The sequence below is a fragment of the Haliotis rubra genome, unplaced genomic scaffold (assembly GCF_003918875.1).
Source record: "Haliotis rubra isolate DU_JTF1 unplaced genomic scaffold, ASM391887v1 Scf920, whole genome shotgun sequence".
Taxonomy (NCBI): domain Eukaryota; kingdom Metazoa; phylum Mollusca; class Gastropoda; order Lepetellida; family Haliotidae; genus Haliotis; species Haliotis rubra.
The window spans coordinates 120,591-192,679 of NW_025767658.1; the positions used below are offsets into that span (position 1 = coordinate 120,591).

At 42.2% G+C, this 72,089-nt stretch overlaps 5 protein-coding genes across 5 annotated transcripts; 4 read left to right on the forward strand and 1 right to left on the reverse strand.

Annotated features, from left to right (window-relative positions):
• Nucleotides 1–8,657: 8,657 nt before the first annotated feature.
• Nucleotides 8,658–23,785, forward strand: LOC124264379 (atrial natriuretic peptide receptor 1-like). The gene is made up of 8 exons (XM_046699129.1): nucleotides 8,658–8,811; nucleotides 13,974–14,336; nucleotides 15,317–15,468; nucleotides 16,285–16,419; nucleotides 19,936–20,071; nucleotides 21,111–21,205; nucleotides 23,267–23,464; nucleotides 23,774–23,785. Exons 1-8 carry the CDS (start codon nucleotides 8,658–8,660, stop codon nucleotides 23,783–23,785), a joined length of 1,245 nt encoding a protein of 414 aa, XP_046555085.1.
• Nucleotides 23,786–23,961: 176 nt separating this feature from the next.
• Nucleotides 23,962–33,341, forward strand: LOC124264380 (receptor-type guanylate cyclase gcy-28-like). The gene is made up of 7 exons (XM_046699130.1): nucleotides 23,962–24,043; nucleotides 24,743–24,848; nucleotides 26,743–26,811; nucleotides 28,445–28,525; nucleotides 31,334–31,438; nucleotides 32,490–32,561; nucleotides 33,162–33,341. The coding sequence occupies exons 2-7, from the start codon at nucleotides 24,801–24,803 to the stop codon at nucleotides 33,339–33,341; spliced, it is 555 nt and encodes a 184-aa protein (XP_046555086.1). The 5' UTR covers nucleotides 23,962–24,043; nucleotides 24,743–24,800.
• On the forward strand, nucleotides 33,165–43,523 carry LOC124264390 (atrial natriuretic peptide receptor 1-like). The gene is made up of 10 exons (XM_046699137.1): nucleotides 33,165–33,324; nucleotides 34,447–34,597; nucleotides 35,144–35,312; nucleotides 37,826–37,978; nucleotides 38,497–38,620; nucleotides 39,381–39,449; nucleotides 40,547–40,721; nucleotides 41,264–41,362; nucleotides 42,001–42,092; nucleotides 42,948–43,523. Exons 2-10 carry the CDS (start codon nucleotides 34,513–34,515, stop codon nucleotides 42,993–42,995), a joined length of 1,014 nt encoding a protein of 337 aa, XP_046555093.1. The 5' UTR covers nucleotides 33,165–33,324; nucleotides 34,447–34,512; the 3' UTR covers nucleotides 42,996–43,523.
• Nucleotides 43,524–43,945: 422 nt separating this feature from the next.
• Nucleotides 43,946–50,215, reverse strand: LOC124264391 (nawaprin-like). The gene is made up of 5 exons (XM_046699138.1): nucleotides 50,127–50,215; nucleotides 47,863–47,898; nucleotides 46,749–46,829; nucleotides 45,648–45,707; nucleotides 43,946–44,009 (listed from the first exon to the last, which is right to left on the reverse strand). Exons 1-5 carry the CDS (start codon nucleotides 50,173–50,175, stop codon nucleotides 44,005–44,007), a joined length of 231 nt encoding a protein of 76 aa, XP_046555094.1. The 5' UTR covers nucleotides 50,176–50,215; the 3' UTR covers nucleotides 43,946–44,004.
• A 14,396-nt stretch (nucleotides 50,216–64,611) lies between these two features.
• LOC124264381 (galactoside 2-alpha-L-fucosyltransferase Sec1-like) lies at nucleotides 64,612–65,463 on the forward strand. Its single transcript, XM_046699131.1, has one exon. The coding sequence runs from the start codon at nucleotides 64,612–64,614 to the stop codon at nucleotides 65,461–65,463; it is 852 nt and encodes a 283-aa protein (XP_046555087.1).
• Nucleotides 65,464–72,089: the final 6,626 nt, after the last annotated feature.

Here is a 72,089-nt window from a genome sequence, read left to right on the forward strand (position 1 = left end):
CTCGGGCCATAAATCAATGCGTTTTGTTTATGGAATATAACCTGATAGGTGTTAAGTTCAAAGTGCATGTGGTCAGTGATTGAAGTTGTGTATTGAATATTGTCATTAGCAGACAGGCAGGCAGACACATAGGTGTCAATAAAACAGACACTGAGTTTTGTCTGTGACAACGACATATCTATATTCTGTCAACGTTAATGACATTGCTTTTAAGTATCGAACTGAAAAAGTGACTCGGTAAAAGAACGTAAATAGACAAATGAAATTTATAAACAGTTAAATCGGTAATCTACTGTCAAACAGATAAAGTGACGCCAGTGAAATATCAACAAAACATTAGAAAAAAAATAGCCCACACGTGCCTTTACCGAGTATAGACAAATGAAATTATATAAACGCAGTTAAAACCACTTTTCCCCAAGTAAATTAGTGAATGTTTGAACTCCGATTTCGCGCGTTTTTTCATCGCGTTTTCTGATGACATTTTAGTCCATACCGAAAGGTATCAGAATCTGCCAAGTTGTGCTTTACGTTGCATGTGACCTTTAGAGTGATGAGTCCGCCCTTTGGTTGTCCTTTGATGTTTGTGGTTTTATCTTTTCTGATGACATTTTAGTGTGGAAAATATATATACTGAGTCAAAAAAGAAACTTCACAAAATGTAATTTGAAAAATAATGAATAATTTTTCTCTGATGATACATCTATGTATCCGAAATGGGATCCCTATCTTTCGACTCTAGAAAAATGTTAGCAAAACCCACTCAAACCCATCCATTCGTCGTGCAAATGAAGTTAGTGCCAAATCAGGTTTTGCACGTGCAGTCGATCACGTGATCTTCGCATCGAAGTTTTCTTCATATGCGAGTGTTTGCATTGGCCTCAAGAATTGAAGAAACACTTTTAAACCACAGTTCTAACGGTACTTGAAATGCCACGATTGTCAAATGTGCAACGTGAACGTGCCGTTGGCATGTTGCAAGCGGGAAGATCAGTTATTGACGTCGCAAGAGCAATGGGATGCAGCCGTCGTACTGTTTATGACTTGCGAGGTCGTCTACAACAAACTGGCACCACTTCTGATCGCCCAAGGTCGGGTCGTCCACGTGTGACGTCACGAGCAGAAGACCGTCAAATCCTCCTACGTCACCTACGTGACAGATTTCTGCCGGCTACACGAACCAGGGCTGAGATGTTTAGAGGTCGACTGTCCTCACAGACCATTCGAAATCGGTTGCGGGCTGCCAATCTCCATTCTCGACGTCCATATCGTGGGCCAATAGTGACGCCGTCACAGCTGCTGCTTACCGCGACCAGGTGCTCACCCCTGAACACGTTCCTTTCATGGCGGCTCATGGCCCAGGTCTACAGTTCCAGCATGATAATGCTCGGCCGCATACCGCGATGTTGACACGAAATTTCCTTCAAAACGCTGGAATCAACGTCATGGACTGGCCATCGAGGTCCCCTGACCTTAATCCAATAGAGCACGTTTGGGATGCACTTGGGAGAAGGCTTCGTGGTCTTAGGAACCAACCTCAGAATTTGCAGGAACTTGGCGCTGCCTTGCAAGAGCAATGGCGCAGAATCCCCAACCACATGTTCACAAACATCAGGCAGTCGATGAGGAGACGGTGTTTGGCAGTGGTGAATGCACGGGGCGGCCATACACGATATTGAACTGAGAAATTTCGCATTTTTATTCTTGTGACTTGACATTCTGTATACCCATGTTTTGGAACGGCGGTGTAGCCTAATGGAACTGATTATGGCACTGTCAGTGTATCTAGTACATCACACAGATCTCAGCAATGAAATGATAACAATTTAACCATCTTACCATCTCTTGTTCTTTTATAGTGCCCTGAAGAAAGAATGTGAAGTTTCTTTTTTGAATCAGGATAGATTTTCTGGTTGATATTCTGGTTTCTTGTAGAAGAATAATATCAGGTGAAATTATGTTTTTATGTTAGCAGAGCTTTGAATTCGTTTTGACGGGCATTTAGCCCGTTGCTGTTCCTCTGTAATACAGTTACCAACATAATGTATAAATAAAAACATGAATGGAAACAAAAAATTAAAGTGATGATGTATATACCATATTAGCGTCTTCGGGGGTAATAGCCTTGTCTTTTAGCTCCTTGAAGGTAGGAGTGTGAGACAATCGTAGTTACTGCCTTCTTAAACTGTTTCAGTGTTTTGGTATATATTCTGATTTTTTTTATCTAGCCTGAAGATTGTAAGGATATTTCCTTCCAAGGTTTGTAGATATAGACGGGTGGTGGGGGGTGGGTTGTGGGGGTGTGGTGTGGATCTAAGTGCCACTTCCGTAATGAACTCAACCAAAGTATTGAAGTTGGGTTGATTGTAAGAGCTGTCATCTATTGTTTGGTACAGGTCACTTGACTGATTGTTGGTTTAATTTTAAGTAGTTTAGTCGTCTTGCAGCTTTAGATTTGTTTGTGTTTTCCACTTTTTTGTGGGTTTTATTTTGTTTTACTTTGTAAGTGCTGGAAGCTGAGGTTTGAAATGTAACTGGTTGAGTTTTGCCTTTATTTTGTGATTTCTCACGTTGTACCAGAAAGAAGTTTGATTTTTTGTTTATCCCTGGAATCATTTAGAGAAAGATCCATCTTGGGTAGTACCATGTTACTGTTTGGAGTTGACACAGGTGTCCATCCTATTTATCATGAGAATGTATCTCAGATCTCACAATGAAGTTACTTAATTGGGTATTGTTTTAAACAGCTGGTGCCTAACAACAGCAGTGTAGGTTAAATAAGACTACTCCTGGGAGACGCCATGCTTCAGTGGTTGCAATTCGTAGGTGATCTGCATGCACGGATAATTGGGCAGTATGAGTTTTTAGTATTATGAAAATTAGGCGGTATGGGTAGACTCCGCCAGGGCATAATAGGCTTATTGTAGTAGAATACATTTTCGAAGTAAGAAGGGGTAGGCGCTCACAATGGGCAGGTGCTCAGTGACATTGTGCTCAGACGCTCAGGAACGGTGTTATGCAATTGATGTATAATATAATGTATAATAGATAATTGGTCATGTTGTCCACATACGAGCGGATTGAGGCCAAACAATAAATGAATGAATTATTAACTAAATGATAACATAGCTAATTAATTTGGTCAAGTGACTGAATGTAAAATACATTATTCATTTTGGACACCTTCATTTTGGTTCATGTTAAATAATTTCTAGAGAAATCAGCGCACAAGCTCATATCACAGATGATTCCAGAGAGAAATGCATTTCAAAGATTCTACTTCATGAAAAGCATTAAATTCCTAAATAATCAAGCCAATCTTATCTCTAATCCCAGGAATTAGGACGACTTATGTCACAATAGTTGGAGAAGCATGTTCAAATCTGCAGTCGCCTGCTGTTTAATGCGATTCTTAAAAGGTTTGAAGCGAAGTCTGCACGTTCATCTTTTGATGTATTGATATAAAATATGTATCTGTCATTGTAGCGACACCCGTGACAAATAAACTGATACTTGTTTAGAAAATGTTAAAACTTGCATTGAGAAGGCAACGCCAAACGTAATCCACTGCTTGTTTGATCGGCATTCGGTTGATTCACATTACTTTTCATCTCACCATGCGCATGCACAGAGCGTGTACAAAATATCCACTGGCCTTGTTCCAGTTTGGGCATCTGCTGACCGATAGTGTGAATATACACTAAACGCCAAAAGAAACGTTACCCTGCTTCCTTAATGGCGGAGGTACCTATCTTCAGCTGGCGTTGTGATGTCCACTTCTTGGTCTATCTACGGTGACCCCAGTCTGTCTGAAGCCCTGATGAAGTCTGATAACTGTGATACGGTGGCATCCGAGGGCGTTGGCAACAACATTGTATGTGGACCCAATCTGCAACATCCCAATGGCTCTTTCTCTCTCTTCAACTGTTAATCGTGGCATATTTCTCGTACTTGCGCATCATATCATGTATTCTAGGCTCTCTTCATACCCTGTAGAATCAGTCTACATGTGAAATGGACGCAAATACTGCTTTAATATTGCTGCGTTTTGGCGATTGGTATTTCTATGTTTAAACAAAAAATGATACTGTGCATTTCACCTAAATATGAAAGCATTTTAGATTTTTCTTCGTGATTTACATAAAGCTGTGTTTTTCAGCTTTCTTGTAAACTAATACCTTCTAAGATATCTGTGATAGTTTTTAAGTAATTCATAAAGGTAGGAGGGTAACGTTTCTTTTGGCCTCTAGTGTACTCTAAATAAAAGCTGTTCAGAAAATTGTTTACGTTGTGACAACTGTTCATATCTCAGTACATACTTCCATTTGGCTATGCTTTCAATAATTGATGTCCTATTTTGGTTTGCAATTGCATCAGAGATGTGTTTTTTAAGTTGTGAGAAGGGGATGTGCTTGAAGGCCGGTGGTGGTGAGATGTGTTTATACAAGATATACATATACATATATAACATAACTTATAGTCTGCTTGCAATGAAAACGTACCGATGAATTTCACTTTAAACAAGAAAGTAAATCATAAAAATCATATTTTTACCTTGCAAACTGAACATATAAATATCAGAATTTTATTAAACTTAGGATAAAAGTTGTTTAACAAACGATCATAGATTCAAATCGCTATTATTGGTTTGTATTACAAGGGGGTAAGTGCAGTAGTTGGAACACTGAAACAAATGCACGTGTGGTACGTGATGAGCGTTAACTTAGACCAACCCTACTTGTTCTCGGTGTTACATTTAATGTGCACACACCCTTGTAATACATGTGTATTCTCACACGGGTATCAAGATAAAAGTTACTACAACCAGGTGCATAGAAGTATATATGCATAATGACAAGCAGAAGATTAACAACAACGTGTAATTTAATTAGCAAGTTGCGCACGGCTGGATGGGGCCAGCTGGAGAGTAAGATTACATATTGTAAAGAGGCTGATTGGATGCTGACTGAATAGCTGACTGACAGATTCTATCTGTTCATCAACTTGAATATGACAAAGTCGATATCCACTCCATCGTCCAAGTGATAGAATCAACCACCAATCAGCTTGTTTATCCTGAACGATGAACGTCGCTCTATGCAATAAACAGGGAGTTGTTATCACATAAGTGGTATGTTTCGTTATGTATCCCCACACTGTTTACTGCAGTATAAGTGAGATATGCTTCAGTTTGCGAATGACCAATCTTTTGAAGTTGAGTTAAGTTCTACTTTAATAAACGGCTATCTAACAAGTAGATATGAATCGAAGTGTTTGAAAAGAATTTTAAAGCGTTTGTTCCTGAAAGAAACAGAGCGCCTAAACCACCCTCGTCAGTTTGTCTACAGGGCTGGTCGAGGACGCTACCGTCACTTTATTAAACGTTAAACAATATTTATAAACATTTAGAACTTTCCTATTCCTATGTACGAATCCTGTTTGCTGACGTCAGCATTTAATACCATTCAGCCTCATATTTTAATGCAAAAGCTCTGTAATATGTCAGTCAACCCATGTGTTTTAAAATGGATAGAACCTTTCCTTGTAAACAGACCCCATTTTGCAACTGTTAATAACACCCAATCAGCAACAACATTCATATCCGCTGGTGCACCGCACGGTTGTGATATTTTCCCGGTTTTATTTACCCTATATACAAATGACTGTTTTTTATTCATTTTACATACACATGACTGTGTCAATAGGTTTTCACAAAGTTTACTTTTAAGTTTGCAGGTGACGCCGCACTTCCTGGATTTATAACTATCGCTCTGAAATAAGAAAAAAATGGGGTTGGTGTAAAATCAACTTCCTTAAATGGAAATGTTAAGAAAACAAAAGAGATGGTTGTTGATTTTCGGAAAAGTAAATGTGAGCTGTTGCCAATTGCCATTGATAACGAAACCATAGATGGAAGTAGAGGAATATATGTATCTTGGCACAGTGATAGATTCTCAGCTCATCTGCAACAGTAACACTGATTACATATACAAGAAAGGACTAAATTTAGATTTAATAAATACTTCTTTTAAAATAATATAAGTGCACATGCTATTCTTAGCGGCGATGAATCTTTGTCCCAGTATGAAAACGAACTGATAATAAAATTGGTTTATAATTTCTTAAATGACACCAACCGGTTTCCATAAAGTGTGGTACCATATGCTGTAATTTGTTTGAAATTATTGAAGTTTTTATTTCCACAAATAACTCTTTCTTTAAAAGATTATGTTTAGGAGAGACATTTCCATAGGCTGATGCAGCCTGTTTGCTGATCCTTTTTCAGTTTGTAATTTATTAATGTTTTATGTATGCATATTACATGTCTTTGGGGAAATAAAATACTGTTTAAATCAAAGGACTACAGCAGTTATACCTTTACGTCGTCTTCCCAAATGGGACTGATATGGACGTTATGATGAATACAAGCAGTGATGCAGATATAGCAAGGACCTGTGAGTACCTTGAGAATACTCACGCCGACATATTAACTCCATCAGTGGCTGCTTCGTCCGACGGCAATGTTCACCTCAGGCTAAATATCACCCTCAATATGCACTTCAAGTAAAAAAATATGAAAGATATCCGCCCGTAACCCCTGTATATGTTTTAATTATCCTGTGCCAAAGAATATTGGCTTATGTTGTTTTTTTTTACATGAATAGTCTATACCTTCGCCTAAACCTAAACCTAAAACGCTAAACCCTAACCCCTCGAAATAATCCTAATTAATAGAATACATTTCAAGCGGGGGTTACGGGCGGAACTCTTACCAAAAACGAAACCGACGAAAATGTAAATTATCCCGAATAAAAATTTACTACAATTTACTTCTCGTCTGTTTTTTTTAGTTTTAGACATTTTATTCCTGCACCCCTGTTACAAAACATTGACCTTCATGCCCGGGATATGAAGGTCATTGACATAGAGGAAATCTGTTGGCATAATATTTGATGTAATCAGTACTTTACAGTTTACTTTGATGGGATTTTAATATAAGTCTCTCTCACACACACACACACACACACACACACACACACACACACACACACACACACACACACACACACACACACACACACACACACACACACACACACACACACACACACACACACACACACACAACACCTCTTTATTATCTGAGGTAAACGTCAGATTAAATTTTTTGGTCTTAGGCATGAAAAATATACAAAAGAATAGGACACATTACTATTGCTGCTCTTCTGAAATATATAAAATATGATACAACATCCAAGACTGATGAAATTTATTGTAAGTAGTTCCGGTCCGGGATTTTGCTCATTTAGCTGTCAGTTAAACCCCGATCTGAAACGAAGGAGCCATGGTTTAAAGCCTGTTTATATATTGTATTGCCTACAGTTTTATATTTACATGCTCGTTTCATATCTGAATCTGTTATATTCGGGCTGTTTTTGCTTTCTTTTGTCATGTTATTTTGTATGTCATTTATATATCTCCAGCTTATGTCATGTTATTTTGTATGTCATTTATATATCTCCAGCTTATGTCATGAATGTATAACGTGTTTTAGTCAACTTTTAGCTGAAATACAGTCGATGCGACGCAACCATTTATGTCACTCACACTCGTTTAATACAATTGTGTGGCGTTGCGTGGTCCTGTGCGTAGAGCTCAGGTCACAATCAGTTGAAGTTAAGCAACGTTGGTCGCGGACAGTCCTCGGATGGGTGTTCGGTAGCTTCAGTTTCTAGGACTTGAGTCCTGCCCCACAACGAAGCACATGTGACGCATGTGGTCTCACCTTAGGCAAGTGAGTTTGTTCAAAATTACCTCTGTCCACCCAGCAGTAAAATTGGGTACCCGGTATGGTAGTCTGAATTTGAACCTTGAGCGCCTGACAGGCGACCGGTTGTATTCTCCACATGGAGTGTTCTGTACTCGTTGACCAGGGGTAATATGTCAGCGCTTTGAGCATGCTATTATTATTATAAACGCGCAATATAAATGGACTATTATTATTATTATTAACACATTTTTTTTGTCCTGACGAAACGCCTACTAGGCGACTAATCACGGGACTAGTACACTAATTCCGGGGTTAGATCGATGATCAGGATGTCACCTATAGCCAGCCCAGTGTGTACCACATTGCATTCACACCCGTCGTCAACAATTATTTTCACTGGAAATGAACATCTCCACCTTTTCCAGGATAATCAATTTTGCCGCGGAAGCTGCGCTATTATTAAATTCTCAGCTGAAGAGTTCTGGCAATCACTGTGCTGCTACATCAGCTGATGCTGTGTTGTCAATGAAGCTGCCAGAGCGGACGCGTCTACATGAATAGGGTGAGATGAAACGTGTGTCACATGTACAGTTATACTGAACATAATTTATCAAGAACTGCATGCGACGTTTTACAAATCAACTTCACTTTCGTGGAAGAAGGAAAGAGCTGGACAGCATATGAATGAGCAGAGCGAAGAAAATATGATATTTGTTATTAGGAAGGTGTGGAATTATACAACATGAGATTGTTCCTGTTTCTTTGGGGTTTTGCGTCAGTGTGTGCTGGAGTTCACTCTGCTGTGTTTCAAGCCAAAATTTGCTCCATCGTCGTGAACAACACTTTCCTGCCTTACGACATCAGACGGGCTGGCCCGGCTATAGATATGGCGCTGGAGCATGTGCGAGAAATCTACGACGGCGTCATCGACTTTTCATTCGTCTTCCGTGACGGCAGCAGCGTCTGTGGCCCTGCCGTCGTCGGCGTAGAGGCAGCTGACGTCTACCACAACGACGCGCCGACTGTGTTCATTGGCCCAGGTAGGTAGATTACGCAAAATTGTGTATTGTGTGATTGTTGTGTTGCGAAGAGATGAACAATAACTGATGCCGCAGTAAACAATTTTCACTCACTCACTCACCAGCTATTTAAGGACGTAATGTAAACAGTTGAAACCAGACAATTCAGTGATTAACATCTCGAGCCTTGTGTAGGTTGGTTGGTTGGTTGGTTGGTTGGCTGGCTGGTTGGATGGTTGGATGGTTGGTTGGTTGGTTGGTTGTTGGTTGGTTGGTTGGTTGGTTGGTTGGTTGGTTGGTTGGTTGGTTGGTTGGATGGATGGTTGGATGGTTGGATGGTTGGTTGGTTGGATGGTTGGTTGGCTGGTTGGTTGGTTGGTTGGTTGTCTAACGACGCACTCTGCAATATTCCAGCTGTACAGCGGCGGTCTGTAAATAATCGAGTTTGGACCAGACAATCCAGTGATCAACAGCATGAGCATAGGTTTTACACCTCTAATCAGAAGGCAGGAAACCTCACGCGGCCTGTCCTCTTCCACATTTATTTAAACGCGGTAGAATGTGGAGTTGCCTAGTGGTTAAAGCGTTCGCTGAAGACCCGGGTTCGATTCCCCACATGGGTACAATGTGTTAAGCCCATGACTGGTGTCCCCCACCGTGATATTGCTGGAATATTGCTAAAAGCGGCATAGAATTAAACTCACTCACTCACCAACTCATTCGTCACCATGTGTGTTTCTCCTTAATCAAAATCGAATTCGTCAGTCTTTACAGACTAAATACATCGAGGAGTGAGTGAGTTAAAATTTTACATCGCTTAGGCAGTATTACAGTCATGTAGCGATGACAACAAGCTAATAGTTTTAAAATATCTGTCGACCAACCTAATGAAAATCAAGACAGGAAGACGAGTTAATCGATTCATTCTTACCAATTTATACCCGGCTATAAACCTCTTACAAACAAAGTTTGACCAGCCCACTGGGGATCAAGGGGACTTACAGGGCTTCCTATATGATTTCCGGAAGGGATTACGTCATCCCTTGGCTAATAAGAAGCTGTATGTTATGCTAGCCAATATTTAAAAGACTTAAAATCTCAAACACTAGACAATAGTATATATACACAAAGAACTTAGTTAAGCACCCTCTTACATTCTCACGATTGAATGAGCCCCGGTCTTAACCCTTTGGAGCATATCTGTGACATGATTGGTCGTCGTGTGCAATAAAGGGATCCTCCTGTACAGAACCTGGCCCGATTGGAAGTTGCTCTACACGAGGAATGGCGTAGACTGCCCTTTCAGGGGACCAGCAGGCTGTGAAGGGGTACGAGGAGGAGGGTGCTGGCTGTCACACAGTCACACGAAGGTTGTTTACCTTGAATCGTGTAAGACAGCTTGTTCACGTTCCAATACATTCAGCGTTAAACATTCCACAGACATGATTTTGCATGAAAATCAGTGTTTTTTTATAAAATTAAAAATAGCAATTATCATCATAAAATGAACACGGATTCCAATCATTTTGTCTGTTTTTTATGAGTCAAAGGATAATACGGACCAGAAAAGCTCATGTTTATCCATCGTGGTCTTCTCAAGAAGTTTTATATACGTGTTGAAAACCTATTAGTGCAAAAATATAGGGTTGCTTAATTAAGTTCTTTGTGTATATTTTGATCACTGAAAGGACAATATTTTTATACTACTTGTAATTACCCATCGGGACTCAGTGTCATTCATTAGTATATAATACATCTTCACCCTCGTATCCTCTCGTTGTGTGGTGTATTGTTGCCTCTTTGTATCCGTGGATGATGAATCTAAGAAGGAGGAAGTCTTTTGTATTTGTTATACATAGAGTTGACATGTCTTAATCCATCCCAGTCCGTTAGGCGATTATAACTGTAACACAATACGCTGTTGACTCTGGGGTAATGATGTTACCTAGTTCAGTCGCAACAGCTCGTTGATGTAGAAAGTCAGTTTATCGAGATGGTTCAGTAACCTCTCGTGGTGTGATGGATGACTGGGGTTTAACGCAGATTTGGTTTTGTCTGAAATATCTCTATGTGTTAGCTTGTTACTGAGGAAAGACGAGTGTCATGCAGGTGAACACTGTTACTGATTAGAGAAATAGTTCGACTTAGCCCGGGTTCGATATATACAATTCCAATAATAACGTGGCACTTCTATCAATGTAATTGAAAACACAAACCATGCCTATCCCTTTGCAGCATTCAAATTAACAAAGACATCAAACAATTCAGTTTTTAATCAGCACTGAGAATACATGTTAACAATAACACAATACATCTTAACAATAACATAATACATGTTCGTGAGTGAGTTTAGTTTTACGCCGCTTTTAGCAAAATTCCAGGAATATCACACAAGAAATGGGCTTCACACATGTACCCTTGTGGGGATTCGAACCCGAGTCTTCGGCGTGATGAGCTAACGCTTTAACCACTAGGCTAAGCTAGAATATTGCTAAAGAGCGGCGTGAAACTAACCTCACAGCATGGGACGCTAGAAATGGACATTAAACACTGTAATGATGTAAAGAATCGAACCAAGGCCCGATTTAACCAGTTTGCTACCCCACAGCTCCTGTTCAAAGAAGTCTAAGGTATAGCCATTGATTAGAGATCAATCTATACGTCTAAAGGGCAGGGACCCTAACAAATGAAGATGTTCGTGAAGGAGATGTTTGTCTAGCTAGTCATAGATCCGAGAATTCTGTGGCCTTATTTTGATCTGGGGATTAAGCGACTATTGTTAATTAATAAGGTTGTGGATGGTATCGATGTTCAGTTTGATCGTGTTTGTGATGGTTCGACAAGGGCATGTATGGTGGTTGGTTTGGTGTTTTACGCCGCATTAATATTCCAGCTATATTGCGGTGGTCTGTAAATAATCAAGTCTTGAGCAGACAATCCGGTGATCAACATCATGAGCATCGATCTCGCAGGTTGGATACGATGACAATTGTCAACCAAGTCAGCGAGCCTGACCACCCGATCCCGTTAGTCGCCTCTTACGACAGGCATGGGTTACTGAAGACCAATTCTAACCCGGATGTTCACGGGTGACAAGGGGAGGGATCATATTTCAGTTATGGTTTGAGTTTGAGTGAGAGTGAGTGAGTGAGTGAATGAGTGTGTGAGTGAGTGAGTTTCAGTCATATTATGACTAAAACACGCTATACATCCTTGATACATAAAGCTAGATTATAAAAACCTGTCGACAATGACTGTAAAAACAACTAGAATATTATCGACATAGATGTAAAACTAAATTAATATTTCATTCAGTGTAATGTACAGAAGTCCGCAACTGATCTCTATACTAGGGACCATGGGGACTTCTGCCATTTGCATGGGCTGACTTACACCATCCCTTCAGCCGTTGACGAGTGTACTCAAATTACTCATCACTTAATATAACAAATCTGGTAGGTCTGAATTTAACTTTAATGTATTTGGACTTACGTAGCCTCTCAGGAGGACAACATTTTTACAATACTTTAACACACTTTCAGGATACGTCCATTAACAATAACTGCTAATTACCCGGGTTTGTATCTTTCATTGCTATAGGATAGAGTACCCTGTGATCGAAGTCATGATTCAGAACGCCACTGATGCATGTCAAAGTATGAACTGCTTAACCAATACAGGTCGATACTGACAAATTAAACTGTTCAGCATATGTACAAAAATAACAAACTTCTGATGTGGGTGTTTCGGACAAAATACAACCTGTTTGCTGTCCCACGAGACGTGATATATTCAATAAATACACAACGGCTTTTAGAAAGTTATAAAACGTGTGTAAATGTGTTATAAATGTAAGATATATTGTATCAATCAATGTTTTTGAAGGGATATTTGCTACATGTTCGGCAAACAAACAGGCTGTAAGTTGGGTTGATCGAAGGATATAGTGCCATCGGGTGTGTTTCAATTATATTTACCACAGGTTTTGGTCCTAGGGGTACCGCAATCCATATATGTTCAGTACAAATGTACGAATAAGCGTTAATCAAGCACCATCCACGTGCTATATATACTGGACAAAAATATGTAAATTTTGAAATTATGAATAATGATATATATATTTATTGACACACTGATAAACTATCAATCATAAAAATACCAATATCCCTAACTTGTTTTGTCCAGTATATGTATGGAGACACTAATTGTGAATGTGTTGTTTTTGAAAAACAAATTCCATCGGTTAAATGGTAACTGTAGCACATTTTGTACAATGCCCTTGGCAATGTACTTGCAATCTGTATGGAATACGGAAAAAAACGTGAACATCAACAATGTCGGAAGGGATGGTCAGTAGACTGACTAACTGAGTTTGGTTTTGAGCAATTTTTAGCAATATTCCAGCAACATCACGGCGGGGGACACCAGAAATGGGCTTCACACATTGTACCCATGTGGGGATTCGAACCCGGGTCTTCCGCGTGACGAGCCAACGCTTAACCACTAGGCTAACCCACCGGCCCTGGTCAGTAGGACTACGTCACGAATCTGACTGTCACACATTTCTGATATAAAGATTGTTGAATTGCATTGACTGAAGGAATCAACACCGGGCTCGTCACGTCGAAAACCCTGGTTCGATTCCCCACATGGGTACAATGTTTGAAGCCCATTTGTGGTGTCCCCCCGCCTTGATATTGCTGGAATATTGCTAAGGGGTCTTCCCATTGTTTCAATAGAAGGAGTCACTGGGGCGTGATAACCCCTTTAATCCCCAATTTTGTTCCCTGTGAAACATTATCCGTGACGAAATGTGATAATATATCAGCTATTTTTTAATCAATGTTTATCTTTATTTTTTACTTAGAATTAAAAGAACCGTTATGAGTTTGGTGTCGTTTTCTCAATGACGCTTTGATTAAAGAGGCCACCCACTCACTCACTCACTCACTCACTCACTCACTCCAGCGTGAGAAAAGAGCCGTTATGAAGCTGACGTCGTTTTCTCAATGGCGCTTTGATTAAAGAGGCCACTCACTCACTCACTCACTAATTACTCACTCACTCACTCACTCACTCACTCACTCACTCACTCACTCACTCACTCACTCACTCACTCACTCACTCACTCACTCACTCACTCACTCACTCACTCACTCACTCACTCACTCATTGTTTCACAGGATGCAGTCTGGCTGTGGAACCTCTGAGCTACATGGCAGCCAAGTGGAATATCCCCGTCATCACCCCCGCGGGCTCCGCAGGAATCCTGGCAGACAAAACCCTGTTCAAGACCCTCACCAGACTTTCATTCGGCATGCAGGAATACGCGGAGATGTACCTGTACGTGCTCAACATGTACGGCTGGAAGCACGTGGCTCTCGTCTACGACAAGGACGACGTCTTCTCCGGCATCATTGGCGCAACCTTCTACAACATCTTCAGATCGACTGACCTTGCGCTTGCTCATCATCCCGTTAGGTCAAGGTCGTTTGGTGATGAGGAGTATCGGGAAGTTTTACGGAAAGCGAACCAGGAAGCTAGAGGTATGTGTATATGTGGGTACGTCTCCCCCACAGTGAATTACAGGAAACTACGTTTGTAACGAACATGCATATGACGAACTTACGTGTATCACGAACCAGGAAGCTAGAGGTATGTATATGTGGGTACGTCTCCCCCACAGTGAATTAAAGGGAACTACGGTTGTAACGAACATGCATATGACGAACTCACGTGTATCACGAACCAGGAAGCTAGAGGTATGTGTATATGTGGGTACGTCTCCCCCACAGTGAATTAAAGGAAACTACGTTTGTAACGAACATGCATATGACGAACTGACGTGAATCACGAACCATTAAGGTAGAGGTATGTGTGTATGTGTACTTCTTGATAATGTTATTGCCTTTCTACAGCAAAGTCAGCACAGTTAAGCCAAATAGAATACAACCAATTATATGATAGATCAATGTGTCCGTATTTGTTTTTTGTTGTTGTTTTTCTTGTTTGGTTTTTGTATTTGCGCCCATTTGCAGGGACGAATAGAAACCCAGGGTCCCTGTCCACAAAACGTTCTTAACTTTACGACCTATCGTAACTCTATAGTGTACGAACGTAGCGCTACGAACGCTTTGCTGATCGGGACCTTGGTATCCGATTGGTGCATTATGAATCGAAAAAGGTCAGTTAAACTTTATTATACTGACTCACTAACGCAAATATTTTAGCCACACAACTTAGAAACACACGGGGATGTGGATACCACCATTTGAAATTGACAAATCTTTAAATAAGTCTGGATTAGTAAGCTTTTGCGCCGCTTTCAGCAAAATTCCAACAACATCACGGCGACACGAGAAATGAGATTCACATGTTGTTATCATGTTGTGAATCGAACTCAGGTCTTCGAGCTAGCGCTTTAACCAATGAGCTACCCCACGGCCCTGCAGGGTTAGTGTGGTCATCTAAATATCATCATTAGGTGTTTTGTACACGGCCCTCATTTGAACTTGCGTGTTTACAGTGTTCATAGTCTTGGCAGCCCCCGACACCACCCGGAAGCTGCTCCTTCACGCGCATGCGCTGGGATACACGACTGGACAGCATGTTTTCCTGTCAACTATTCCTGTCGACAAGAAGTTGGATATTTGGCAGAGGAATGATGAACACGATGAGGTATATTGACAAATATGCCAATGTCAGATAAGTATTTTATTACAGCGAGAGTCAGAAGATACTTACAGAAATTATTAATTGTTTTTTGAAAATAGCAATGCATACCGTCAGAGATACTTAATCAATACGAAATCGATTACCCACAATAACAAAGTATAGATGTTGTCACTGATAAATGAGTGCTCATGGTATTAGCCAGTAGATTTCTGTTACGAAACTGGAGTATTGTTGATCTTGTAAACGCTAATTTGCCCAGTATTAAAAACGGATCCGTGAAGATCCGGGTTTTCCGGGTTAGAACTGGTTAGAACCAATGCTTTTCGTAAGAGGCGACTAACGGAATCGGGTGGTCAGGCTCTCTGACTGACTGACTGAGTTTGGTTTTACGCCGCTTTTAGCAATATTCCAGCAACATCGCGGCGGGGGACACCAGAAATGGGCTTCACACGTTGTACCCATGTGGGGATTCGAACCCGGGTCTTCGGCGTGACGAGCCAACGCTTTAACCATTAGGCTACCCCACCGCCCCAGTCAGGCTCTCTGACCGTTTTGGCACTTGTCATGGTATAACTCGACAATTGCATGGTGTGGCGTAGCAACAACCAATCAACAGACATTACTCCGAATAACCCAACTCCGAGGCCCCTGAGGTTAACAGTCAAATGACCTATCCCACCGGGTACCCATTTTCTTCTGAATGAGCAGAGGCAAATTGGAATAAACGCGCTTGCCTAAGGCGAGACCACATGTGTTTTGATGAGATATTTAGGACAGCTTGAAAGCAATGTCTGGTATGTTCACATATGATGTCCACAGATCGTTAAAGGGGCTTGTCAATCCACTGTATTCATCGCCCTGAGTGAGAGCTTCGACCTGGACTACGTCACATTCAAGAGGAACATCGTGAACAGAGCTTTGAGAGACTACAACCTGGACTTCGGGAAAACCGAGGTGAGTACATCGAGTAAGAATGGATTTATGCCGACTTTAGCAGCTGATTCAATAACATTTTTTAGCTGATCAATATTTCTTCACCAAACTTGCCACGTAGATAGGTCTTGTGATGAACTGGTGCATTTTGGTAGTTTTGGATTTCTGAATCAAATATTTGTTTCCCCGTTTCCAACAAGCTTGACGTTTTGGTGCTCTTTTCCGGAGCAGAACTTTAAAAGCGTTCGATATTTCTTCGCCAAACTTGGCACATATCTAGTTCTCATGGATTTCTGAGTAAAATGTTTTTTGTCTTTCCAAGTTTTACTTTGTCTGAGATTTGTGGTAGTGCTTGTTTCCGGAGCAGAACGTTAACACTTTTCCCTGCTCTCTTTCCACTTTGTGGGATCCAAGAACCTGATGACATAAATCAACACTCTATCAACATTAGCAACATTACTGAGGTACAACAAACCGTACATTTGACAGTCATAACTAGTTGACATATTCATGAAAAGTATTTCCCCATCGCGGGGATATTGATGTCTTCCTGTTACTCCACACACACTACCCCGTCTAATACCCCACCACGTAGGTCTAGTGGACGGCAGAATAGACATACTGACAAAACTGTGACAAGAACTTCATACACACAGACAGCTTTATTGATCACGGGACAAATATTGGATTTTGCAGAAGTTTCTTGAACGAGCCATTAATGATCGTTAGCTCTAATGAGCTGACAGTACTTAATGTGTAGGCGGTAATCTAATGAATATTTCGCAGTAATCGAGTGAAGGAGTGAGTGAGTTAAAACTTAACGTCACAACGGCAATATTTCAGCCATATAGTGACGAGAAATGTTGTACGTACACTATACATACAAGTAGTTAAATAACCAGTCATCGACGGACTGTAAAATAATTAGAGTATCACAAAAAGAGTTAAATCTAGTTAGTATTATTTTTAAAAGTAGAAAACTATTTTGGACAATCCAATGTAAAAATGGGTTATTGATCGCCAACGACTGAAGGTAGATCACCATACTAGGGACCAAGGTGACTTACAATGCCTTTGCTACGTGCATGGATCCTAGCAGGATTTACACCATCCCTTCAGCTGCTGGCGATTGTAGGCAGATTTAGACACGATTAAAATGGCAATAATACTTCCATTAAAAAGGTGGAAGATTAAATTTTTCTTCGAATGTTTTGGGACTTAGGAAGGCGTTTCCTATTCTCGCGGTACTACCGGATATCGGCTGAAAAAATAACACAAACAATTCTTATCGTATTCATGCTTGTTGTTTTAAAATGAAGGGCCTTCTCCTCTAACATCTACATCTATCAGCTGCCAGATCCATCAGGTGAATTACCACTCGTGAGCCCGGTGATAAACAATGCCATCCGCCGTTGACGAAATGAGGCTTCTCCCATTCTCGCGGTATTACCAGGAATTAACGTTTTTTGAGTGTATGTAAGAGCAAACCTGCCGGAAAGGGTGGGAAAAAGTAATGATATGTCCAAGCTGGTATAAACTCCCCAATATTCGTGACACTGAGAGATTTTGATCACTCACAGATTTGGGCCACTTCCTAGTTACCAGTCGGTCATGTAAACAACCGCTAAGTGTCGCGCATCGGCGATTTCGGCAGAAAACGTGTTTACCGCGAGAATAGGGAAACCCGCGCGAATAGGAAACGGACCTATTCAGCAGTAATGGGACACGGAGTGACATCAGAATGTAGGACAAGTCAATGTGCTTTGTAACTGATATACCAAACAACCCTTAGATATGCAGTCAGATCACATCACATTTCATCCAGTATCGTCGCGCGGTTATTTTGTTTCTCCAAGCTCAAACAGTGACGGGAGACACCAGAAATGGGCTTCACACATTGTAACCATGTAGGAATCGAACCTGGGTCTTTGGAGTGACGAGCGGGCGCTTTAACCACTTGGCTACCCGACGACCCTAAACTGAAAAAGAACCTACATGCTACAGAGTTTTGACTATTTACTTTTTTGATTACTTTTTTGGCGGTTATATTATGTTTCTTGTCTCCAACCTCACACAGCGAGAGTGAGTGAGTTTAGTTTTGCGCCGCCTGGAGCAATATCTAGCAATATCACGGCGGGGACACCAGCCATTGGCTCCAGATAGTGTATCCATTTTTCACGAAACCTACCCATGCCTAAGACTGCGGGATTTTGTCCCACAACAAGCAGACCGCCGTGACATACACGGAACACTGGTCAAATCTGAGGTAAAGCTCACTCACTCACCCAACCATTCACTCACTACCTCTTGACTATCATACTATCCCAACGTCAGTCTGCTTCAACGTCAATCTGCTTCATTGTGTTTTGGGTTCGAAACCCACACAAAGTCTTTCTCCCGGTTCCCCGTTAATCCCAACCCACATGTTTCTAGGTTTATCTGCACCATATCTTTCAGGGTAGCTAGAGTTGGCTTCAAATAACGTGGTACAATTCTTCGGTATTTCCTGCCACAATACACTGACAAGCTGTGATATAACGTAAAACGACGTTAATCCCAACCCACACAATGTCTTTCCGTTCAATGTCTTTAATCATGCTTTCATGCTAGCGGTAGGGGTAGCCTAGAGGTTGATGTAACGTGCTATGCAGGAGGGTAGCCTAATATAACGTCGTTACCCAAACCCAATCCCAACCCACAATGTCTTTCATGCTATAGGGAAAGTAGCCTAGTCATGCTCGAGCGGGAGGGTAGCCTAGAGGTTGATATAACGTGGAAACGACGTTAATCCCAACCCACACACAAAGTCTTTCATGCTATGCGGGAGGGTAGCCTAGAGGTTGATATAACGTGTAAACGACGTTAAACGACGTTAATCCCAACCCACACAGTCTTTCATGCTATGCGGGAGGGTAGTCTAGAGGTTGATATAACGTGGAAACGACGTTAATCCCAACCCAACACAATGTCTTTGATATAACGTGGAAAGCCTACAGCGTGTAATGCTATGCCTATGCAGGAGGGTAGCCTAGAGGTTGATATAACGTGTATGCAAGAGGGTAGCCTAGAGGTTGAATAACGTGTGTAAACGACGTTAATCAGTTTCGATGTCCCACATAACGTGGAAAACGATTAATCGTTACAATGTGCTACACCTAGAGGTTGATATAACGTGGATTTCTGAGTCCCCCCACACAATGTCGTCGTGATGCGGGAGGGTAGCCTAGAGGTTGATATAACGTGGAAACGATTGCTAATAGGGTAGCCTTAGGCGTTAAAACTAAACTGATATAACAGCTTGCGGGAGGGTAGCCTAAGGTTGATATAACGTGGAAACGAATCTCACTCTTTCATGCGTGTAAACGACGTTAATCCCAGCCCACACAATGTCTTTCATGCACCTAGAGGTTGAAGACCCAGTTTCGATATCCCACATGGACAATGTCCATTTCTGGAGTCCCCGTCGTGATATTGCTGGAATATTGCTAATAGCGGCTTAAAAACTGTTCAATAATGCTATGTAATGATATGTTTCAGCCAACCATACTACTGACTGGATTCTATGACGCAATCGTGATATATGCTGACGTCATCAACGAGACCTTGGCCCAGGGAGGTGACCCCACTGACGGAATTGACGTCACGCGTCGAATGTGGAACAGAACCTTTAACGGTATGTCCTCTGAAAATGTCAGCTTTCTTTGCCGTGAGAAGTGATCAGTTCGCTGTCATTTTGACGGAGCAATCCCACACAAAACCACAGCGAAATTGTGAAGTAAAGGTATTTTCACAATATTCTTGTCCAATTCCTTAATCCGATTTGTCCCTTTGTTTCTTTAAGTTATTTCTGTTGATTGACTTGCCTTTGTATGTGTTTGGTACCAACCAACCTGAAACCAGTACATCCAGTGGGGCGCTGTCTCATACCAATTCAGGAACTGTTCAGAATACACTGATCTGAGTTTATCGCCGCTTTTTTAGCAATATTCCAAAGGCGGGGAACCATATTGTTTTCTTTGGCGTGACGAGCTAACGCTTTCAGCCCCTTTCTTGAATCATCTTCCGCAGTTCTTTTGTCTGATTGTACCTGTGAATTTAATTGCGAATTTATAATGCGCCTTTCCCATGCTCAAAGCGCTAACACACAACCTGTGAAGCGCTGGAAGGTTAATACATAGTAGTCACATGACTTATCCCACCGGGTACCCATTTTCTGCTGGGTGAACGGGGGCAAGTTTTGAACAACCTGACTGCCTAAGGGGAGACTACATGCATGCAATAAATTCCGATGTCAAACAACGACGTTGTTTAGGAGGGCAACGATCTGAACGTCCCTTTTCGTCCAATGCTCATACAAAGAAAATCGTTTACGTGGTTTCAATCTTGGCCAGGCAGTCCAGATACACAAATAACACAAAGACCTGGGCCTAGATTTTCGAAGCTCTCTTTAACGCTAAGATAGTCGTAAGTTAATGTTAATGTATGGCACTTACGCCTATCTTAGCGCTAAGAGAGCTTCGAAAATCTAGGACCTGCGTAATCACACAATGTATTTAAGATCAATAAAGGAAAGTAATTATCACGTCAAAATCTGGATGATGATCCACGAATAGGATGCTTATCATGTATCAACACTCGTATCGAATACACATTTAGCTCCTCAGTGAATGTTGATAATGAGTTTACACATCCTTTGTCCGTTTACATTCCAGGAATTGGCGGTCGGGTTTCCATCAACGACAACGGCGACAAATACACCGACTTCATCTTGTTCGATATGCAGGATACAGCTAATGGGATGTTTGAGGTGCGTTGATTACTGTTTTCATCAATGCGTTGTTTTCGACGTTGACGGTTTAATCACACGGACGTGTCTGTCGTGTGGATAGGTCAGATTACCTGCGGGCATGGAATTGATAATATATAACATCAGAATAATTTGTCTAGAATATCTGTCGACACAGATACCACGGGGCGATAAGTTCCAGCATTGTGATAAATTGCAGTCACCTTCTGGCAAACAAGGATGAGTTGAGCACCGAACTGACAATTGACCCGTATTAGCATGTATGAGTGTCGCCCACTGGCGCTTGCCATTGTTAGCGAAGGGCCCCAGGTTGTCCGCGATCAAGTGTAGTGCGACTTGCTACCCCGACGTGAGAGTCTTATGAGCAAGGCGCGTGCAGCTACCCGCGGAATCAATTTCATCGCCATGCAATGCACGTGCACTAGCCTACATCTGCTCTACCTTTTACGAACGAAATGGGTTTGCTCATTGCCGTGCACCGCCTTCTCGTAAACGCGTTATCCTTGTTTGCGGGCGGTGAGCTAGCCTAATGGTTAAAGCGTTGGCTCGTCACGCCGAAGACGGGTTCGAATCCCCACATTGGGCACATGTTTGTGAAGCCCATTTCTGGTGTCCCCGCCGTGATGTTGCTGAATATTGCGAAAAGCGGCGTAAAACCAAACTCAGTCAGTCGAACGAAATTATAGGACCACGAACTCATGTTCGTTATAGCCGTAGTTCGTTATAGACAGTTTGACAAAATATAAACATCAAGTAGCCGAACCAAACAAGACTGTTCGATATATCCACCAGTTCGTTGAACACACACTTTTGAGAAGTTGCATTGAACTACGGTTAAAACGAACTTAAAGGACCACGGTATCCTTTTCGATAGAGCCGTAGTTCGTTATACAGAATTTGGACAATAATATACAAGTTGCCGCTACGAAACAACTGTTATATCCGTCAGTCGTTATAAGTGAGTGAGTATGATCGATCATGGAACTCGTCTCTTCTTGTCATATGCTTGAGGAAGAAATGCACTGACAGTGATCCCTTTGTTATGGATGAGTGAGTGAGTGAGTGAGATTTAGTTTTACGCCGTTTGAGCAGTAGAACAACAATATCACGATCGAGTAAAACCACAAATTAATTCACACATTGACAGGGTATGAAACTACAAAAAAATTAGCTGGACCACAAGGGTGGTTAGACTGACTGAGTTTGGCTTTACGCCGCTTTTAGCAATATTCCAGCAACATCACGGCGGGGACTCCAGAAATGGGCTTCACACGTTGTACCCATGTCTTCGGCGTGACGAGCCAACGCTTTAACCACTAGACTACCCCACCGCCCAGGGGGTGGTTAGATGTAAAACTTGCCAGCCCTGACCAAAACTTGCCTGCCCACAAAATATCTTCACATACAACATGTCTAGATTTTAATCCGACCGTCGGGCAGGTGAATTTGAGAATCTGGCAGTCCGTGTTGAAAAAAATCCGTCCCGGGCGGTCGAATTTCGAACGCTGAATGACAATGTATCCACGAGGGGAATCGAACCCGGGCGTTTGGCGTGACGAGCGAACGCTTTAACCACTAAGCTACCTCACTCCTCCCGCCCTTTCCCTTTCCCGCCTTATAAGTTGAGGTGAAATGGGTTTTACGTCGTGCTTGAGAATATTTCGCTCATATGACGACATGTATGCGTGTGTATGTGTATGTGCGGCTGCTTGTACTACCCAGACTGAAGCTGGTTTTATAGTGCTAGCCCACTGAGATACCATGCCGCAGTGAAGCATGAATACCCCACTCAGACACATTATACTGACTCCGAGCCGACCAGTCCTTGTTGTACCCATTAATGCCGAGCGCCAGGCAGGGACCAACAAGTACCATATTTTAACGTCTTTTGGTATGACGCGGTCGGGGATCGAACCCGCGACCTTCCGCTCTCCGGGCGGACGCTCTAACCACTACACCACGGAGGCGGTCTCCCGCCTTATAAGTTGAGCATGATGCACACTATGTAGTATCACCCTGACCATGACATTCAGATGAACATATTTAAGTTGGTATGTCCAGGTTGTGGGCGAGTACGATGGCCGAACCAAGACGTTCAGCTTCAGACCTGGGATGTCGATCAAGTGGGTGGGCTCCGGTCCGCCACCGGATGTACCTGAATGTGGCTTCCGGGAAGATAGGTGCGCAGTAACAGGTCAGTATCGACATGAACGCGCAGGTCAACCAGCAGACGCCATTCTTCTTCCCATAAAAGTCGTGGTAAGAATCTTCAGTAACCCATGCATGTCGTAAGAGGCGACTAACGGGATCGGGTGGTCAGGCTCGCTGACTTGGTTGACACATGTCATCGGGTCGCCGTTGTGTAGATCGATGCTCATGATGTTGATCACTGGATTACAGACCGCCGCCATAAAGTGGAATATTGCAGAGTGCAGCGTTAAAAAACAAATAAACAAAACAAACAAAAGCAGTCGTAATAACATTTAATATCACCAGTAATTTTCACATGGTCTTTTTATGAATCCTCCAAGATGTTGGTGAGAAAACATCGTGTTGTGTTCATTTAAGCAAACACGTTAAAATGTTAATTTATTCTTATTAATTAACTTTGATATTGGTTGATGAAAGGCAAAACATCGAAATATGTGTTATTCATTTAACATCGGCACCAACACGTTACCAGGAACATTCATTGTTAATTTATTCATTATTCATTCATGTAATGTTGTAACTGTTCTGAACATTTTTTTAAAAACGCTTCACCCTGTCAGTGGGTCTGGGAGTAGGGTTCGCCTGCATCGCTGTTGTCGCTACCGGCATTCTCTTCCTTATATACAGGTACCGTGTTGGGAGTGAACTTTCATTGTTTGTTCGTTCGTTTGTTAGTCTGTTGTGCACTTGTTCGTTTGCCTCCACACTGAGCCACAACTAGGCTACATCACGGCTGTGTGTAAAGGCGCGAGTCTTTAGTAAGCAAACACGTGGTTGATATCACGAGCACGTCCAGATGACAGGATACGGTGACACACAATAAACTGAGTCGGATCGATTTAGTCGCCTTGTACTGCAAGTCTAGATGTCCTGGGATAAATATGTGAGGTGAGGTGGAAGGGGGTTTAACGTCGTACTTATGAATATTTGGCTCATATGACGACGTGCATGCGTGCGTGTGTATGTGTGGCTGCTTGTACTAGCCCAGACTTAAGCTGGTTTATAGTGCTAGCCCACTGAGATACCATGCCGCAGTTAAGCAAGAATACCCCACTCAGACACATTATACTGACTCCGAGCCAACCAGTCCTTGTTGTACCCAAAGGAAAAACAAGCACCGTATTTTAACGTTTTTTGGCGGACGCTCTATCCACTACACCATGGAGGCGGTCCCTGGATTAAATAACCCGGGTTTCCGGGTTGTATGAGAGAGGGGTTGAACTACCCTTATACTTCTGGAGTACTGACTAAATTGGAAATGAATCAGATAGAAATATTATCGTTATGAATTGTTTTGAATAATAACGAAAAATAATTGTGTTACAGGAAACTTCAGTCACAACACGACCTCTGGTGGTGGAAAATTGAATTGGATGAACTTCAAATGAATGACCGAAAACTTGGCAGCTCGATTTTCAGTTTCTTATCTCAGGTATTTGTGTGGCTTAAGCTTCTTTGAAAACATTATTCGTGTAAACTTGATTCGGAGTGAGTAAGTGAGTGAGTGAGTGGGAGGGTGAGTGAGTGAGTGAGTGAGTGGGAGGGTGAGTGAATGAGTGGGAGGGTGAGTAAGTGAGTGAGTGGGAGGGCGAGTGAGTGAGTGGGAGGGTGAGTGAGTGAGTGAATGAGTGGGAGGGTGATTGAGTGAGTGAGTGGGAGGGTGAGTGGGTAGAGGAGTGGGAGGGTGAGTGAGTGAATGAGTGAGTGGGAGGGTGAGTGAATGAGTGGGAGGGTGAGTATGTGAGTGAGTGGGAGGGTGAGTGAGTGAGTGGGAGGGTGAGTGAGTGAGTGAATGAGTGGGAGGGTGATTGAGTGAGTGAGTGGGAGGGTGGGAGTGAGTGAGTGAGTGAGTGGGAGGGTGAGTGTGAGTGAGTGAGTGAGTTAGTGAGTGGGAGGGTGAGTGAGTGAGTGAGTGAGTGAATGGGAGGGTGAGTTAGTGAGTGAGTGAGTCGGAGGGTGAGTGAGTGAGTGAATGAGTGGGAGGGTGATTGAGTGAGTGAGTGGGAGGTGAGTGAGAGAGTGGGAGGTGAGTGAGTGGGAGGGTGAGTGAGTGAGTGAGTGAGTGAGTGAGTGAGTGGGAGGGTGAGTGAGTGAGTGAGTGGGAGGGTGAGTGAGTGGGAGGGAGAGTAAGTGAGTGAGTGGAAGGGCGAGTGAGTGGGAGGTTGTGTGGGTGAGTGAGTGAGTGAGTGAGTGAGTGAGTGAGTGAGTGAGTGACTTGGCTTTAGTACCGCTCTTTACAGCATTCACTTACACCATGGCAGCACAGCTGAATGTGGGAGGGAAGCCCGCAGTTAGGCCTGTCTCTGACGTTTACCAGTTTGGTGAAACCCGTTTGGTGAAACCCGTTTGGTTAAACCCGTTTGGTGAAAACCTTGAAACATATCCAGAGCGATTTACATGTCAGGTTCCGTTAAAGCCAAATGAAGAGAAAATCGAGTGAGTGTGTGAGTAATTGAATGAGGTATACCCCGCTTTTAGCAACATTCCAGCAGTATGACGGCGAGGGACACCAGAGTGAGTGAGTGAGTTTAGTTTTACGCCGCAGTCAGCAATATTCCAGCTATATGGCGGCGGTCTGTAAATAATCGAGCCTGGACCAGACAATCTAGTGATCAACAACATGAGTATCGATCTGCGCAATTGGGAACCGATGACATGTGACAAGTCAGCGATCCTGATCACCCGATCCCGTTAGTCGCTTCTTACGCGTACGACAAGCATGGGTTACTGAAGATTAATATTCTAACCCAGATCTTCAAGGGTGAGGGACACCAGAAATGGGCTATACACATTGTACCCATGTGCGGAATTGAACCCGGGTTTTCAGCGTGACGAGCGGACGCCTTCACATCTGGCTACCCCATCCACTACCTGTGAAAGAAAACATTCTCCTTCTAAAAACAAATTTAAGATCACAACATAGTATTAAATGTTTGTCACGCTGGAGACCCAGGTTCGATTCTTAACATGCAATCAGTGATCCCGCACCGTGATATTGCCGGAATATCGCTAAACCTTACTCATCAAATGGTAGTCCCTGTTGTAGCGGTTGGGTAGCCTAGTGGTTAAAGCGTCCGACCTTCACGTGGGAGACCCGGGTTTGATTCCCAACATGGGTACAATGTGTGACGCCCATTTCTGGTGTCCCCCGCCATGATACTGCTGGAATTTTGCTAAAAGCTGCGTAAAATTAAACTCAGTCAGTCAGTTCCTGTTTTGGTGTTAAAGGTCGTAAGTGCATATTTTTTCAAAACACATGTCACTGTTTTCTGTACACTGGACAACAAAGTTGACAATATTTGTAATATTTCTTGATGTTTACGCAGATGAGCGTCAGGGAGAGAACAGACACGTCAACACATGACGAAATCAATAAGGACGTCGCTGTTTATAAGGTAATGTCGATATGTAAACACCAAGGTAACACACAACGTTGTGGGAAGGTTGTAGATTGGTAACGTCATGACACAACGTTGTGTCAAGGTTGTAGATTGGTAACGTCATGACACAACGTGGTGTCAAGGTTGTAGATATGTGACGTCATGACACAACGTTGTGGGAAGGTTGTATATTGGTAACGTCATGACACAACGTTGTGGGAAGGTTGTAGATTGGTAACGTCATGACACAAAGTTGTGGGAAGGTTGTAGATTGGTAAAGTCATGACACAACGTTGTTGGAAGGTTGTAGATTGGTGACGTCATGACACAACGTTGTGGGAAGGTTGTATATTGGTGACGTCATGACACAACGTTGTGGGAAGCTTGTAGATTGGTAACGTCATGACACAAAGTTGTGGGAAGGTTGTAGATTGGTAACGTCATGACACAACGTTGTGGGAATGTTGTATATTGGTTACGTCATGACACAAAGTTGTGGGAAGGTTGTATATTGGTAACGTCATGACACAACGTTGTGGGAAGGTTGTAGATGCTTAACGTCATGACACAAAGTTGTGGGAAGGTTTTAGATTGGTAACGTCATGACACAACGTTGTGGGAAGGTTGTAGATGCTTAACGTCATGCTAAAACGTTGTGGGAAGGTTGTAGATTGGTAACGCCATGACACAATGATGGGGGCAGGTTGTAGATTGGTAACCTCATGGCACAGGGTTATGAGAAGGTTTTAGATTGGTAACGTCATGGAACAAGGTTGTGGGAAGGTTGTAGATTGGTATCGGGAAGGTTGTAGGATTGTAGGTATCGTCATCAGACAACAACGTTGTGGTAAGGTTTTAACGATTGGTATCGTCATGGAACAAGGTTGTGGGAAGGTTGTAGATTGGTAACGTCATCAGACAACGTTGTGGGAAGGTTGTAGATTTGTAGCGTCATGACACAACGCTGTGAGAAGTTTGTAGATTGGTAACGTCATGATACAACGTTGTCACAACGTAAGTATCACGTCATTTTATAGCGTTACGTCACAACGCAATAACAAAGTTGCAAATGTACGTTGAGGAAGCGTTAAGCTTTGGGCTCCTCAGAACGCTATAACAACGTTTCTTATAATTGGTGTCCCGAGTTCTGCAAAACCTTTTACTCTTCAGGATTCTTTCTTCACTATTCAGCTACAGCTTCAGAGAACACACGACGGAAGCAACATGCAAATTGACAAATAAACATTGAAGTGAATGTCTGCTTTGTTTCTTACGTACTGTTCACTACTGGGAAAACTATTCAACTATTAACGTTAAACAGAACGTTAGACAACGAAAACGACGTTAGTATCTAATAACTTAGCCTTGTGGCGACGTACAAATGATGTATCGCAACGTCATGCCACAACGTTGTGACAACATAAATGGGAGTCCACAGAAGAAAGTTGTAACAACGAAAGCATAATGTTGTGACAACGTTGTGACAACGTGAAAGTGCTAGTTGGTCAGAACAAGGAACTTGAGAATATAGGAGCAACAACATTTCCACGAGAAGATGTCTCTGAGGCAGACATTTTAAGACCAGGATTGTATCTGCTCGGCTGTATAGTTTTCAACATTGATGCTACATCCATTAACTGATTTGCAGGGAATTCCCGTACGGCTGAAACGCCTACACATCAAAGACATCCTGCAGAATAACAAGGAACTGCTCCAAGAGTTCAAAATGGTAAGTGGAAGTTGTCACGTGACTTTATAAATAACACCGAAAAGGTCATACGCGCAATCCCTCGACATTGCAGCTAATTATAAGCATTGGGCGAAGCGTTCTTTGACAGTCGACTAGGGAGTTAGTGAGTGAGTGAGTTTAGTTTTACGCCGCACTCAGCAACATTCAAGCAATATGGCGTCGGTCTGTAAATAATCGAGTCTGGACCAGACAATCCAGTGATCAACAGCATGAGCATCGATCTTCGCAATTGAGAACCGATGACATGTGTCAACCAAATCGAGGAGGCTGGTGGGTGAGGGTGGAGGTTGATGGTGGAGTCTGATGGAGGTTGATTGTGAGAGGTGGGTGGTGGGTGAGGGTGGAGGTTGATGATGGAGCGTGATGGAGGTTGATTCTGAGAGGTGGGTGAGGGTTGGAGGTTGATGATGGAGTGTGATGGAGGTTGATTGTGAGAGGTGGGTGGTGGGTGAGGGTGGAGGTTGATGATGGAGCGTGATGGAGGTTGATTGTGAGAGGTGGTTGAGGGTGGAGCTTGATGATGGAGCGTGATGGAGGTTGATTGTGAGAGGTGGGTGAGGTTGGAGGTTGATGATGGAGTGTAATGGAGGTTGATTGTGAGAGGTGGGTGAGGTTGGAGGTTGATGGTGGAGCGTGATGGAGGTTGATTGTGTGAGCAGAGTGGTGGGTAAGGGTGGAGGTTGATGATGGAGAGTAATGGTGGTTGATTGTGAGAGGTGTGTGGTGGGTGAGGTTGGAGCTTGATGATAGAGCGTGATGGAGGTGATTGTGAGAGGTGGATGATGGGTGAAGTTGGAGGTTGATGATGGAGTGTGTTGGAGGTTGATTGTGAGAGGTGGGTGGTGGGTGAGGGGGGAGGTTGATGATGGAGAGTGATGGAGGTTGATTGTGAGAGGTGGGTGGTGGGTGAGGGTGGAGGTTGATGATGGAGTGTGATGGATGTTGATTGTGAGAGGTGGGTGGTGGGTGAGGGTGGAGGTTGATGATGGAGTGTGATGGAGGTTGATTGTGAGAGGTGGTGGTGTGGTGGGTGAGGGTGAGGTGATGGAGGTTGATTGTGAGATGGAGGTGATGGAGGTTGATTGGAGTGTGAGAGGTGGGTGAGAGGTGGGTGAGGTTGGAGGTTGATGATGGAGCGTGATGGAGGTTGATTGTGAGAGGTGGGTGAGGGTGGAGGTTGATGATGGAGCGTGATGGAGGCTGATTGTGTGAGGCAGAGTGTGGTGGGTGAGGGGTGGAGGCTGATGATGGAGAGTAATGGTGGCTGGTGATTGTGAGAGGTGTGTGGTGGGTGAGGTTGGAGCTTGATGATAGAGCGTGATAGAGGTTGATTGTGAGAGGTGGATGATGGGGTGAAGGTTGGAGGTTGATGATGGAGGTGTGTTGGAGGTTGATTGTGAGAGGTGGGTGGTGGGTGAGGGGGAGGAGGTTGATGATGGAGAGTGATGGAGGCTGGATTGTGAGGAGGTGGGTGGTGGGTGAGGGTGGAGGCTGATGATGGAGTGTGATGGATGTTGATTGTGAGAGGTGGGTGAGGTTGGTGGTTGATGATGAGGGATGGAGGTTGATGATGGAGGTGTGATGGAGGTTGATGATGTGAGAGGTGGGTGGTGGGTGGATGGGTGAGGGTGGAGGTTGATGATGGAGTGTGATGGAGGTTGATTGTGAGAGGTGGGTGGTGGGTGAGGTTGGAGGTTGATGATGGAGTGTGATGGAGGTTGATTGTGAGAGGTGGGTGAAGTTGGAGGTTGATGATGGACTGTGATGGAGGTTGATTGTGAGAGGTGGTGAGGGTGGAGGTTGATGGTATAGTGTGATGGAGGTTGATTGTGAGAGGTGGGTGGTGGGTGGTGGGTGAGGCTGGAGGTTGATGATGGAGTGTGATGGAGGTTGATTGTGAGAGGTGGGTGGTGGGTGAGGGTGGAGGTTGATGATGGAGTGTGATGGAGGTTGATTGTGAGAGGTGGGTGAGGGTGGAGCTTGATGATGGGGTGTGATGGAGGTTGATTGTGAGAGGTGGGTGGTGGGTGAGGGTGGATGTTGATGATGGAGTGTGATGGAGGTTGATTGTGAGAGGAGGGTGGTGGGTGAGGTTGGAGGTTGATGATGGAGTGTGATGGAGGTTGATTGTGAGAGGAGGTCTGGTGGGTGAGGGTGGCGGTTGATGATGGAGTGTGATGGAGGTTGATTGTGAGAGGAGGGTGGTGGGTGAGGTTGGAGGTTGATGGTTGATTGTGATGGATGTTGATTGTGAGAGGAGGGTGGTGGGTGAGGTTGGAGGTTGATGGTGGAATGTGATGGAGGTTGATTGTGAGAGGAGGGTGGTGGGTGAGGTTGGAGGTTGATGGTGGAGTGTGATGGAGGTTGATTGCGAAAAGGTGGGTGGGTGTGATGTGGGATGGAGGGAGGGTGGAGGTTGATGGTGGAGCGTGATGGAGGTTGATTGTGAGAGGTGGGTGGTGGGTGAGGTTGGAGGTTGATGATGGATTGTGATGGAGGTTGATTGTGAGAGGTGGGTGGTGGTTGAGGTTGGAGGTTGATGACGGAGTGTGATGGAGGTTGATTGTGAGAGGTGTGTGGTGGGTGAGGTTGGACGTTGATGATGGAGCGTAATTGAGGTTGATTGTGAGAGGTGTATGGTGGATGAGAGTGGAGGTTCTTGGTGGAGAATAAGGGAAATGTGACGGTGATCAACATCAATAATAGAACAACATAAAACATACACATAATAAAACAAAACAAAAGAATATTGCCCATCTATATATATGTTCTGCTTCATGTTGTCAGATTCGGGATATCAACCATGCCAACTTGGCCCGACTGTGTGGGGCGTGTTTGGATGCCCGCAGCAGGGTATTAGTAGGAGAGTACTGTCCGAAGGGAACGCTACAGGTCAGAACCTTTTAATCTATTGAACTGACCGTTATACCGAACTGACAGTTATAACGAACTGACGGTTATATCGAACTGACAGTTATAACGAACTGACGGATATAACGAACTGACAGATATAACGAACTGACGGTTATATCGAACTGACGGTTATATCGAACTGACAGTTATAACGAACTGACAGTTATAACGAACTGACGGTTATATCGAACCGACGGCTATATCGAACTTACAGTTATATCGAACTGACAGTTATAACGAACTGACAGTTATAACGAACTGACGGTTATATCGAACTGACGGTTATATCGAACTTACAGTTATAACGAATTGTCCTGACCACTGGATCTTTTAGTCAAATGTGTTTGACGACCTACAACGATCTAAGGTTAGTCGTCTCTGTGAGTCTAATCACTAGTTACTGTCTTATAATTGTTAGAACGTTTTGCTGATCAACGATAATGTTTTAGTACATTTTGTCAGCCCACTCCCTGTTCAGTGCCAGGAAAGTTATATGAACGAAACGTTGAAAAAGATAATCCCGCTTCTTGCTACAACTTAGGACCCGGGTGAGATTCAATGCTTGTCGAGTCTTTCAAGCACATTATTCTGAAACGTTTCAAGGCACACGTAGTAGGATCAGCCAATTGACCTGGTGCAGAATTTATTGACTATCTGCTGAAGGTCAAATCTATACATACTTCACCTGTGACGATGTGGGTTAGAATTAATCTTCTGTAACCCATTCTTGTCGTAAGAGGGTAGTCAGGCTCGCTGGTTTGGCCGACACATGTCGTATTCCAGCGGCTTCGATCGATGCTCATACTGTTGATCACTGGATTGTCTGGTTCAGACTCGATTATTTAGAAACGCAAAATAGCTGGGATATTGCTGAGTGTGGCGTTAATCAATCCATCGATCGATTAATCAATCAATCAATCAATCAATCAACCAATCGATCGATCTATCGATAAATCAATCTGTGAGTATGATTTTTTTAAACTAACATCTGCTCCCCCGAGACCGATCTCCCAACTTCATGTCTCCACAGGATCTGTTGGGCAACCCCCAGATTAAACTGGACGCGCAGTTTAAGTTTTCTCTTGCAATCGACATCGTGCAGGTGAGTGAACGACGAAATTAATTTTAGATATAAATCTGTTCACTGATTCTGTTTAGCTGAATTAAACTGATTGCCAGCTTTCTATTTCGTGTGTCTGTTGTTTGTTATTTTGTCTCAGTTTTTGTCCTGCCAGTGACATTTCCATACAGTTATTAGCTGTTCATATTAATCAGGTGTTGAGTCGCCTCCCCTAACCACACCAGGATCTGCTTATAGGATTTTTCGAGTAAACAATTCTTAAGCATAATGGATACATGTTATGATTATAACTAACTATTACTAGAAGTTTGTAAAATTATCAAAGTTTCTAAAAGTTATCGGGTCTCTGAAACAATATGTAATGACGTTTTGACATAAGTTGTAATTTTACGTCAGGTTTTAGGAAACGCACTTGGAATTGTCCGTAAGCCATTTAAACTTTGTCGAATTTTGGAGACTTTGCCATATAGCTGGGACAGTGGATAAGTTGGGAATTAACGAGGGCGAAAACCCTAAATATGACAAAAGGATTCGAACCCACGATTAGAGCATCTTGCAGAATTACAAGTGACTGCATTCCCCTTTGTACCCCATAATGTACACAGTTTTCGTGTTCTACAGGGGATGTGCTTCCTCCACGACAGCCATCTACGTCGTCACGGTCGTCTGAAGAGCAGCTGTTGTCTGATTGACAATCGTTTCACTGTCAAACTGGCTGACTTTGGGCTGCAGACGTTGTACAGCAACATCACCGTTGACAAATCATCCCAGGAATATCTTAACGGTGCGTCCAGTGAATGAGCGGACGTACACTTTTGTTCGAAAAAAGGTCTGATTTGTCGGGTCCAAATTAGAAAGGTAGCACGAAAGAACATGTCAACACTGAGAACTTGTTTGAGAACTAAAGTAACCCAAACCTGTACCGTGACATCTTCGTCGCTCCAGGGTCTATTGTTCACATGTAAATACTCTTCGTCCAGTTTCCGTTACCATGGAGGAAGGGACGTCACATTCACAATTTCTCCTACCGATACGTTGTACAATATTTCTCTGTGTGCTTATAACCGGTGTCTGTTTTGAAAATATACCGCAATCGAATATAAGGCAGCAAATAGTCAACTGCATCTTTCTTTGTGGAAGATATAAGAGTCTACTTGGGGGAGTAGTTGGGTTTGTGAGTGAGTGAGTGACTGGGTAACTTACTGACTGGCAGACGGACAATGGCATTTTTCTTTATGGAAGACAGGAGTGAGTGAGTGAGTGGGTGGGTGAGTGTGTGGGTGAGTGAGTGTTTGGATGGGTGAGTGAGCGAGTGAGTGTTTGGATGGGTGAGTGAGCGAGTGAGTGTTTGGATGGATGAGTGTGTGAGTGAGTGTTTGGATGGGTGAGTGAGCGAGTGTGTGTTTAGATGAGTGAGTGAATGTTTGGATGGGTGAGTGAGTGAGTGTTTGGATGGGAGGTTTAAGTCGGGTATGTGTGGGTGGGTGAGTGAGTGAGTGAGTGAATCACCGATTCAGGCAATGAAATATTCGGGCATGGAAATAATCTGGATTGCTCTAAAAATAACACAAATTGTTATTCAGTACTGCTGTATTTCACACTGGTATCACAGTCGATGTAAGATTCATCATATCAATGAATGTCTCACAAAGATAGGGATAGGTGCCTGACGTCTTATGGATGATTTATCGATTTCACAGACTAATGTACTGAGAAACATTACCTTCGTTTTCCTGCCATTTGCATTGCCTTCAAGAAATACACGAGAATGTTGTTTATACATAATGGAGGATTTCATACCACTGACAGTCATATGTTTCATGACTAATGTCGATTGTAATCAAGACAGGTTATGTATCTACGTTGAAGAAGTAATGGTTTAATGAGAGTTTCTTGTAATCAACAGAATGTTTATGGGCAGCACCGGAAGTACTACGGGGGTGACTTTGCTAAAGGAACCAAAGAAGCGGATATGTACAGTTTCGGCATCGTTCTGCAGGAGATAATCACGCGAGAATCTCCTTTCTATAACGAGATATTGGATGTAACTGTGTCAGGTTGTATATCAGTAATCACCTTAATTCATTGTGTACGATCAGTCTGTTGATGTGTGCATACGTACGTACGGCAAATTCTAATGATGTTTGCTTTTCTTTTTTCTTTTTATCCAGAAACAAACATGCCGCACCCACACAAACCCACGAACATGCACAGACACATACGCTCCAACGACCCCAATCAAATATCAATTGGATACAGAATCGACTCGTGACGATCCGGGTTAGAATTGGTCTTCAGTACCCCATGCTTGTTGTAGGAGGCGACTAACGGGATCAGGTGGTCAGGCTCGCTGACTTGGTTGACACATGTCATCGGTTCCCAATTGCGTAGATCGATGGTCATGCTTTTGATTACTGGATTGTCTGGTTCAGACTCGATTATTTACAGACCGCAGTTACATAGCTGAAATATTGTTGAGTGGGGCGTTAAATGACAAACAATCCAAGTAAAAGAAACAAACAAACGTAAACAAATCATCTAAAATTAATTTCTACTTGTCTCTATCCTAAGTCTAATTCCGCAGTGTCATTTCTTCATTCCAGATATACTTGCCAAGGTCATCAAGGGAGGTAACCCTCCTATGCGACCCAGCTGTGAAGTACCAAACAGCTTGACGGAGCTGCATGAGCTGATGCAGAGCTGCTGGGCAGAGGATCCAGAGGGCAGACCGAGCTTCCAATCCATACGAAAAGACCTCAAGAAAATACTCGCGTGAGTCAAACCCATTCCGTTATGAGATTCCTGTGTGATCATTATACCTCTGTCGTCGTTCTAACCCTGTTACTATGCTTCCAATGTAGACATGTTTGCCCTGTAAGTGGTGTACCCCAGTGACCATTCTTCCGTGGTGAACGTTCGTTCCCTGTGGCTTCCGCTGTGACCATTCTTCCCCAATGATTATTCTTCCCCAGTGACCATACTTCTGCTGTGACTGCTCTTCCCATGTGACAATTATTTCTTGGTGACCGCCCTACCAATGTAACCATTTTTCCCTTGTGAACTTTCTTCCCGTGATCGTTCTTCCCCCGTGACCATTCTTCCAATGTGACTGCTCTTCCCATGTGACAATTATTTCTTGGTGACCGCTCTACCAATGTGACCATTCTTCCCTTGTGAACTTTCTTCCCGTGATCGTTCTTCCCCCGTGACCATTCTTCCAATGTGACTGCTCTTCCAATGTGACAATTATTTCTTGGTGACCGCCCTACCAATGTGACCATTCTTCTAATGTGACTGCTCTTCCCATGTGACAATTATTCCTTGATGACCGCCCTACCAGTGTGACCATTCTTCCCTTGTGAACTTTCTTCCCGTGATCGTTCTTTCCCCGTGACCATTCTTCCAATGTGACTGCTCTTCCCATGTGACAATTATTCCTTGATGACCGCCCTACCAGTGACCATTTTTCCCTTGTGAACTTTCTTCCCGTGATCGTTCTTCCCCCGTGACCATTCTTCCAATGTGACTGCTCTTCCCATGTGACAATTATTTCTTGGTGACCGCCCTACCAGTGTGACCATTCTTGCAATGTGACTGCTCTTCCCATGTGACAATTATTCCTTGATGACCGCCCTACCAGTGTGACCATTTTTCCCTTGTGAACTTTCTTCCCGTGATCGTTCTTCCCCCGTGACCATTCTTCCAATGTGACTGCTCTTCCCATGTGACAATTATTTCTTGGTGACCGCCCTACCAGTGTGACCATTCTTCCAATGTGACTGCTCTTCCCATGTGACAATTATTTCTTGGTGACCGCCCTACCAATGTGACCATTCTTCCCTTGAAAACTTTCTTCCCCAATTGTCATGCTCCCCCAGTGACCATTCTTCCCTTGTGAATGTTCTTCCCGTGACCGTTCTTCCCCATGACCATATTTCACCTGTGACCATTCTTCCCCGGAGACCCTGAATCCCCTATGACCGTTCCTGCTCTACGGCTGTCGATACTGTGTAATACGACACATGAGAGTCGTTGAATTTGAGAAGTTTGTTGGCCCGTATATTGACGATAATTAGTACCGCTCATGACATTAATCATTCTTGTCGCCATCAACTTGGTTCAGTCCTACCCAGACATGCATAGATATGTTTCAATTCTGTAGTCTGACCACAAACCAGTTTGAACCAGTAATATGATAAGTTCAGTCCTACCCAGACATGCATAGATATGTTTCAATTCTGTAGTCTGACCACAAACCAGTTTGAACCAGTAATATAATAAGTCCTGTCCCTCCGAGACATGCATAGATATGTTTCAATTCTGTAGTCTGACCACAAACCAGTTTGAACCAATAATATAATAAGTTCAGTCGAAACTGAGTAGTCCGACATTAGAGCTTCTTTGAATTTGTTCAATTCGTTGACAAATATACGGAAGATAACTGGTAACGCAGCATGATCTTCCTGATTCTGTCTGAGAGACAAGTTTCAACTCTGTCTGACTATAAAGTTGGCTAAACCGGAATTACAATTCCCCAATGGCTATAGACTGTTTGCGGTGAAAACGTACCGATTAATTTCACTTTAAGCAAAAAAGTAATCAAATAAAGTGAAATTTAGATTGCGAATCCTCCTAATTTTACCTTGCCATTTGTAAATTTAAATCTCAGAATTGTATTCAACTTAGGATAAAAGTTGTTTAACAAACGATCATAGTTTCACGTTGGTATTATTGGTTTGTATTACAAGGGGGTATGCACATTAGATGAAACACCGAGAACAAGTAGTGTTTGTCTAAGTTGGTCTACGCTCATCACGTACCGCACGTGCATTTGTTTCGCTGTTCCAACTACTGAGCTTACCCCCTTGTAATACAAACCAATATAAGCGATTTGAAACTATGATCGTTTGTTAAACAACATTTTTCCCAAGTTGAATAAAAATCTATGATTTAAATTTCCAACTGGCAAGATAGAATTATGAGGATTCGCAATCTTAATTTCACTTTAAACGATTTACATTTTTGTTTAAAGTGAAATTCACTTGTACGTTTTCACTGCAAACAGACTATAGTCGAAAATAAATAATAGGACAATGGAGTTTTTTTAATTTTGTAACTGTTGATACTGACGATAACTAGTAACGCAACATGACCTTTTTTTTCTTGTCACCATCTACCTGGAGAGATGAAGATATTTGTTTTAATTCTGTAGAGTTTGACCACAAACATGGCTAAAAGAGTAACAAAGCAACCAAAATAGTACGTCATCTACGTTGTCTTTGTAGGCGTTTTGGTGAGTCCGGGAACTTGCTGGACTCCCTCCTGAGACGCATGGAGCTGTACGCCAACAACCTGGAGAAGCTGGTGGAGGAGAAGACGCATGAGTTGCGGGAAGAGAAGAAGAAGTCGGAGGAGTTGCTGTATCAGATCCTCCCCAGGTAGACAAAAACACGTAAAATCCACCCAGGTAGAGAAAATCAAGCAAGACAAAGACCTATACAGCGCTTCGAAGTATGTTCCCATTTTGCCTGTAAGAGACCAGGGGTCTGATCACTAGTAGTCGGCTGCAGCCCTAACGCCTTGTGGTGTGATCTGTAATGACACGCGTTGTTCCGTGAGCTGTCCTAAAGGTTTCCCCATGTTTAAGCGTCAACCTTGTTAATGTGTCATTCTCCAGATGTTTGGGGTTGAATGAAATGTACACTGCCTCTTTTGTATCTCTTTTGACATTTTCAGATAGGTTAGAGCTGTGTTGGTATTGTATGATGTGGAGTGTTCAGTAAATTGTTTTGGTTGTGTTCTGAAGAATGATCTTGGAGTCATTTGTAACATTCTGCTGCGTTTGGACACACAGTGTTAAAACCTCAAAAAAGACCCGTTTCTTTAGCTATTCAAATTAAGTCCGTTTATAGCATTACATGCTTTTAAAATATGTCTACATTTGAATCTGCTACAGATCTGTAGCTGAGAGGTTAAAGCGAGGCCTGAGAGTTGAGCCCGAGGAGTTCGAATGTGTCACCATCTACTTCAGTGACATCTGCGGTTTCACCAACATCTCCGCCAGGTCAAGCCCCATGCAGGTTAGTTCTTGATTAACGACATCACAGGGACTCCATATTCCTCTCCACTACTACATCCACGTCTGACGACCGCCTCCGTGGTGTAGTGGTTAGAGCGTCCGCCCGGAGAGCGGAAGGTCGCGGGTTCGATCCCCGACCGCGTCATACCAAAAGACGTTAAAACATGGTACTTGTTGGTCCCTGCCTGGCGCTCGGCATTAATGGGTACAATAAGGACTGGTCGGCTCGAAGTCAGTATAATGTGTCTGAGTGGGGTATTCATGCTTCACTGCGGCATGGTATCTCAGTGGGCTAGCACTATAAAACCAGCTTCAGTCTGGGCTAGTACAAGCAGCCGCGCATACACATACACACGCATGCATGTCGTCATATGAGCGAAATATTCTCCAGCACGACGTAAAACCCAATTTCACCTCACCTCACCTCCACGTCTGACAGGATGCCATTGATAATGAACACAGAAATTTAATTCTAAATTTTAAAATCTTTAGAAAGTATCCGGTGTATATTTATCCACATCTGAACTCTTCAAAGGTAGAAAAAAATGTAGAAAATACTCCATAACCCGCAATGATGCTCGTCCAGAGACTGGATAACGCCATCACGTGATGTTCAGAAGAGTAGAACGGTCTTCTTGTAATTACATGTACTACAAAATACTCGCCTACGCGACCACACAGACGCAAGAAAAAAAAATACGCAAAATGAAATTAAACAATCACAATAATTTATTTTTTTACGGTTACATTTTTGTCCTCAGGTGGTGGACCTCCTCAACGACCTCTACTCCTGCTTTGACGCCGTCATCGACGCCTACGACGTCTACAAGGTACCCGTTTGGTACCTTCATTAAGATTATATAAACAATAACCAAACAGTATCATACACGTACTATTTATGCTGTGTATCAAGTGCAACCATGGAGATATAGTGAATGTGATTAGTTTTACGCCGCACTCCGCAATATTCCAGCTATATGGCGGCTGTCTGTAAATAATCGAGTCTCGACCAACCAATCCAGTGATCAACAGTATGAGCATCGATCTACGCAATTGGGATACGATGGCATGTGTCACCTAAGTCAACGAGCTTAAATGCTCGATCCCGTTAATCGCCTCGTACGACAAGCATGGGTTACTGAAGTTCAATTCTAACCGGATCTTCACGGGTCCATGGAGATTAAATAATATACTGCTATATATCATCTACACTGGAGAATAGCCAGTCTGGATTAATTCCTGAAGCAGATTATGTGTATGGATCACTGAAATCCAGTGTTGACATTGGGTGGCTGCGAAATGGGTATGTTCTGCCTCACGACGGCGAATACTTAATGTGAATCAATAACCCGTTGCTTTTTAGCCTACAATGTTGAATTTATGAGTGAGAGAGTTTAGTTTTACGCCGCTTTTAGCAATATTCCGGCGGGGAAAACCAGAAATGGGCTTCACATATTGTACCCGTGTGGGGAATCGAACCCGGGTCTTCGGCGTGACGAGCCAATGCTTTAACCACTAGGCTACCCCACCGCACCTGAAGTTATGAGTAAATATGTACAACTGACGGACATATTAGGATTTCCCAGATTGTGAAAGGTAGAAATCTTTGCTAGAACGGAATGAAAACACCAGCTTGTCGGGTCACTGACAATGGCAGAAAAAAGAAAGGGAAATATGTAGCCCAGTGGTCAACATAGGGATGAAGTTGCCTCGCTTAGCCGTACAAGAATCCGACAACGATAGTTCGATGGTTCCATCCCCAAGTTCGTCCCAATGATGGCCATTGGTCTGAATCAAACGATATCATTTGAGAACAATATTGCTTACACCAATTTCTAATGGTACTGAGTAAAGCAAGCAGGAATAACTGATCGTGTGTGAAACGCTAATGAGATTGATAACGTAATGTCTTCATACCCTCTCCCAGGTGGAAACTATCGGCGACGCGTACATGGTTGTTTCTGGCCTACCACAGAGGAACGGAAACAAACACGCCGAACAGATCGCCCTGATGTCGCTGGCTCTTCTGAGGGCGATAGACACGTTCAGGATGCGCCACCTACCGGGAGAGAAACTCAATCTGAGGATTGGCTTGCATTCAGGTAGGAAGAACCGGCTGTAAAATATGTCCGTTGATGTACTTTAGATGTATTCTATGTTTCAAAATCACATGAATTTATCTCCAGACTGGAAACGTAGAGTGACGTTTGTTCTGATATGCTCTACTATAATGTCAATTTATATATGTTTTACAATTTTTTCACTACCGAAGTCAACAAGGAATTACCCACAACAAAGTTTTGTGTGAAACTGTGCGACAAAATACTAATAGACTGACCTCTGACATAGCGACAGTGTGTTTAAGGGTAGGGCAGTGGGTAATATATACTTTGTCACGTACGCAAAAGATGTTTATCAAATTTCAGTTTTGAGCCCAATTATTGCCCGTTAAACGAAACAAATTACCAAGTCTGTCCGTGATGCTAAGTAATATTCTGCAGGCGATGTGTGATGTTTGATGTTTTCTCCAAAGACTATGTTTGTTGTTTACGTCTCCTGAGAAGCCATATTTTATATGTTTATTTTCTAAACATGGTGGAATATTTCTCTCATGCGGATCCGTGTGATATTTATTTTTACACAGGGTCTGTGTGTGCGGGAGTGGTTGGACAGAAGATGCCGAGATACTGCCTATTTGGAGACACCGTAAACACGGCGTCTAGGATGGAATCTCATGGAGAGGGTGAGGACATTCCCCCTTAGTCAAGGGCGTTACGAGACTATGAACGTTCTGCTCCCATCATTAAAAAATACTTTCTAATGTTGTGGTTTCGTCATAGCGTCACTGGTCGTTTTTATGGATTATATCCTTTATATGTCGTTCCAACTCACCAGAAGGGTTCCGCCTTGCCTTTGTTTCAGACAGTGTCGTCGATAATGAAAATCGTTTTTGTAATCATACAAATCTTACATTGCGAAATGCATCAGGTGATAAGAGTACCTTGAAGACGTTGGTAAGGACGCTTGTAGACAGACAGCATGGCTACTCACCAGCGAAATGGACTCAAAAAACACGTAGCAAAACTCTTCTCCCACAAACTTTCAAAATAATATAAACCTTGAAATTATATTTTTCACGAACATGTTCAGATATTCCATATGTTGTTTTCCGACACTCTACACAATGTCACCACTTTGGGGGTCTCATAGTATTCTTTAGAAACAATTTCGGAACTTTTGGAATTTCAAATTATCGTCTTGTACGATTTACATCTGAGGGTTCATGTCATTTGCTCGGGATTTTATGATGCACACGTAAAATCGTAAGACGCTGTGAGGGTATGTGTTTTCATCACTTGATGTGAAGCAGTTTCATTGCAGCTCTGAAGATCCATATCAGCGACCCCACAAAACTGATTCTGGACAACTTCCTCACATTTAACATTCAAAAGAGGGGCGACATAGAGGTGAAGGTCAGTATATCAAATGTACCATGAATACAGGAAAATACGGCTTTGGATTCGTCAGGGAGGTCACATGTATCAGAACTGCATTAATGGCGTGAATGATCTGGGTTATAAATTGTCTTCAGTACCCCATGCCTGTCGTAAGAGACGACTAACGGGATCGGACGGTCAAGCTCGCTGACTTGGTTGACACATATCATCGTTAAACAAACAAACAAACACTGGCCCGAAGCTCATTCTGCTGATCACTGGATTGTCTGGTCCAGATTCGATAATTTATAGCCCGCCGCCATATAGCTGGAATATTGCTGAGTGCGGCGTACATCTAAACTCACTCACTAACTCAAACACTGGCCTTGTGAGCAGAACGTCTGCAATTTGAAAAATTACCCATAGGACGGCATGTCAAAAGTGTTTTGAAGCAGTAATAGTTCTTGAAATATCCATGTACTTCACAGGTAACATCATCAGTCTCACAATGTCGGTAGAACGACTTGCGACAACAAAAATATGTCATATACATGGACTTACCCAATAAGGGTTGAACATGTTAATCACCGGCGGCGTCCTCCTGTGGCTTGCACGGGTGTTCTGATAAATATTACGAATTGAAACTCACACCGAAAGGAGAAATTTCCTGTTCATTTAGGAGCGTGCGGTAGCCTCGTGGTTAAAGCGCCCGCTCGTTCGGCTGAAGACCCGGGTTCGACTCCCCACATGGGTACAATGTGTGAAGCTTAAGGATCTCGTAACACCATACCCACACACAATTAATATTACAGTAATGCATGCAAAGCCTGTTGATATGGACTCTTGTCCTCTTCTGCAACAGCGGTTTAAGGATTTTACTTTTATTCACAGGGGAAAGGTGTGATGTCTACATATTGGTTGCTGGCGTCCTCCCCCTAGTCTCCTGACACTGGCGGAAGATCTCCCCCAATCGTCTTTTGTGACTAGTGATTATTGTCAATGTCAAACTTTCCTGCCTAACTTATATAAACATTAAGTTTTCAGTCTTACAAAGTATTGAATAAGCACGACATGGCCACTAGCTTTGGGAGGGAGTAATTAAAGGAAGCCATAGAACTTCACCCTGAGGAAATTGGAAACGTGTGAAATCCCTCAATCAGTTAAGATTTCAAGTAACGTGAAAAACGAAGCCTCGTTTGGATACAGAGCTGCAGTTGAAATCACCGCTCGATGACTACCCTCAAGTGCCTCACCGATGTGGTACCAACAGAGACAGATTGTAATAATGTCGTCATATACTTGCATGGTTCTTGAGACCGATTGTGATGATGTCATGTGATGCCACTCCTACCTCAAATGTCATATATATTCAAAGATCGACTTAATCTTTGAAGAAAACTTCAAACGGAGAAACGTTGTAATTAAGTCGTTTCATGCATATATTTGCATAAATCTTTATCAGTCCTGCCTGAGATGTCAAGTTCATTCATTGGTCGATGTAAATTTTGATAAAAGAAATTCCGTGGTTGTGGTAAATATGGCAAATGATTTATTGCCACCCCATTGGAATCGAACTCTCGTCCATAGGGTGAGAAGGTCAAGGTTATGATAAAGAGAAACCGTACTATAGCTTGTGCTGCACTTCACAGAACAAATGTTACTGCATATGTAATCAAACCATTCTGATTGGATATTGCATTGAAAAGGTCAAGGTCAAAATGACTTACGGGTCAAGGTTCAGCTTTTGTTGTGTAAACCATAATATCTTTGTCATCATCTGTGATAAAGAATACTCTCTACAGCCTATACGCCTAAAGCAAAGCTTAATAGGAAACTCTCCATGAGGACAGCGCCATACAATTTATAACAAAAGACACCGGAAACCAAGATATATTCCAGCTTTTATTAGGATGCCTGTTAGTAAAAGAGTTTTAGTGCCCGAAGTCCATCAAGCTGGAATATAAAGGAAAGTAGATAGATTAAACAGACAAAAATAATTTGAAGGATTTCATAAATTAAGCCTAGGCAGTCCGCCTGTCTTAAATCATTCGTCTCTGATTCTGATTATGATATCACAATACATGTATATACACATGGAAAAAGTATCGCAACATCTGATATGTTTCATGGTATTACTATTTTACCATTATCCAAAGCAACGTTGTCCCAAAGCATGTCCCAGTACATCAAGCACTTGTCCAAGGGATCTTTCTGGAGTATTCTGCGGCTCATAATGTCCTGTACCATCTCTATCCCATTGAGAGCTGGACTCCAGTTGGGCCCAGGAAAGCTAGCGGGTAGAGTTGCTACCGACTCTTGACATAAGACAACACCAACGGTACGTGCACGATGTGTCCTAGCATTGTCGTCCATGACAACGTTGTCTACTATGTCAGTGATGTACTGTTTTCTGTTCAGAATTTTTACTGATCGTTATATGATCACGTTTACACCAACAGTATTAGCTACAAGGGATTCCGTTTGCTTTAATCATAAGAAAGAACGTCTGGTTGCCTCAATATCCGACCAGTTTTAGATGTCGGTCGTTCTGTTGGACAAACGACGATAAAGCGGCCACGATGTAGACATGTTGTCATCACGAGACGTGACAATGTAGTTGCAGTTCTGTGATGCTGAGGGGTTGGGGGAGGGAAGGGGCTGTATGCCCCCAAGGAGGCACGTGGTCGACCTCAACGCTGACGGGCCTTAACGTCATTAGTTTACTGATGTCTGGCCAATCAGCTGATAGCCGATGGATGACAAACAACACCTGTCAAAAGCCCTTCATGACATGCCAATAACTTGCCATCAACTGCTTCGAGTAGTCAAGGCCCCATTTGTTCTTATCAACAACGAAATCAATGGATTTTCAAAGTGTAAAAAACAGTTTACTGAAATTGTGGATGACTGACGGTAACACTTGTTGTACGTGATGCTAGCCCTTGAAGGTAGCACGTGCATATCTAAAAGCAATATGCAGTACGCACCAAGGCCCAAATTCATACCAACAAACACATGATATGAATGTGAATGTGAATTGCTGTATGGGGTTTAAAAATCATCGTTGGTGTGATACGTTTCCCATGTGTATAGACGTGGATCAGGGTATTCAAACTAACTGGACCAAGAGTGTCAGAACATATTTATACTAATTTACTAAATCGTTGTGTGTACTGCAATACGACTACAAACAGAAACGAATCTTTCTTTTTTTTAAATCAGTAATACATACAGCGCCAGAAGACATGTACACTCATGAACTGACGCTCTGACTATTTTAGTTTGTTGGTTCCTTGTTTAACGCCACAATCAGTAATGTTCCAACTATAGGCAAATGTTTTTAAGTAATGGAGACTGGGCCAGACAATCCAGTGATCAACATCGCACTGAGCGCACGACGGCATGCATCAACCATTCCTGCGACCCTGACCACCCGATCCCGTTAGTCCCCTCTTACGACAAGCATGGGTTGCTGAAGATCAATTCTAACCCGGATCTTCACGGGTATATGGATATAGAATAAGTGTCTACACATTGAAGTGAATCACGATATTCCAATGAATATGTCTCGAAGATGACGACGATACTCACGTGTGTTTTGCGGAACGACACACATGGTTCCTCCGCAGTTGGTACCGCAGCACAGCATTCCTGTTGGGATACACACAGCACATGGGACGTCATCGGTTATACCACAACGGGAATATAGTTCATTAGTTACATCACTCTTATAAACAGAGATATAGAGATACTAGCCACAAAGTGACAGACATGCTATGGATCATGTCTTGATATATTATAACAAATCGACCATGAGGATTAAAGGTGAGGTGAGGTGAAATGGGGTTTTACGTCGTGCTTGAGAATATTTCGCTCATATGACGACGTGCATGCGTGTGTATGTGCAGTGCGGCTGTTTGTACTAGCCCAGACTTCAGCTGGTTTTATAGTGCTAGCCCACTGAGATACCATGCCGCAGTGAAGCATGAATACCCCACTCAGACACAGTATACTGCCTCCGAGCCAACCAGTCCTTGTACCAATTAATGCCGAGCGCCAGGCAGGGGCCAACAAGTACCATATTTTAACGTCTTTTGGTATGACGCGGACGGGGATCGAACCCGCAACCTTCCGCTCTCCGGGCGGACGTTCTAACCACTACACCACGGAGGCGGTCCATGAGGATTAAAATGAACTAATACGTAATTATCTGGTAACCTCTTTTGGGCCTCAGTTTTATGATGAACTGAAAGAGGCCTGCAATACTGGGCACGGTTTTGAAAATCCAGCGTATGACAGGATCATTGCACATTCTTATCCGTGTGCAACATCTGCTATTGAAAATTGCACCTAAATGCACTTTTGCCCCGTGGTAACCCAGACAGCATGACTCAAACTAGGTCAAAGAAACATGCCATTGCAAACCACTTTGTTTGAGTGATAATAGGGTATACAATCAGTATTGGACTTTTCGATCAGCTACTCGGCAACATGCAGGTGGTCGACAGTGTTCCACCTTACAGCGGAAAGACGGGTTTCTCATGATTGACATCACGTCCATACACACACATCTAAGCATACGACAACAGCAGACCTACCTTGAGGGCACCCCGCATATCCAAGCATACGACAACAGCAGACTTACCTTCTGGGCTCCCCACACATCCAAACTCACGACAACAGCAGACTTACCTTCTGGGCAGCCTGGTCGGTCATCCCGTCCACACATGATAGGGCAGATGCCGGAATAAGGCGAACGAACGCGAGGACAACCTGTTGAAAGGGGAGTGAGAACTATTATATATACCCTGCAGATGAATTCCAAGTTATCATATAAAAAGTTATAATAAAAAGGTAGGCGGGGTAATGATATCCACATGTAGAATAGGCATTCACAGAGACAGGTGGAGACTTTAGAATCATTTCCTACCGAGGATTGCACCAAAATGCACTTTCGTCTCTCTATCAAGCGAGGACTGTTTCAGGGCGATTCCTTGAGTCCTTTTCTTTTCTGTTTGTCACTCAGTCGTAACGAGGAAGGTTGTCGTTGCCAACCAGGACCCCATTCAGAAGAAATCTCCAAAATCTCACCTCAACTCCTTCACATAGTACCTTGAAATTATTGCCAGAGTAGAATCCACCTCGGGAAAGGCGATTCTCCTTGTCGGCTCGCCGCGAATAGCTGCTCACTTGCTGATTCGGCGTTAAACAACATGTACTCTCACACAATCCTTGTTGAGTCTTTCAAGCTCCACAAAACCAACATCATTCATCTGACACGTAGCAAAGCACAAAGAGTATGACCGGCAATTGACCTGGTGCAGAATTGATTGACTATCTGCTTGGTGGTCAAATCTGTAATACTTATGGAGACAGGTTAGAACGTCCTACCATATTCATGCGGTGTTTTTGATTGGGCGAAACAGGAATTTGACACACTCACACAAAAAATTCACGTTAGACAATATTAAAATCTGTTTGAGTTTGATCTTTCCTTTGACTGCCGAGACATTAACTGAGAACTAATTTACTTGGGAAAAAACTAAAACAATAATATATTGCGGAAGGTGTTCTGCACTTGTTGGTTGATGACTTAGAAGGAAGGGGTTCGGCTTCTAACATCAGTTAAGAGGTTGAAGCATATTCTGTCTGTCTCTCACCGTGACAATGCTGAGGGAGTGCTGAGCTGTAACATCTCAATTAAAGTCTCTTTTTTTCAAAAGCTTAAAATATATTTCATACTGATTATTTACATTAGATTAATCTAAATATGTATTAATATTCATACTGAAAATATCCTACTTACCACCCGTTGTTGGCCATTGCGGAAAGTTCACGCTTGCTGTAATTAAAACGAAGTTATTGAAGATCTATAAATGCCAGTGCACCTGAAATCATCACATAATTACAGAGGGGTTTACAAATATACTCACGTTATTGTTTGTGAGCATATCTTAGACGTTTGCAGATGGCAACACCATGCCATGTGTAAGGTTATACTCTATATTTCATTGTGTAACAGGGGCGTTTCTATCTGAGTGAGTGAGTACGATGTTACGCCGCTTCTAGCAATATTCCAGCTATATCCCGGTGGGGGACACCAAAAATGAGCTTCACACATTGTACCCATGAGGTAAACCGTGGGCTTCGGCGTGATAGGTCAACGTTTTAACCACTAGGCTACCCCACAGCCCCTTAAATATACATCCTTATACCATCGCTATTATACATATAGCTATAGACGATGTTATCTGAGACGATATTATCTGTGAACTATGTCAATCTTTACACCAAAAACTATTTGAAACAAATGGCAATAAATTCCATATTGTTCAGTGAAGCCTATTCGGGTGTCCCCTGCTGTGATATTGCTGGAATATGGCTAAAAGCGGCGTAAAACTAGACTCACTCACTCGGTCACTCACTCGAAGTTGGTCCATGCTGATCCTTGTACTGTCGCTATCAAAGTTACATATAGGCGTCCTTAACCTAAATCTATCTTCAAAACCTAAATAGGGTGCATGTAAAACTAAATTCACTCACTCACTCCATGCTGATCCCTGTACTGTCTCTATTACAGTTACATATAGACGTTAGTCCTTAATCTATATCTACTTTCAAAACCTAAATAGGGTGCATGTAAAACCAGGGATCGTTGCGGAACGAAATATCGTCATAATTAGAGGTAAAGAAAAAAGGTTGTATTCATAAATCTTATTCCACCTTGAAATCATGGGATTTCGATATATATATACTCAGTTCCAAAATAAATTTGTATCACGTGAAATTGAGACAATGGTGAACAAAGAGATTCTGTGCTCATGAAAACATGCTAAGTGAACACTGCCATTACATTACATTGTAAGAGTCCTTACATTGAACACACGATTGTAAATAAGACGTCGTATTGCGCTGTTTACTAACGTCATTGAAGACTCATGGAACGTGGCATTCCAGTCTCCATTATCAGTCCCTACCGCCTTGATTTATGTTTCATGTCAATTTGAACATTCTCATATCTTTTGAAATTCAGTGTACTATCACAGTAACCATCAGCAACCAGTGTTAGCCGTAGAAATCAAAACAGAGTAGCCGGTGGTCAGTCTCGCTGACTTGGTTAATGCAAGCCATTGTATCTCATTTGCATAGACCCGTGAAGGTCCGGGTTAGAATGAGCCTTCAGTAACCCATACTTGTCGTAAGAGGCGACTAACGGGATCGGGTGGTCAGGCTCGCTGGCTTGGTTGACACATGTCATCGGTTCCCAATTGCGTAGATGGATGCTCATGTTGTTGGTCACTGGATTGTCTGTTCCAGACACGATTATTTACATACTGCCGCCTTATAGCTGGAATATTGCTGAGTGCGGCGTAAAACTAAACTCGAGCATGACCATCGATCCCGTTAGTCGCCTCTTACGACAAGCATGGGTTGCTGAAGATTAATTCTAACCCGGACCTTCGCGGGTCTTCTCATAATCGAACACAAACAATTTGGGAAGTAATGGAACACTTGTTTGCATTAACAATATTTTTCACAAGGTTGGTTTTGTCTGTTACAGTTCATAAGCACTACAAGCTCATTCAAAGTCATGATTGAAAACATCTGATAGACTCCGGTAAATTTATACTCATGCCAATAATGGTTGTCACCTCCCTCCCCACCCCAACCCCACACACACCCCACACACCCGTCCCACACACTCTCCAATAAAAAAATGTAAGGGGTTGACAACCATTATTGACATGAGTATAGATTCCTAACACACCAGTCTTCATTTAAGGATGTGAAAATTGCAAAAGCATTTTGTGCAATTTGCAAAAGAAATCCGAAAGAACTACCTGTTTTTATCTTCTTTATTGTTGGTGCATGAACAAATATAACCCGGAAAAATTGATACATGACGCTAACCAATTGTCATTGATGATTGATCGGTTGTATTGAACCAATCATCAATTAAGAGATTTTAACCAATTCCCAACACTAGTGTCTAACACTGCGGACATGTTGGAATATTACTATGACAGACGTGCATCCAGTTTTACTGCAGAAAATAAATAAATATGTTACCGGACAGAGCCACAGAACAGAGCACAGCACACACCAGTAGAATCTTCATGACTTTAATAATGACTGGTTTGAAAGTGAACAGTGGTAAACTGGCAGATGTCTTTGTGATAACACATGCTGATTAGACATGCCTCTCATATTTCGGTTTTTCTTCTCAATAACTAGATAAAGGTTATTTAAGTAACTAAATAAGCTCCGGTGGAAAAATGGTAACTAAAGTTAGGGTATGATGACCCGCAAGGAAGAGGTTTTCAGGCTACCCGTGGTAAACCTGTGGGAATTTGTCATACGCATAGAGCCATACTGACTGCTATTACAGAGGTCACTAGGGACCGTTAATAATTTATGGCTAGGGGGCTGATGATGATTTTAAAGGGGAAGGGAGTGGGGGTGTCATCCGTATTGTTCTGGGGGAGTCAGGGGTCATCAATTTTACTTGGGGGCAATTTTGTACATAGATATATTAAAAAGATATACTAAAAATTATCGGAAGGGAAGGTGGTGTGGGGGGGGGGTGATTGTCTTTGTACATGACATGTAGGGCGGGTGGCTTACTTTGTCCCATTGTACACACTTCTCCATGAAATTAAATATAGTCAAATGAACCAAATCTAGGGTTCTTAAAACTTCTTTTTGCGATTCCCGCGGCCGGACGCCATAAATAAACAGATTCATTTAGAAAGAATATTAACCACTTTCTGTCACGATGGAAGAACTACACACTACATTTCCAAGGTTCCAGCAAAAATATCTGACATTTCATCATATAGATAAACATGTAGATGTCCCACACCTGTCCCATTCTATCTAAGTCCTTATCATGGTGTACAACTCGGCCAACTGACGTGGAGGTCAAATGATAACGTGTTCATTTGAACGCCTTCAGCGACCAGTCCCAGTCGTTGTTTACAACATGAAGGTTTTACTTGTGTGCGCTGCTCTCTGTACTGTGGCTTTTTCAGGTACCACATTGTTTTGTACATCAATATTGTCAATATCTGGTTTCACGGCACAGCTAGATGTTGATACATAACCAAACGTTCAAGTTGTCTTTACATCAAAGCTCTGTTCTTTGGTATTATTTATTTAGCTTATGACCAAAGTCTGATATTGACAAGACAAAATGAACATTAGTTCAAATTATATACGTGGATCGGGTTATTATAGGCCCCGTTCCACTAAGCGATATCAACTCTGCGACAGGGGGCGTTGGGTAGCCAGGTAGTTAAAGCGTGGGTACAATGTGTGAAGCTCATTTCTGGTGTCCCCGTCGTGATATTTCTGGAATATTGCTAAAAGCGGCTTAAAACACAACTCACTCACTCAATCTCTGCGACAGTCGTGGGTCTATGTTAAAGAGGTGGAGTTACGATCACCTTAGCTTTACGATCGCTTCGTTTAACGTGCACAAGATGCTTTCACTGATCAAGGATTATAACTTTACTCTCTTAGTGAAGGCACGACTGTTTCTGCATTCTGTACCTTTCATGCCACTGGTTACAGTACTAGCCTTATTATATGCCATGTGGCATAGTGACCTGGTTGAACCCACAGTCCACCTGTCTGTCAATAATGCCAGCAGCAAAGCAGCAACCAGAGCTGTTAACGTTTCCTTGAAATATTGGGGTTTAGAACTGGCTGTAACTCAAGCGCATGACATAACGCCATACTGGAATTCTGTCTTTTATACAAGTGTATCCATTCTTTCTTTCAGCCCTGATTCGAAGTCAGTCGAATGGTCGGTATCAATTAGCTAAATATACATATATAAGTATTAAGTCAGTACTATGACAGCATTCACTAACGTGATATATATATGTTGTGTGGCTTTGAGTCAGTATAATACAATGTGAAACAGTGTGTGAGATTGTTGCTGTTATTGATTCAGTAATGGACAGTGGGGTGGACGGTGAATGCCTGCAATGTCCAAGATGGAAATGTCAGGATGATTTGCAACCTTAGAGGATCCATGTCTGCATTACACTATCCACTTATTCCACATACAACAGCGCATGCAACGTTCCATTTTGTAGGTATTTGTCCACCGGGCGTCTTTGTGGTCAACTGTTTCGTTGACCCTTGCATGTTCGCCAAATGTCCATCGAACCCAACAGCAACCTGCAGGTAAGGCCGAAGTTATCTGTCCAAAGAGGCAGGTTGAGCTAGTTTGGTGTAAGTGTGCAGTGTGTACCTGTACAGGTAGGCAGGTTGAGCTAGCTTGGTGTAAGTGTGCAGTGTGTACCTGTACAGGTAGGCAGGTTGAGCTAGTTTGGTGTAAGTGTGCAGTGTGTACCTGTACAGGTAGGCCGGTTGAGCTAGTTTGGTGTAAGTGAACTGTGTGTACCTGTACAAGGAGGCAGGTTGAGCTAGTTTGGTGTAAGTGTGCAGTGTGGCTACCTGTACAAGGACGCAGGTTGAGCTAGTTTGGTGTAAGTGTGCAGTGTGTACCTGTACAAGGAGGCAGGTTGAGCTAGTTTGGTGTAAGTGTACTGCGTGTACCTGTACAAGGAGGCAGGTTGAGCTAGTTTGGTGTAAGGGTACTGTGTGTACATGTACAGGAGGCAGGTTGTGCGAGTTTGGTGTAAGTATACTGTGTGTACCTGTACAAGGAGGCAGGTTAAGCTAGTTTGGTGTAAGTGTGCAGTGTGTACTTGTACAAGAGGGCAGGTTGAGCTAGTTTGGTGTAAGTGTGCAGTGTGTACCTGTACAAGGAGGCAGGTTGAGCTAGTTTGGTGTACGTGTGCAGTGTGTACCTGTACAAGGAGGCAGGTTGAGCTAGTTTGGTGTAAGGGTACTGTGTGTACATGTACAGGGAGGCAGGTTGTGCGAGTTTGGTGTAAGTGTACTGTGTGTACCTGTACAAGGAGGCAGGTTGTGCGAGTTTGGTGTAAGTGTGCAGTGTGTACCTCTACAAGGAGGCAGGTTGAGCTAGTTTGGTGTAAGGGTACTGTGTGTACATGTACAGGGAGGCAGGTTGTGCGAGTTTGGTGTAAGTGTACAGTGTGTACCTGTACAAGGAGGGAGGTTGAGCGAGGGTGGTGTAAATGTGCACTGTGTATCCGTGTACGTCCATACGTTAGAAAACTTGGGTTTAACCGTTCAGTATCTAATTTAATACGTAGTGTAACTGTATACGCTTTCATCTTTCCTGCTCAACTCCCAACGTGACACTTGAATACATATAATACGGCATAAAATCGTGTACATTCTCAATACTATTGACAATGAGGTTTAATTTAATGTTTAAATTTCTTCCTTTTTGAGATCTTGAAGTTTTAAGAAGTAACGTACTGAAACACAATGTAATACATAACTGTAAACCTACTGTAAATGAATCTATTTATGTCAAATAATTATTTACTGTTGAAATGTCATACATATGTACATAATCAATGTTGTTGTATTGGAGCGGCATTAAGATAAGCCAATCCTTTTCCTTACGCATAATGAATAAAATTTCTTTAGATCAAATCTCTTCCTGTTTTCAAGTCTTCCAATTCGATAGCTTCCCTTCTATATCTGCTTTTAGCTCCCCAATACGTCACTGACATTGACATCGAATATCAGACACCATCTTACTGGCCTTTAATGAGTTCATCTTACAAACCCAATACCCGACGTGACCTTGGTTATATACACGGCGTAAAATCACAATCATTCTCGATAATATTGACAATGAGGTTTCATTTAATGTTTGAATGTCTTTCTGTTTTTAAGGCCTAACTACTGTGGCGGTTGCATTGCCGACTTCTACCTGGGAGGTAAAAAGCTTGATTGCGGCAGTTCAATCTGAATGACATATGACAAAATGAAAAATAAAATGGTCTCTCAATAACCACATTCTTTTATCGCCTTTGTCCGTGGGGTAGTGTATGGTACGTCTCCCCCTGAAGCAGACTGACGGCGGAAGACACGAAGATCCGGGCTAGAATTGGTCTTCAGTAACCCATGATCGTCGTAAGAGGCGACTAACGGATCGGGTGGTCAGGCTCCCTGACTTGGTCGACATATGTCATCGTATCCTATTTACGTAGAAAAATGTTCATGGTATTGATCACTGGTTTGTATGGTGCACACTCGATTATTCATATACTGCCCATAATAACAGTTTCATTTCTATGTTCAAATGATAAATGTGTGTAGTTATCGTACGGATATATGCGGAAAGAGAACCATTAATTAGTTCACAAATACGTTAACACATACAACGGAGAATTGCAAATTTATGTAAAATATGTACGCATTGTATATGGACCCGTGGCCTACATACTGAATAAAATACTTGACATTAAAGGAAGTGGCCGTCCATAATAACTTATGTTCCTAACTGAACTGTTCTAGGACCATAAACATTTTCGTTGTTGACACAAGAGCACTTAATTCATCCCAGTGTCAATATCACACTCGGTAGAGCACAATTGATATCGAATTGTTGGGTCGTAACACTGAAGGGCTGTATTCGACTGCCAACATTTCATGTGCAAAGATCCTTGTCTGGTATATTCCGCCATGATTCCTGGCACCGCGTTCACGAGGCGGGTTTAGCTTAAACAACGCGTAACATGTATGAAGGCGGGCTCTTTCATGACATACTTTCAACTCATCACTTATACTCCCGGATTCACTATCCCTTTGTTTATAGTGCAGGCTTCGCTATCAGTTAATTATAGTGCAGGCTTCACTATCCCTTTGTTTATACTGCAGGCTTCACTATCCCTTTGTTTATAGTACAGGCTTCTCTATCCCTTTGTTTATAGTACAGGCTTCACTATCCCTTTGTTTACAGTGCAGGCTTCGCTATCAGTTGCTTATACTGCAGGCTTCACTATCCCTTTGTTTATACTGCAGGTTTCACTATCCCTTTGTTTATAGTACAGGCTTCAATAGCCTTTGTTTATACTGCAGGCTTCACTATCCCGTTGTTTATACTGCAGGCTTCACTATCCCGTTGTTTAAAGTGCAGGCTTTACTATCCCTTTGTTTATAGTGCAGGCTTTAATTTATTATTGCTTTATTTATAGTGCAGGCTTCACTATCCCGTTGTTTATAGTGCAGGCTTCACTATCCCTTTGTTTATAGTGCAGGCTTCACTATACTGCAGGCTTTATTATTCCTTTGTTTATACTGCAGGCTTCACTATCCCGTTGTTTATAGTGCAGTTTCACTATCCCTTTGTTTATAGTGCAGGCTTTAATTTATTATTCCTTTATTTATAGTACAGGCTTCACTGTTCCTTTGTTTATACTGCAGGCTTTATTATTACTTTGTTTATACTGCAGGCTTTAATAGCCTCTGTTTATAGTGCAGGCTTCACTATCCCGTTGTTTATACTGCAGGCTTCACTATCCCGTTGTTTAAAGTGCAGGCTTTACTATCCCTTTGTTTATAGTGCAGGCTTTAATTTATTATTGCTTTATTTATAGTGCAGGCTTCACTATCCCGTTGTTTATAGTGCAGGCTTCACTATCCCTTTGTTTATAGTGCAGGCTTTAATTTATTATTCCTTTATTTATAGTGCAGGCTTCACTATACTGCAGGCTTTATTATTCCTTTTTTTATAGTGCAGACTTCACTATCCCTTTGTTTATACTGCATTCTCTATTATTCCTTTATTTATAGTACAGGCTTCATTATCCCTTTGTTTATACTGCAGGCTTCACTATCCCGTTGTTTATACTGCAGGCTTCACTATCCCTTTGTTTATAGGACAGACTTCACTATCCCTTTGTTTATAGTGCAGGCTTCACTATGCCTGTGTTTATACTGCAGGTTTCAATATCCCTTGGTTTATACTGCAGGCTTCACTATCCATTTGTTTATAGGACAGACTTCACTATCCCTTTGTTTATACTGCTGGCTTCACCATCCCTTTGTTTATACTACAGGCTTAACTATCCCTTTTTTATACTACAGGCTTCACTATACCATTTTCATTCTGCAGGCTATACCTTTGCAGTCCTAATCCCCATTTTATTGTACAACATCTCCTCACGCTTGTATATATGCCTCTCTATTCAAATTCTCTTCTTCACTTGCTTGATAACGGTGTTAGAACCTACACCGAAACGTTGCTCTCACTGTCCTAAAGAAGTTGTTCATCTATATATTGTCATCCTTTCTAGGAGCTCCAACTTCTAACTACCTCTCAAGTAACATCATCTTTCCTTGGAAGATACAGAGAACTCCCCACATTGATATTGCATGACACGCACCACATGCGAATACGCGAACCCTCTGTTTTATGGTAAAGATAACTTGAAACTTTGGCACAAATTTTCATGGAAATAAAAGATAAATACATGACACGTTTTGTAGATAACGACACCTTTTTAATCTTTATCATGACGTTATAATTAATCTACGTGGATTAACTGTGTGTACTGAATCAGCATTTACCTAATGAAGGAGCAAGACTTAGCTCTAAAACGTCGTGTAAAGAACAACAACAAGTGGTTAATATATCCATTAAACGTGTCATGTATTTATGTTCGTCCAACTTTTAAATGCCATTCAAACACTAAATTGAAAATGTGAAGCCCATTTCTGGTGTCCCCCGCCGTAATATTGCTGGAATATTGCTAGAAGCGGTGTAAAACCATACTCTCTCACTCGGTGAAGATTGTTAACTTCGGTTAAGACAATAGCTATTTGTTCTATAAAAGATATGTATGCCCTGGTGGAGAAGACACACTTAATGCCATCAATATCTTTTGATGTGATAATATTACCTTACCTTCTCTACGGCTGTGTAGGCTTGGGATATGAACATATTGCTTAAACAGAAGATCCCCAATTTAAATATTTAAAAAGGTGATAAGCTACTGCCATAAACTACAATGTAACAATACCCAATGAACCTGTCTAATATTACTACATTAAAATTAAATTATGACCGACACCTGTCTCAAATCGCTTGGGTAAAATGTATAATATATAGATAGAAGTGTATTAACACGTAATAAACAAAGCCCAAATGTAATGTTGCATCAAACTACAAACACATTTGTCAATATATATGTTCGTTATCTCGTGTACACTGTAGCATATCACATCTAGCAACGGGTAAACCCTATTTCTTTACAAAAATATGGCATCCGGGAAATGATAACGTACTATTACAACACCTTCTGAGAGCAAGTTAATAGTTGGGGAGGAATGTAACACGAATCAGCTTAACTTCATTGTAAATTGGTCGTACATCTGTATATAGTTCAGGTATTTCTTGAAGAACAGGCAAGGATGATACCGTATATACCGCAAGTATTTATTATAGAACAGGACGGGATTGTACCGTATATAGCTCAAGTATTTATTGCAGAAGAGGACCGTAAAAGCTTGAAGGTGTTTTTTTACAGAACAGAAAAGGTATATAACGTATTTTCTTCCAAATATAATATATTAATGATACGGAAACACACGAGGTTAATAACCTCTTAATCATATAATGTCATTCTTAAAATTACTCTGAAAAAGAAGCAACTCGTACGTGAATTTATTTGAAGAGAATCGAGCACTCGCGTAGGAATACTTAGCGGTACACCAAGGTGAAGGTCGCTCATGACGGCGGCATATGGTTGTGACTAGTCGCTAATACAGTGCAAACATAACTCATGCTTAAAATAAGATCTTTCTGTCTTAAAAAGAACAACAAAATCGGGCACTGTTTTCTTAGCTTTGTTTCTATTTTCATTGTGGGTAATCACCTCATCAATATCAGTTTCTGATACCTGACGGAAACGATTCGTCGTCTGTATTGTGATCGATAGATCGAAATCCTTGGTTGGTACCTTTCTTAGACGATTGCCTTTCAGTCGTACCTCATAGCCCGTACCTTCAATTTGAACGGAGTACTCCGTTTCATGTTTTCCAAAGTCAACTACTGCAGTAACGACTCCAGAACCTCTGTCATCAATTCTTACAGAATCACAAATTTTGAGAATGGGGGCAGCCATGTTTGTTTACAAACAATGAAAACTCGCGACGACGTCATCAATGAAATGTTAACGTTGTAGGATTTGCATGGCGTGCATGGAGTTTTGTGAAAGTAGTTCGTGGATAGACATAATTTGCATAGTTATCAGATTTGGATACCAAGTTTATCAGATTGCTTTATTGCACCGATAACACCCTCCATTAGATGATAAACCTCAAGTATTTATAGCAGAACAGGACCGTATAAGCTCGGGACACTCCGACCCAAGCGCCCAAAGAGAGACGCCCAGACCCAACGCCACGAAGACAACCCGGTCCAGCCCCAAGAGTCCCAAGGAGGGACACCGCCACCACACCCACGAGTCCCAAGGAAGGACACCCCACGCATCCCAAGGAGGAATAGGTCTGCCGACATGCCAACCAGCGATGGCGACCTCCAAAGCATCTAACTCAACAACAACGTATAAGCTTCATGGTTTTTTTAACAGAACAGAAAAGGTATAAAGTATATACTTCAAGTACCGATTGCAAAACAGTTTTATACAGTATATACTTAACATATTTATCGCAAAACAGGTTTATGCCTTATGTACTTCAAATAGTTATTAAAGAACAAGTAAATACTGTACATAACTCAAGTACTGATCGGAGAAACGTACACGATTGTACCGTATATGCCTCAAGCATTTATTACAGAACAGAATTTGACCGAATATACCTCAAGTAATTATCAGAAGAAAAAAACAGGATTATACCGTATATGCTTCAAGCATTTTTTACAGAACAGAAGTTTACCGAATATACCTCAAGAAAAAGAACAGGATTATACCGTATGTACCTGACGTAATTATTGCAGAACGGGACAGGTTTATACCGTACATACATCAAACAAATATTATACCACATTTACCTCGAGAATTTAATGCAGAACAGAACAGCATTATACCGTATATATCTAACGTATTTAGTACACAACAGGATTTTCTTCTCATAATCTCAGTTATTCTGACATAGGTTACAGGATCTACTCCCGTTTTGCCCGCAGTTAATCCGACCATAATTAACGAATATCGGATTATAATTAATTCCCTAATTAGTCAGTTCATGGCTGGCTGGATATTGCCAGTTTTGAGCATGGTGACCCATAATTAGTGTTCACCGCTTGCAAAAGTAGTTTAGTCACTGGCCAGTTTTCACAATTTGTAGCTTTTTAGTGTAGGTGATGAACAGTGTTCACCAATAATTGTTAAAGAACTGTCCTGATCAAACATCATCTATAACAGTACCATGTGCATTTTTATATACTGACATATGGGTAAAGTGTAGAACTGACTTGAGTTTTAATCTCCTACTAATCATTTTTCTATCCCCACACAAATCCCCTTTGTTGCATCATAATCATTTAATCAGTTTCTTGACAAAGGTGCCATTAACGTACGGGCAAACTGACATTGCCCCTTTACAGGTTCGTTCTATTACGGCTAATCGTAGTGTAAAGCTTCGAATATTATCAAAATCGGCTTTAAATTCAAATTCGGCTAAAGGGATCAAATCACAAAAACAACATCTGATTGAAACAGCTGAGTTGGCGGCCATATCCCCGCGTAAGCTTGTGCATGTCCTTATCTCACTGTTGACATTGATTGTGTATGTTGTATGATCGTTAAGCAGTAAATCCACCCCCGTCATAAATATAACGGGTTTCAGGCCTAGCTTTAGTTGGCTTATCACTGACTGCTGCCGCTTGGCAATGGGAGTTATTCTGTAGGCCTGGCATGTACTGCACATAGGTAAGTCGAACACACATTCACAATAGTTGTTATCCGTGAAGATCCGGGTTATAATTGGTCTAGTGGTGCTTACTATCCTACAAGAATATCGGAGCCGTCGGTTTCAGTCTTGGTCCTTTGGTTTCAGTGTGGATTCCCCTGAAACATGTGTTCACAATTAAGAATATACCATTCCAATGTGTAAATAGAGAGGTTTCAGCGACCCATAGAGAGGGGAGACTAACGGGTGGTCAGGCTCTCTGACTTGGTTGACACGTGTCATCGTGTAACAATTAATCATGATGTTGATCACGGGATTGTCTTGTCCAGACTCGATATATTACAATTATGGAATATTGTTGAGTGCGGCATTAACTAACAAAGAAACACATTTTGCGAATTGCATCCATACTGTGAGAAACTAGTGCCTTAGGCAGTGAGAAGTTGTGTCCGATTAGCGTGCTTCAATCATATGACCGAGGGTTCGATTGTCCCGATTCGCAGTTCCAGGTCGGTATCACCTCAATTCAGAAAGACGAAGTCCTTTATTACTTCGGTATTCAAACGCACACCATGTCGACACAAAGCGATATCACGGGGGACACTGTTCAAGGCAGGGTGCACTATTTACCTCACACCTGGTCGTCTGGACACACAGCGATATCACGGGGGACACTGTTCAAGGCAGGGTGCACTATTTACCTCACACCTGGTCGTCTGAACACACAGCGATATCACGGGTGACACTGTTCAAGGCAGGGTGCACTATTTACCTCACACCTGGTCGTCTGGACAACTGAGGGGTAAATATCATTATCGTCATCGTTACAATTATTAGTGTTGCTATTATGATTATTATTATTGTTACTTTTACTGTTGTCATTATCGTTTACAGATGAAAATACATAACAACAGCGGACCTTTCAACCTATATACAGTGTCCTAGTTCATCATATGCGCTCTCTTAAAATACCCATATAAACGTGGACGAAAACAGTGTATTTATCCGTTTTTGTTTAAGAATATTAAAAATCTCACTACCTCGTCCTGCCCTGCAAAGCACAGTGAAGTGTCCGTTCGATAAACTTATTTGATATTGCGAAATGTTTCATTGCCACAGGTGGGTAATAAATTACCGTTACAGTCGTAAATATCTTGAGACCGATTGATACACACGCGTCTAGGAAAGTCGAATATAAGGACCCTCTGCGTCCATTGTCTAAACCAGCAGTGTATGTGCCTCATAGGGGTGGTGGAGTAGCCTAGTGGTGAAGCGTCCGGTCGTCACGCTGAAGACCCGGGTTCGATTCCCGTTATGTGTACAATATAACAAGCCCGTTTCTGGTATCCTGCGCCGTGATACTGCTGGAATATTGCTAAAAGCGACGTAAAACCGTACTCACCCACTCACTTATATACCTCATCATTGAGTCAATTCTTTGTCCTTTTACCGACAAATTCATTCTATGTTGCTTTTTCCCAATAGTTATACAAGGCCAAATAAAGTGTACACCTTGAAAATAGTTTTGTAAAATAATTTCCAAACGATGTCTGAAAACGTACACACGTACGTACAAACAAGACCGTCTCCGTAGTGTAGTTGTTAGTGCGTCCGCCAGGAGAGCGGAAGGTCGCGGGTTCGATCCCCGACCGCGTCAAACCAAAAGACGTTAAAATATGGTACTTGTTGGTCCCTGGCGCTCGGCATTAATGGGTACAACAAGGACTGGTCAGCTCGGTGTCAGTATAATGTGTCTGAGTGGGGTATTCATGCTTCACTGCGGCATGGTATCTCAGTGGGCTAGCACTATAAAACCAGCTTCAGTCTGGGCTAGTACAAGCAGCCGCACCTACACATACACACGCATGCACGTCGTCATATGAGCGAAATATTCTCAAGCACGACGTTAAACCCAATTTCACCTCACCTCACAATCAAACACACACGCACGCACGCACGCGCACACACACACATAGACACATACATACACACCCATACCCACCCACCCACCTACCTACCTACCTACCTACCTACCTACCTACCTACCTACCTACCTACCTACCTAACCTACCTACCTACCTACCTACCTACCTACCTACTCACGTATGAAGCATGTGGCACTCATAGCACGCTAAACCAAAACATCGCATGGGTGAACAAAGAAAAAATTTAACAGCGTTCAGACAAGCACCTTCACCCTGTTAATCGCAGTCATAAAGCCATAAAGTCATAAAGTTGAAGTCAGGGTAACACTTGACTTACTGCAGTGTACAAAACAGGGCGTACGGTCTACATTTACAACTAGCCAGCCCGATAGTCTGGTTGAAAATTTAGATGACATGTTCCATACGTCTGCGTAAATTCACCATATCTTAAAATCTATTTTTCAAAATGAGCGTTACATTTAGACTTGACAATTACTGTTTGAACATTGAACTATCGCATCACAAGCTCAAAGCACTGCGTTGACATATATTATCACTAAAACAGCGACACCTGTAGATGCGTGGAGTCGGATTTCCCTGAAAAAGACTGTTGTAAATAGACTGTTAGACAGAAAATACATGCCTCAGGTTCATTAAAAGAATTCATTGTAGGATGGATTGATTTAAACGACATGTTTTGTTCACTGTAAACAGAAAGTCACTGTGTTCTTTAATCTGATTGGTTGAAAAACGTGATCAAATGTTATTCGATTCCCGGAAATTCGCTACGTATTAATACATTCAAACATCGCTCACACCATTGTATTGTTACGTCGTCAGCTGTGATGACGTCATTAAAATCATATTGTGACGTAAAGTCCGAATGACGTCACAAATGAGCAGTTCCAGATGCTTCCATGGGAGACAGCCGAAACGGCCGGCTGATGACATTTCACTGCTGTCGATGTCAATGAGTGCAGACACAAAAACGTGTGTAGACCTTTTGGTTTACTTTTGTGTTTACAATGTCGATAAACATCACGTGTTGGCCATTTTCCGTGTGTTATTGAGTATTTGAAGCACGGGAATATTTCATTTGAAACCTCCCGCTGACGAATTCGGTTCCAAATGAATTCCCGTGCTGCAAATACTCAATAACACCCGGAAATTTTCCAACACGTGATGTTTATCTCCTAAATTGAGCATGTGCACATAATATATTAACAAAATGGAGTGGATTGGCAAACAAGCCTGTGGCTTATATCGATGCATTTCCTCGTGGTGCAGAATATACAATGACGGTACACTACATATTACAATATATTAAAACAAATATACACGACAAACATAAAACATAAATTCTAGAGCATGGAAGATCAATTTTGTATATACGAAAAGATAGTAGATGTTAGAATCACACATTTTCTTAACATGCACTTATTTTGGTGAAATAATACCGTAAGGGGCGGATAGGGAAAAGTGTCTTCTTATTCAGTGTTAAAGATTCATCATCGCAACAGGAAAGAATAAAACTTGGAAAGAAACGTGTCAGATGGATATATTTTGGATTGTACATTTTTATGATAATTCTTTAATCCATATTTGTAACAAAGTGTGCTTAGAATTAACAAAAACATTTCTGATTTTCATTGTACATTTCTGATTAGCTGGACTTTTCTCAGCGTAATGTTGAATTTGACTACTTATACGTATAACGATACATGTATAATATTCCAGTCAGACCTGTGTATGGACTGTGTATGGAAACTAGGAATGCTACCAATAACACCTGGTCAGTGTTTAATGTGTAATGAAGAGTTCGATGACGTAATAAAACAACAACTGATTTATTGTACATTATCGCATGCAAGGAACGTACTTTATGTGTATCTAGTTGACAAATTAAACCTGGAACAGTACATGTGTATTGAAGACTGTGCGTATGACAAATCGAGAACTGTGACAACACTAAGCGGGATAAACTCTAGTTTAGAGAAGATGAGCCTCGACGTTTGGGCTGATTTCATAGCATGTGCATCACGAGACAGACAGATGTGTTAGCTGTCAGTGGTTTTTTTTATTCTTACTCATTTTGCATGTCCCATACATATAAAATACATGAACTCTTCTCATTTATTTTCCAGCGAAAACCGTCCACAACCATGCCGATATTCATCATTTGACACCCACGCTGATAAATGGAGAAGATTCGAACAAAGAATTGCAGTTCGACAGGCATCGGAGGTCTTGGCTTTTCACGGGAGATTTTGGCCTTTCACAGGAGGTCTTAGCCTTTCACAGGAGATCTTGGCCTTTCACAGGAGGTATTGGCCTTTGACAGAAGATCGTGGCATTTCATAGGGGGTTTGGGCCTTTAACAGGAGGTCTTGCCCTATCACAGGAGATCTTGGCCTTTCACATGAGGTCCTGACCTTTAGCAGGAGGTCTTGGCCTGTCACACTAACCTCAAACATGTTCATTGGCCAGGAAGCTGTTTCTTGTATATCACGGAATGTTCTGAATTTTACAAAAGTCCACAATTATAGGCTTATATATTTGACAGAGGTGTCTGTCTCGTATATTTCCATGTTGTATTAATAAGAATGATAACTTGAAAGGCGTTTTGGTTCTACTGAAATAACAAAAAATACATAATGGCTGCTTTACACGTTCCGAAACTTTTCTTCATGTTTGTAATGATGTCCATGTTTATTATGTGTTTGGTTTTAATTCTACATCAAGATATTCTACTGCAAGAAAAGTATATTTTCAATCATTCTGAAATACATAATTGGACCCAGGACCTCAACATTTCATCTGGAAATCTTAACACAACTGGACCAAGCTTCAACAACACGATGCTTCCTGATGATGTCGTCCAGGACCTGTTTTCAAGATGGCGAACAACCACGTCACGTGACAACACCGTAACGGTGGCAGTCCGTGGTCGTCTGGGAAACAATATGTTTGAATATGCCTCATTGCTAGGAATTGCTGTCAGTACAGGAAAAAAGCCTCTTATTCCAAAATCGAAAGAACTCAACATACTCTTTAATATATCTTTCACAGGGGACATCCACAATCAGCCTTCGACGCGTGTTTCGGAGAAACAATATGGCGCTTATGACCGCAAGCTCCTTACACTGCCCGGTGGAAATGTTGAAGTCTGGGGGTATCTTCAATCATGGAAGTATTTCCACTGCATCAAAGCCTCACTAAGAAAAGAGTTCATCTTCAGACAAAAATACATCGATCTCAGTGGTCAGTGTTTTGAAAAATACACAAATAAGCATAAAAACCGAACTGTTATCGGGATTCACGTTCGACGCACAGATATGACTTCTGGAGGAAAGAGAGGCTATGTGGCTGCCCCTTTGTCGTATATTAAAAAGGCCATCGCACATATGAACACAAAGTTTCACAACCCTCTGTTCCTTATAGCTACTGATGACAAAAATTGGTGCAGAAAATATGTTGTTTCCTCGGACATAATACTCATGGAAAATTCAGATCCCTTTGTAGACTTTGCGACCTTGACCTTGTGCGACCACATAATAATGACTGTGGGGACATTTGGATGGTGGGCTGCTTGGCTTGGAGACGGGTACGCTGTATATTACAGAGATTTTCCCAGGCCAGGATCGGAGTTAGCTAGCGGTCTTATAAAGGAAGACCACTTCCTGCCCCACTGGGTTCCTCTTGGTGCTTGATAATGCTCATGTGAAGATCCGGGAATAAAGCTGAGTGCGGCGTAAAACTAAAGTCAGTCGCTTACTCATATGCTGCCACTCGAATTGCCTGCCTGTATTTCTGCTTGTGTTGTTTGTTAATCGACTGCTTGTGCCAGAATATGCTCTTGAAACTCTATGAATACAGATATCACTACCACATATCATTAATGTTATGTATTTAGTACAGACCCGAGTATATTAATAACATTCTCTGGAAACCCGAGAGAACAGTACTTACAGTATCCTCAACATAACATGTAATTTAGTGAGCGGTGGGGTAGTCTAGTGGTAAAAGCGTTGGCTCGTCACGCCAAAGACCCGAGTTCGAGTCCCCACACGGGTACAATGAGTGAAGCCCATTTCTGGTGTCCCCCGCCGTGATGTTGCTGGAATATTGCTAAAAGCGACGTAAAACCAAACTCAGTCAGTCAGTCAGTGTAATTTAGTGATTATCTGATATTTTAATGATAATCTTTTGACAATGAGAGAACTTCATGTTAGTGACTTGTTCTCAAGGATAAACTATTCTTGGATAAATCTAGGAATTTCATCACCATGAAGATCCGGGTTTGAATTCGCCTGCAGCAACCCGTGCTTGTCGTGAGAGGCGACTCACGGGATCGGGTGGTCAGGCTCGCTGACTTGACCCTTGTCATCGTATCCCAATTGCGTAGATCGATGATCATGATGCTGATCAATGGATCGTCTGGTTCAGACTCGATTATTTACACACCGCCGCCATATAGCTGGAATATTGCTGAGTGCGGCGTTAAACAACCAGCCAACCAGCCAACCAGCCAACCAACCAACCAAACTTCAAAAACTTCTAAAACTTCAACATCCCAAAATTGTTAGATGGCACGTTACTTTTGACGATTCTGAAATAACTGATTCTCAAAATGTGATTTGGGGCAAGCATATGCCAAAGGATTCTGACCGTGCAGATCAAGGTGACTGAGATTTAAAAACATTATATATCTAAATAGAACATGTTTTTACACGACTCTCTAATGCTAATCTACCAACAAATGTGTAAATTCATACAATGCTTTCATTGAATGTCCATTTTCAAATCAGTTACAATTAAATGATCCACTTTTTGGATGACTGTGAAAGATCCTTGTGATGTCAACATGTACCCGCTGCTCGTTGACAATGCAGCTTTAACTCATCTCGTTATAGTTTAGAAATGTAGATGCATTTAAAATATAAACAAAACGGTTTGTGTGCGTGACGTAAAGGAACGCTGATGTATTTGTCGTTATTGTATGCATTAATTATAATTGACAAACGGAAGCCAGAAGTCTCCACCTTTGTTGTCTTACTACTTTTGTTTGTTCTTACTTGTACACATATATATGCTCTCTGCCTCATAGCATTATGTCGGAAGCGCCAAATCATCATTATCATCATAGCATTCATTCATTTGACGCATTGGTGTAGATATACGGGACAGGGTGTTCAACGTCGTGGTAGTTTGTGCCAAATCATCATTATCATCATAGCATTCATTCATTTGACGCATTGGTGTAGATATACGGGACAGGGTGTTCAACGTCGTGGTAGTTTGTGCCCAATCTTTTCCAAGACAGTAAACTATTTTCAATGTTAAACAAAGCAATATATTCTTACGAACATTTTGTAAATTTAGATTCCAGTCACATATATTAAAGATTTGTAAATTAAGGTACGATAATAATATTGATACCGACCAACTTTTATGCTCCAATTGTACTATGAGTGTTGTAGAAGATGAGTATCACCTTGTATTAGTTTGTCCATATTAGAACCACCTAAGAGAGCAACTAATCCCTCCTTATTATTTCACGTGTCCTACAAGGGTAAAAATGTATCAGCTGGTAACGTCTAACAATCCCGAACATGTAAAATATCTGTCTATATACTTGAAACTAAATCTGCCAACTTGAGCTGCCACGCATACGATATTGAAATGTACTTTCATGTGCTTTTAGCCATGAGGCCTTGTCACAGAATTAACTTGTCACTTGTCACCTGTCACCTGTCAATTGTCACTTGTCACAAAGCAATGTTCCTGTTGTATGACGATGGTCTGAAGCTAATCGAGTGACCGACAGCATGACCATCAATATATACTGAACATTATTGAAAACGCACCACCTGTAAATTTGGAAATATGGTAATAGGATTGTTTTGAGAGTGAAAATGAACGTTGGAAATGGTGTTAATGACACAAAAGACAATAAATAATGCTATTCAGTAAAGAACGGATTGCCCGAACGCATCATGGAAGACATCACATGACAACAACAAAATTAATGCACAACACACACGAAAAGGACAAATTGCATGCGTAAAACATGCTGATTAGGGGTATAAATGACCGTCGGCAAAAAAAACCCTTTCTCATTTTAGCTGTACCTCCGCAAGTAAAGTTTATTTTGCAATGCCAAGATTGTCACCATAGGAACGAGTACGGGCGTTGGGCATGTTGCAGGTTGGCACTTCAAGCAGGATTATTGCCAGACGATTTGGTTGCTATCATTCCACTATCATAAGACTTGCCAATAGGTACCAACAAACAGGAACCACCAGGGACCGCCAACGTCCTGGCCAGGCACGTGTTACCACCCCTCGCCTAAATCGAGACATTGTTCTGCGCCATATTCGGGAACCGACAGAACCGCCAACGCTGTCCAAGGCCGACGTGGTTTGATCAGTGCTTCCACCGTCCGACGCCATCTCCGTGCGGCAGGATTACGGTGTCGACGCCCTTATGTTGGGCCCATTCGACTGATAGACATCGCCGTGAACGCCGACGATGGGCTGAACAGCATCGTTTGTGGTTGTTACGACGTTGGCATGGTGTTGTGTTCTCCGACGAGTCACGTTTTCACTTGCGAAATGCTGACGGGCGTCTACGGGTATGGCGTCGACGGGGAGAACGTTACCATCAGGACTGTGTTGTGCAAACAGATCGGTGGGGTGGAGGAAGCATTATGTTGTGGAGAGGGATCAGTTATCATCACAAAACCGATCTGGTAGTATGTCGTGGCAGACTGAATGCCCTTTACTACCGTGACACCATTCTGCAGAACAACGTGGTTCCCTTCTTTAACCAACATCAAGATCGGCACACATTCCAGCAGGACAATGCTCGAGCGCACACTGCACGTGTTGCAACACAGTTTCTGGCAAACAACAACATTCCTCTACTTCCATGGCCTGCATTGTCACCACATTTATCTCCTATTGAACACTTGTGGGATTACATCGGCCAACGCCTCTCACGTCGCCCACAGATCAACAACCTTGGGGGACTTGAGAATGCCTTGCAACAAGAATGGAATGCATTGCCTCAAAACATTATTCAGAGGCTTATCAGTTCAATGAGGAGACGATGCACAGCTTGTGTTGCTGCTAACGGTGGTCATACACTTTGCTGACTTTCCAATTTGACTCAATCTTTCTTTCATGGTCAGCTGAATTAAAACTTCACTGTTTTGCTGGATTGGTTCTTGTTTCTTTTCTTTACCAATCATTGGACTACAAAAGTAGGTAAAAGTTACACCGATTGCTCATTTATGCTCTTGGAAATCCAAACTAATATAGGTGGTGCGTTTTCAATGATGTTCAATATATATGCAACTGGGATACGATGACATGTGTCAACCAAATGAGCAGGCAAGACTACACAACATAACTATATACATAAACATAACTATACACATAAACATAGCTATATACAGTGAAGATCCTATACAGTCTTTTCTTCGGATAAACTACATGTAACTGTCATTGCTGACAAAAATATTCCTACTTCCTCTGCTATTCCACATATTTGTAAACCATTGTCTAGAAACAGGCCATAAAGATGAAATTTAAGTGCCAAGGCTGCTGTTCATTGTTCAGTTACACACATTTAAACACAATAAGCGTCAGTCTGGGAGGAATTATGTTTCCAAAATACATTCCCGCACTGCAACTTCAAAGGTATGGAACATGATACAAAGGAAATAGGGCAAAGGTTCCAAATACAATGTACACCATCTGAAGGAAGGTGATAATTTATTAACTGATAAGTCTGACATTGTCAATAACCTTGGTGAAACTGTAGTCAAACATTCTTCTTCATCCAATTATGTCACTGAGGTTCAGAAACATCAGAGTGAGTGAGTGAGTTTAGTTTTACGCCACACTCAGCAATATTCCAGCTATATGACGGTGTTCTGTAAATAATCGAGTCTGGACTAGACAATCCAGTGATCAACAGCATGAGCATCGATCTGTGCAATTGGGAACCGATGACATGTGTCAACCAAGTCAGCGAGCCTGACCACCCGATCCCGTTAGTCACTTCTTACGACAAGCATGGGTTGCTGGTAACACAATGGCGAATTTTGCTGCTAAAGCAGCACTCAGCATACATGCGACACCACATCTGATCTCTGATTACAAAGGTATCGTTAGATCGTACATCCGTGTTCTAATGCAAAAGAAGTTGTGAACCCAAGTAGGTATGAATAAATTACATCAAATTAAACCAACCATCGGTTACACCTACTTGGGACAAAATCAACACAGCCAAGCAGGACATGCTCCACCGTGATTCATTCATCAGGAGGTATACAAAACGGAGGGTCCTCGACTTTTATTAAGTCTTCATGAGTGTATCGTGTATGGCCAATGTTACATCTCCGCAAGATGACCTCCTCAAATCTGGACTGACACCCCAGGTAGGTGTATTCTAACCCGGAACTTCACAGGTCCAGAAACATCAGAAACAACGGGAGAAGAAAAGAATTACTTTTAACTCCGACAATGGTGAAAATTAAATAAACTATTTTCACTACATGAGCTACATACCGCACTTGGGCAAGCTCGTGATACAGCAATAGGGGCTGATGAATTCATTATAGGGTTTTATCGCATTGAATTTAGCAATACCTACTTGGGTGCGATGTGTAGTAAACACTGTCGTCATGGCAACAAGTCAGATGAAGATTTCTGTCAATTACACCCCCAATGTTCAAATATTTCCGTTTATATATCAACCCGTGAAGATCCGGGTTAGAATTCGTTTTCAGAACCCATGCGTGTTCTAAGGGGCGACTAACGGGATCGGGTGGTCATGCTCACTGACTTGGTTGACACATGTCATCGTATCCGAACTGAGTTTATCGATGCTCATGATGTTGATCACAGGATTGTCTGATCCAGACTCGATTATTTACAGGCCGCCGTCATATAGCTGTTACATTTTGCTTATTACGGCTTTAAGAACAAATTGTATATAAACAAGAAACATCGCATTTGGAGAAATGAATTGTTTTGAGAACGAGTAGTACAAGGTTGTTTTGGGCGAATACCATAATGGCCAGGTTTGACATGACGCATCCGCCAATTTCAACTGTGGTACACCACGTTGGGTGCATACAGCATGCTCTTTTTTGAAAACGCGACTCTGCTCGTGTGTGAGATGACGTAACCACGACTCCCATGCCAGACCACCAACAGCAATTATCATGCCACGCCTTACAAGTGTTGAACTTGCAATTGGCATGTTCCAGACTGTGGCTGATGCACGTTCCATGAGATGCAGTAGACAATTCACAACACGTGTGAATAAAAACGGGTAATGTGATCGTCCAGGTGAGGCAGAAACGTGACAACACATGCCGAAGGCAATCAATGTCGGCTACGTCAGTTGCGTAATCGTTTTACGACCGCAACGTCAACCAGTAACGAACTGCTTAAGGGTCGCGTAACTCTTCGGACCATACGACCCCACCCATCTACGTGCCCGATGGGCCGATTCTGGCACAGGTAAACCAAAATGACCGTCTACGCATAATTGCACCTGCACTGGAACGGGGTTGTGTTTTGTGATGAATCATGTTTTACGCTGCGATTTGTTGACGGAAGTGTGCGAGCATGGCGTCGCAGTGGTGAACGCATGCCCAGTGCTGCGTAAAGGAAGTTGATTGGCTTTGTGGCCACGCGTTAAGGTTTGGGAACTTTGGAACAATGCAGTGTGATATCGTGACCAAATAGCTCGTATTGTAATGGCATAATATGCAATATTGATCTTTGTGTTGAATAAGGAATTTTATCATTTGAAAAGGTTAGTTTTCAGACTCGAATTGTGATAACTTGCTAATAGTTCATGGTCCGGTGACAGATTTTCTTGGGCGGTGGGATAATCTAATGGTTAAAGCGTTCGCTCGTCACGCTGAAGATCCAGGTTCGATTCTCCACGTGGGTACAATGTGTAAAGTCCATTTCTGGTGTCCCCCGCCATGACATTGATGGAATATTGCTGAAAACGGCGTAAAAAAACACTCACTCACTCACAGATATTTCTTATAGTTCAACCAGTTTTTCTTGTCACTATATGGCTGAAATATTGCCGATGTAACGTTACATTTTAACTCACTCTGGGCGCAGAGCTATTACAGCAATGGCGCGGCTTGCTTGATGATGTTTTCACCGGTGTTGGTCAGTCAATGAGAAAACATTGTTTTGTTATTGTGAGTGCGAGAGGGAGGAGACACGGGTACTGGACACACTCCAATACAGGTGGTCAGTCCCTTTGAAATCAAAGTATCATCGCTTGTAAGTTACTT

Excerpts from the sequence above, each read along its gene's own strand:
- LOC124264391 (XM_046699138.1), bottom strand. The coding sequence starts at position 50,175 with ATGAAGATTCTACTGGTGTGTGCTGTGCTCTGTTCTGTGGCTCTGTCC. Across the intron at positions 47,899-50,126 it reads CTGTTCTGTGGCTCTGTCCG|CAAGCGTGAACTTTCCGCAA; the intron begins GTAACATATTTA and ends TTTTAATTACAG. Across the intron at positions 46,830-47,862 it reads GCAATGGCCAACAACGGGTG|GTTGTCCTCGCGTTCGTTCG; the intron begins GTAAGTAGGATA and ends CCCTTTCAACAG.
- LOC124264390 (XM_046699137.1), top strand. The coding sequence starts at position 34,513 with ATGTACAGTTTCGGCATCGTTCTGCAGGAGATAATCACGCGAGAATCT. Across the intron at positions 35,313-37,825 it reads GACCTCAAGAAAATACTCGC|GCGTTTTGGTGAGTCCGGGA; the intron begins GTGAGTCAAACC and ends TTGTCTTTGTAG. Across the intron at positions 42,093-42,947 it reads GGGGCGACATAGAGGTGAAG|GGGAAAGGTGTGATGTCTAC; the intron begins GTCAGTATATCA and ends TTTTATTCACAG.
- LOC124264380 (XM_046699130.1), top strand. The coding sequence starts at position 24,801 with ATGAATGACCGAAAACTTGGCAGCTCGATTTTCAGTTTCTTATCTCAG. Across the intron at positions 26,812-28,444 it reads AGGACGTCGCTGTTTATAAG|GGAATTCCCGTACGGCTGAA; the intron begins GTAATGTCGATA and ends ACTGATTTGCAG. Across the intron at positions 32,562-33,161 it reads TTGCAATCGACATCGTGCAG|GGGATGTGCTTCCTCCACGA; the intron begins GTGAGTGAACGA and ends CGTGTTCTACAG.
- LOC124264379 (XM_046699129.1), top strand. The coding sequence starts at position 8,658 with ATGGCGCTGGAGCATGTGCGAGAAATCTACGACGGCGTCATCGACTTT. Across the intron at positions 14,337-15,316 it reads AGCGAACCAGGAAGCTAGAG|TGTTCATAGTCTTGGCAGCC; the intron begins GTATGTGTATAT and ends GCGTGTTTACAG. Across the intron at positions 21,206-23,266 it reads CAGCTAATGGGATGTTTGAG|GTTGTGGGCGAGTACGATGG; the intron begins GTGCGTTGATTA and ends TGGTATGTCCAG.
- LOC124264381 (XM_046699131.1), top strand. The coding sequence starts at position 64,612 with ATGCTTCCTGATGATGTCGTCCAGGACCTGTTTTCAAGATGGCGAACA.